This window comes from Macaca nemestrina, chromosome 9, assembly GCF_043159975.1.
Source record: "Macaca nemestrina isolate mMacNem1 chromosome 9, mMacNem.hap1, whole genome shotgun sequence".
NCBI lineage: Eukaryota > Metazoa > Chordata > Mammalia > Primates > Cercopithecidae > Macaca > Macaca nemestrina.
Window position 1 is genome coordinate 4,899,519 of NC_092133.1, and position 72,089 is coordinate 4,971,607.

General features: G+C 43.1%; 2 long non-coding RNA genes across 2 annotated transcripts; one reads left to right on the top strand and one right to left on the bottom strand.

Annotated features, from left to right (window-relative positions):
- Nucleotides 1-10,508: 10,508 nt before the first annotated feature.
- LOC105470615 (uncharacterized) lies at nucleotides 10,509-12,286 on the bottom strand. Its single transcript, XR_980631.2, has 4 exons — nucleotides 12,197-12,286; nucleotides 11,484-11,560; nucleotides 11,046-11,153; nucleotides 10,509-10,618 (listed from the first exon to the last, which is right to left on the bottom strand). It is a non-coding gene; the product is annotated as an uncharacterized lncRNA (long non-coding RNA).
- Nucleotides 12,287-13,123: 837 nt separating this feature from the next.
- LOC105470611 (uncharacterized) lies at nucleotides 13,124-26,075 on the top strand. Its single transcript, XR_011607406.1, has 3 exons — nucleotides 13,124-13,247; nucleotides 19,042-19,108; nucleotides 25,932-26,075. It is a non-coding gene; the product is annotated as an uncharacterized lncRNA (long non-coding RNA).
- Nucleotides 26,076-72,089: the final 46,014 nt, after the last annotated feature.

The window sequence follows — 72,089 nt, forward strand, 5'->3', positions numbered from 1 at the left end:
AGAAGTTGTTAATTTTGATGCTGTCCAATTGATAAATTATTATTGTTTTTTTAAAAGCTTAGTGCTTTTTGCATTCTCTCTAGTAAATCTTCCTAACTCAAGTTTGCAAAAACATCCTTTTACATTTTCTTCCAAAAGTTGTCTAGTTTTAGCTTTTATGTTTAGGGGTATGATAAATTTCAAGTTATTATTATTATTATTTGGTATGTGAAGCAGAGATTAAGTGCATTTTCTTCTATTATGCTTATCCAGTTGTTCCAACACTATTAGATGAAAAGATAATACTTCCCTGTTGGATTCCATTTGGCCTTGATCAAAAATCATTTGACCATATAGGTGGATCTATCTTTGAATTGCTTAATCTGCTCCATTGATCTATTTGTAATACCATATGCTAAAATCACATAGCCTTAGTAACTATAGCATATAGTGAGTCTTAATATCAGGTAGTAAAAATTCTCTAACTTTGTCTTTAAGATTGTTTTGGCTATCCTAGATTTTTTTTTAACTACCGTATGTTTTAGAATCCACTTTTTTTTTTTCATAAATGTTTGCTAAGATTTTGGTTGGCATTATGTTGAATCTATAGAAATCAATTTGGGGGAAAACTGACATAATGATAATGCTGAGTTTTCTAATGTATTAATTTTGTTTATCTCTTCATTTATTTAGTTTTTAAAAAATTTCTCTCGGAAATTGTCTTTTCAGTTTTCAGTGTAGTTGTCTACCTAATACGGCATGGCTTTTACTAAATTTCTTATTAAACAAGATCTTTTTTTTTTTTTTTTTTGATGTTACTGTAGATGGCGCCGTTTCTTAAAGTGGGCTTTCTGTAATGAGTATGTATAAGTGCAGTTGAACTTTTATATTTCTCTATGCTGTGATCATGCTCCATTCACTCACTAGTTCTAGCAGTGTTTTTGTAGATTCCTTAGATTTTCCTATAATGCAGTCATGTCATCTGCAAATAAAAGTAATTTTACTCCTTCTTTCCAACTTTATGGCAATTTTTTTTTTGCTTTATCGTTCTGCTGAATTGAAGTGATAACAATACGCCATTGTCTTATGCCATTCTTAGAAGAAAAACATTGAACATTTCACCATTAAATGTCATGTTAGATGTAGATTTTTTTTATAGATGCCCTTTATCAGAACGAGCAAGTTCCCTTATTTTGTAATTTGATGTGAGTTGCTTTTTTCTTGCCATGAGTTGGTGTTGAATTTCAACAGATGCTTTTTCTGCATCTGTTGAAATGATCACATTTCTCTTTTCTTAATTTTGGAGATTCCATGAGAATTATATTGACTAATTTTCAAATATTAAATTGATCTTGAATACTTAGGATAAAACTCACTTGCCAAGAGTGTATTAGCCCTTTTGCATATTGCCGAATTTGATTTCCTAATATTTTATTAACCATTTTAGTTGTACATTCATAAGGAATATTAGTTTCTTCTTTACTTTTTTTGTAATATGTTATTTGGTATCAGAGTTATACTGGCCTCAAAAACTGACTGAGAAGTGGTCTCTCCCACTTGGCTTTCTGTGAGAGTTCGTGTATGACTGGATTTGCGTTGTCCTTAAATGTTTGATACAAGGTAGCCTGCGGGTGTCTATGCATACATGTGTGCATGTGCCCAGGCTTTTCATGGTAGGTTTAATTGCTTTAACCAATATCATACTATTCAGATTTTTAAAATTTCTCATTTCAAAAGAGATTAAATTTCAAATGTTCTCACCACAAAAAAGTGACAAATGTGAGGGAATTCATATGTTAATCAGCACTATTAAGCCATTACACAGTATATAGATATTTCCAAACATCATGCTGCCTACCAGAGACACATACCATTTTCCTTTGTCAATTAGAAATATAACTTGCCACTTCCCTCTTCTGTCAGTTTTGATAAATTACGTTTCTCAGGAAATTTTTCTATTTACTCGCATTTGTAACATATATTGTCATAAAGTTGTTACCAGTATTTCCATAATATTTTTCAATGGCTGGGGCATGAAAAACAGGTGATATCCTATTCATTTGTGGTGTAGGTAAGTGTATTTTTCCTTCTCATTTTTCCCTGATTAGTCATGCGCAGGGTTAATAAAATGTGATTTTGTTTGTATTTTCAAAGAACTAAATTTTTCTTTGTTAATTTTTTTGTTTGTTTTTTATTTCATTGATTTATGTGAACTTTGTTTTGTTTTGTTTTGTTTTTTTGTTTTGTTTTTGTTTTTGTTTTTTTACTTCCTTAATTGGTTAATGTGTTTTATTCGCTATGCATGTTCTATTTTCTTGGAAGAAATCTACTACCAGTGACTTTATACCTTTTTCTGGAAATATATGCATTTAAAGCTACAAATTTTTCTCATCTACTGCTTTTGTTGATTGCCACAAGTTTTAGTAGTTTCAGTGCATGTAAAATAAGGGATTGGCAGTTTTTATTTTTTATCACTTTAAATATGTTATTCCTTCATCTTTGGCCTTGATAGGTTGATTGCTGAGAAGCCAGTTGTCATTGGTTTATCTGTGTATTTAATGTGTTATTTGTCTATGGCTCTTTTCGATGTGTTCTTTATCATTGATTTTCAACCGGTTTCCCATGTGGTGTGAACAGGCGTGGTGCTCTTTCCATTTTCCCAGTTCAGGATTGTTGTGCTTCTTCAGTCTGTAGATGGACGCTTTTCCTGAAACTTGAAAATAGTTCAGCATGATTTCTTTGTTATATGTAACTATATGTTGTTCTGACCTATTCTGTCCTTTCTCTCCTTCTGGGAATCCTGTCGCAAATTTACTCCATTGCTTATTTTTCTCCTCCAGGTTATTGAGGCTCTGTTCATTAAAAAAAAAAAAAAAAAAAAACACAACAACAAAAAAACAAACACACACAAAAAACTTTCCTCTCTATGTTTTTCTTTTTCTGTGTTGTAGAGTTTCTACTGGCCAGCTTTTAGTTATGGGCCCTTTCTTTGCTCTCTAACGTGCTGAGTACCTCTTCTGGATGAATATTTTACTTCAGATATTTTGCTCTTCTGGAATAGAATTTACCTGTGGGCTCTTCCTTTCCTGCTAAGATTCCTGCTCCCTTCACATTTTATATACAGCTTTGCCTTTAAATTCTCCAACATACGTATATTTCCATAGAATGCTTCTCCTTATGATTATGAGTAACATTTTCTTGTTTTGTGTAATAATTTTGGATTGTATGCTGAACATTTATAACGTGTTGTAGGGTGTGTTGTTATGTTGCCTTTAATGGATGTTAAGCTCTGTTCTGGTAGGTAATTAAGCTATTGGCAGATCTCCTGATCCTGTCAGCTTTGTCTTTAGCTTTTGTTAGAGTGGATCTATTTCAGTTTTGGTCTTAGTCCTAGAATATGAATCCTAATCTAGGGAGATACATATATACACATATGTGTGTGAGTGTGTGTGTGTGCGTGCGTGCGCATGTTTGCATTTTTTTCCTAGTAGGAAAAAGTTCTCACTTACAATTTCAACAATGATAAAAATAATTAGGAATAAACCAAGCCAACAATGTAAAACATCCATATGAAAAAAAAAAATTAAAATCCTACTAAAAGACTTACAAGGAAAAAACACCCTGTTCTTAGAATGAATAAATATTTTGGCAATGTAAACTAAATGTAATCCCAATAGACATCTCAACAGAATTTCTTTTATATTATTGAATTCTAAATTTCATAAGCATATTATTCTTGCATAAATAGAAAGAAAAAATCTGAAGATGAAAAATAAATGAGGTGAAAAAATCCAGATACTACACGCGTTATGAAACTAGAGTAAATTAAACAATTGGGGGTTGATGGAGTAGTAGACAAGAGCAAGGTAAAAAAATAGAGACAAAGATAAACTCTAACACATATATACATTTAGAATACAATAACTATAGCATTTAAGATCAGTGGAAAACTCATGGATTATATCAGAAACATTAACTAGCCATTTGACAAACAAATCCAATCTATACCCCCAGCTAATTCCTTAGATACCAGTGGAAATGCCAGACGTATCAAAAACTTAATGGTGCCAAATTCAAGTTAAAAATACCAGAAAAGAAAATGGGATAATTTTACTTATATAAGTTCAGGCTGGGAAAAAAACTTAATAGGAAAAGTATCCACATGCCACAATTTTAAAATATTATACAAACTTACCATTTGTCAAGGAAAATTGCTCTAAGTAAAAAGACAAATCGGAGAAACAAGTCAAGAGTTTGGCCACCTACATGATAAATAGAGATCTTCATTTCTTGATATGTAAAGAGCTCTTGCAGGTCAATTAGAAAAAGTCATGATGCAATAGAAAATTCTAAGAAAGATGAGTGAAATTTCATGCACAAAGAAACATAAATGACTTTTGAATTTAGGGTAAAAAGCTCAACTTTACTCTTCACTAAAGAAGTTAATTAAATAAATTTAAATGAGATGCTATGATCCATGAGATTGATAAGAAACCTAAACAATCTTAATATACTGTATTCATCATGTTGAGTGAAAAGAGGCATTTTGTACACACTTAATGTAGGTGTAAATTTTGCATCTCTTTGGAAGCAATTTGATAATTATCTACATACCATTTTAACCATGATTTCTACTTAGGCACCCATTAAAAAAAAAGATATACAGCATGTTTATTTTAATGGTGACAAAAAAACTTAAAAATGTTGTTCAATGATAGGTAACTCATTGAATAATTTCAGTTATATCCATAAAATATAATACAAAACAAACATTAAAAATGTGAGTTATGTACCGATATGGAAAAAATCTCCAAGTTATATATTTTAATTTTAAAAAATTAAGATGGCCGGGCGCGGTGGCTCAAGCCTGTAATCCCAGCACTTTGGGAGGCCGAGACAGGCGGATCACGAGGTCAGGAGATCGAGACCATCCTGGCGAACACGGTGAAACCCCGTCTCTACTAAAAAATACAAAAAACTAGCCGGGTGAGGTGGCGGGTGCCTGTAGTCCCAGCTACTCGGGAGGCTGAGGCAGGAGGATGGCGTGAACCCGGGAGGCGGAGCTTGCAGTGAGCTGAGCTGAGATCCGGCCACTGCACTCCAGCCTGGGCGACAGAGCGAGACTCTGTCTCAAAAAAAAAAAAAAAAAAAAGAAAAGAAAATTAAGATGTATTACAATATGCATAACACACACCACTTATATGCATAAAGATCTACACACGCACACGCACACACACACATTTGTATATGCACGATGATACAAGCAACTAGTTGTGATGGCTACATCCGACAGGGAAGTTTGATGGCTGGGGTGGAGAGAGGCTTTCTTTCCTTCTGTACCCCATGGATCCTATTCTCCAGTTTAATTTTTGGAAATGGGCATGGGTTACTTTTCTAAGAACATTAAAATTATTTTTTAAATACTTACTGAATAGTTAAATAAAATACTTAAAATTATTTTATTAAATAGAGGAGGAGTATTTAAGTATTTATTATTTAAATATTAAGTATTTTACTTAAATATTTTAAAAATTATTTTTTAAAATTAAAAATTATTAAATATAAGAGAATTATTTATGGACCTCTTTCGTAGTTTGCCATTCTAAAAAGCTATGGTTATAAGATGCTGAGGAGGCAGTGAGATTGGGTTGAATGTCTATAAAAGTTTAGGTTGGTAAGTATATCGAAACCTGAAAGTTTAGATGACTTGCCTAATGTGATTTAATTTGTAAAATAAGTTACTAATCCTCACCTCACAGAATTTCTCAATGTGTTAATACATGCAGGACATCATTATAAATCATGTATTCCTATTTATGTGCTAGTTAGTCACACTGATAACATCATGACAGTGATAATACAGCAGCAGCAGGTGAGGAGGGAAGCTAAGGGGCATGTCTGCTTGTTTCTTCCCTTTGCAAATGTGACAAAGCATGTGCTGTGAGTCAGGCAATGTTGAGTGTGACCATGAGTGCTTCCACATGAAGGTTGGGACCACAGAGCCCTGGCCTGTATCTGACAGGGCCGGAGGGGACAAGAGGTCACAGCCAGCTCACACTGCGCGGCGTTGCCCTCCCAGTCCAGGAGGCAGAGCTGAGATCCAAGATGGAACTTGCCTCAAGTTCCCCTTCTCTGTTTTTGTTTTCCTCTCTTGTTGTTGCCCCTGAGTGGAGCTGGGACTTTGCGAGTCTCTGTCCCTCTTCGTTTAGTAGTTCTTTCAGGTCATTTGGAATTCATTCCTGGTACTTGCTCCCAGTAGATTCCCATATTGCAGAGTGCTGCAGACGGAGAGAAGCTGGTGGAAAGCTCTCTGCCTTTTCTGTTTAAACAATTCACTGCAAACTTTATGTTCCCTAAGTTTGCCAAGCCCCAGAGCTTCATCCATGTCTGATTTGAAGTGTGGTGAGTTTTACAGAGAAGGGAACGCAGAACAAAAGCAAACACGTTGCTTTTGTCTTCAGCTGGAGACTTGCTCTCAGCTCTCTTGGAATATGGCACCTTGAGGGTAATCTGTTTGCAAATGGCCCTGAAGCAGCCTGGCCTCACCATGATGTTACCAGCCCACAGATGCATGAGGGAACACTTGCCAGGCACTTGGGCCCTGGTGGTAGAGGTGGCACTGGCTCCCACCAGGCTGCCCTGCAGAGCGATGGCAAACTGATATTCTTTCACTCCTCCCACTACTGGCCAGGTGTTAAGTGCTCATTCCGGCTTTGTTTGTCCCAAGATGGCTTCATCTTGGATGCTTCCAAGTAAGCTTGGCTATGCTGCCTTGGCTGTACTGATGTGGGCCTATCATCAACGTCACCAGCACCATCCGGGGATACTTCCTGTGTGCCTGTTGCCAACTGTTGCCCATTCCACAAATGGTCCTTTACTGTCTGCCGTGTGCCAGGCCCTGTGCTAAATACTGGGCGGATGGCCACGCACAGCCTCCTGGCTCAAAGAGCATGTGCTGCAAGGGAGCAGAGAAGCACAGTGTTTCAAAATAAGATAAACTGAGCTACGCTGGGGGGAGGGACTAGATGTTATGAGGCCAGGAAGGGGTGCACAGAGGTCCAGCCTGGCAGAGGCATCCAGGAAGACTTCTCAAAGCAAAAGTGTTCTAAAGGGAGGAGTCAAGATGAACCAGGTGGGAGGAGGCAGTGAGTTCAGGGAATTCTTTAAATGTGGGTCCAAGGTTAAGGTCAGATGTTAGGAAGGAATCCTTCTCTATCCTTCCCTGACTGGGACCCAGCTGAGGCTTTGGATTCCCTCCTGCGGAACCAGTGGAGAGTGGGACAGGTAACATTCTCCTTGCGACGATCCTCCGTAGGTTCACCTCACTAGCCCTTCAAAGGGCATCCTGCTTGCCCTGCATTCCACCCTGTGCTGCCAGGAGCCCCTAGAAGCAAGGCCCAGGAAACCAGCCTGGTTCAATCTGGGGCACTGTGGATCCAGAACAGGACCCTCCTGGATTCGGCTTGGCATCACTACACAGTTGGGGCCTTTGAATATTCTTTTATCTATTTATTCATTTATCTAACATTTACTGAATACTGATTAATGATGATGATGATGCAATAGACAGGTAGATGGATAGGTAGATTGATAGAGAGATGAATGGATAGATAGATGAATGGATAGATAGATAAACATTAATTGAGTCCTTATATGTAAATGTATTAGTCCAAAGCCAGACACATGGTATTTATCTCTTTTAATCCTTACAACCATTTTATGAAGTCAGTATTAAGCTAATTATGCAGAAGGGAAAACTGAGGCTTAAAGAGGTTGAAGTGACTTCCCTACACAGCCAATCAATGGGAAACTTGGATTCTATCCCAGGCAGCTTTAACTCTAGAGAGATGGAGAGGGGAGTGCCTTCTTGGTGGAATAAACCTGCAAAGGTTCAGAAACAGAAATTGAATTTAGAAGAATGGCAAGTGGCCCAGCGTGGCTGATCACAGGCACAGTAAAGAACTAAAGCAAAGAAGTCTAGAAAGGTGGTTTGGGGGAGATCAGGGAGGGCCCACAATGCTACACTAAATAGTTCTGGTTTTCCTCAGTAGGCAATGGAGAGCCACTGATACTTCTGAACATAGAACAAAGTTATCCTCTAGGAAGGTTAATGCTGGGATATAAGAATGTGTGTAATTTTGTTTCAAACGCTTTCATACAAAGATTAAATGCAAAACTAAGTAAGATGCTTCATCTCACACTGAATATGCTAATAAGAAATGCAGGGTTCCGGGAGGTCAGCTCTGTTCTCCTGGGGAAACCCACACTCCAGAGCCAGCTCCCACTGGCATTTCTATTATCTTGATCTTGATCAATAACCAATGATCTAACAGCTAACACAATCTGTCCGTCAAGCTAGGCTCAGCAGCCCCAAGATCTTTGTCATGTACTGTTACAAAACTCATTTTTCACCTGTGTGAAGCCTGCTGTCCGACAGCAGCTTCCTTTGTCCTGCCATTCTGATGTGGGGTTTGCGTGGCTCAGACCCTTAGTTCCCGCCAGACAGCCAGGCACGCCTTTGTATTTCCAAGCTGCCGTGGACTTCTTTAATCATAGGGAAAGATGGAAGGAGTAGCACAGTGATCATACATGCACTTGTCTCATGCATCTGATCGTTGTTAAGATTTTCCACACTTGCTTATCTCAAGCTATTGCTCCAGCTGAATCTTTTAAAAGTGAGTGCAGGCATCATGCCACACTTCCCTAAACACATCAGCATGCAACTTCCAAACGTAAGGACTTTCTCTTACGTAAAACACCATTATCATGGGTAGGAATGGTAATAATAATTCCCTAAATTCGTCTATTTAGCCCATACTCAAATTTCTCCAGTTTTCCTCAAAATGTCTTTGATGGTTTTCTCTTTCAGACAGAATCCAGCGAAGGACCATGAACAGCTTCTGGCTGTTGTCACTTGTGAGTGTCTTTGGTCTAGAGCACGTCTCTCCAATTTTTTGTATGATGTTGTTTTGAAAAGACCAGGTGCCTTGTGTCTTATGCAAAGTTGCACTGCAGGGTTTGTCTGATGGTTTCCATGTGGTGGGGTTTAACATTTCCTTCTATCCCCTGCGTCTCCTGTAAACAGAGGTTAGGTAGAAAGGCTTGACCCAAGGTAAATATGTTTGGCAAAAATAGTTGGACTTCGTGTGGTTGAACTTCAAGGGCACAGGACAGGCTCCCCATCACTACTGAGGCTGCTTAAGATAAGACCTGCTATATCTTTTCATGATAAATGTGCATTGTTCCATTAGCAATACATGAGTGTGCTTTTGTCTGATGGTTTTAGTCTCTATTGATAGTCCTTGCCTGCGTCAATCATATTTTGGGTGAATGTAAAATCATGACTTTTTCAAAAAAGGAATGAGTTCATATTACAAACTCATTTTGCGATTATAAAAGCCTACACTGTCATTTTACTTACGTTCTTGTATTTTGTTTTTTATTTTGATGTTTTACAGGAAAGTTTCAAATATTTTGTTCTCACAAACCCCCGTCCCATGGACATGTTTGTGCACGCAGGTCAGTATCCTTTAAGAAACAATTCCTAGAAATAGAGATCAAATTACACATGTGGCAAATTTTGATACAAATTGCCAAACTTCTCATCAGAAGCAGCATGGCATGGCTGTGTTGTACCCTCCTCCAGGCCCACTTGCTGCAAGAGAGTAACCCTTCCTTGGGGAGGGGGGTTCACAGCAGAATTCAGAGACCTTGATAGGTAGATTAGGAATGTTAGGGGAATCAAGAAAAGAAACAAAAAGAAAACGCTAAGGGGTCCTGATAATTCCCAGGATGGTGATCTTTAAAATTCTATGTTTCCTAACTGACATTGTTCTAAGAGAGTTTTCTCACATTACTGGATTAGTTCTAGTTCCTTCCCAAGAAACTGCAGTTCTTTCTAAAGAGGTAGTAAGGTGCCTTGTAAAGTTACCAGTTTTCCTCTCTCTCTCTCTCATGCACACACACACATACATGAACCCCTCCTGGATTTACAAATTATGATTTATTCATTTTGGTAATAAATTACCCTTATCATCATCTGTTTTGATGTTCAGACAATTGTTCCAAATGTGGGTGGTAGAAACTCTTCTGGGCTGGCTCTTGTGTGCTGTGACGCATCACCATTTGTCTCTGATGCGTTCTTGCTCTCTGGAAGGACAACATATCCCAGCATTTCTCCTTTATTTTCCTTATCCCAGAACTGGAACCAGCCATTGACTCCTAGTTTCTGTAAGTGCAGGGTGGGGCTTAGAAGCCACAGTACAGATTCCAGGTGTGCTCACCCCCTCTGGATTGTCCCTGCCTTCAGGCCCTATTGGTGGATAAACTATGACTCACATTGATATTTCCGTTTGAGTTCTACATTACAGGGTGTTCTTAACGTCTGTGATTTTATAATTATGTGTATTTTATCTTACACAGAAAATTTTTGCTCCTATTTTTAAGCTTTATCTTACAATATTATAGTATTTCAAAATGTTATTGTGAACATCACTACTGACAATAACACAACTTCAGGAAGCTTATTTTTTCTTTAACTTTTTTATTTTTTATGTGCATCTCTCTGAAAGCATGCACACACAATGTTGTTTTCAAAAGTCTTCTGGAATCTTTACTCTGCGTGTTTCATAATTAGGTCCTGGGGAGGAACAGGGCAGAAAAGGACAAAGGGGAAAGTAGCTAATCCTTACCTGCTCTTAACTTCTTCCGCTGCTGCCGTTATTTACCAAAATGAACTATGGACTTGTACCTGGCTCCACTGCATAGGCCAGTTTGGGACCAGCAGCTGCCAGGGAGAGGGACTGGAGGAGGAGCAGCTACAGGTGGGAGACCTGCACGTTGGGGCCACTGCTGAGGGCTGAGGCAGCAAGAAGGGGAGCAGTGGCTATGGGGCTAAAAGGAAGGATGGATTCCAGAGGAACTGCAGAGAAAGAACCAGACAGGATTGCAGCAGGGACTAGAGAAACTCTAAGGCCCTCCAAATCTGGGCACTCAGATGTCACTATAAACCACAACATGAATGTCAGGAGAAGGAACTAGCTTTGGGGGTAAAATCCATGGAGTACCTGGGTGGCTGAGGTAAGCATCATTGTCCTGGATCCTTGTGGGTGGCCGGGCTGTCCCCCTCATTGGCATGGCAATGGCAAGGGTAGCCATGGATATGATGAGCTCATCTGGGGAGAGGTAGAAGAGGGGACAGAGGGCAAAGGAGGATGGCAATGACTGTGTATGTTTATATTTCCTTCACTCTCTCCATGATCCGATCCACAGTTATGAAGGGGCATTGTGTGTCAGAGGGGGTGTGGATGCTGGCATGCAGGAGGGCACCAAACCGACGAGCTCCTGGTCCTCATGCGACAGTGAGAAATATAGAATAAAAGGGAAATGAGTAACACCCACAGGATATTGGGTAGATCATGGCAAGTAGTGAGAAGTATCAGGCAAGGAAGAAGAAACAAAATGTTGGGTGAGTAGAAAATAGCACTGCTCAGGGATGGACTCACCCATGAAAATGTTTTTGAAGAAAGACCTGAAGAAGTGAGGGAGGCTTCACATGGAGGCCATAGGAAGTGTGAAGACCCTGTGGTGGGAGCCTTTAGTTCAGCAGGGAAGCCAGTGTGGCTAGAGTGGAAAGGATGGCAGAGGCCAGGAGGCTGGTGTGGCTGTGGTGGAGAGGATGGCAGAGGATGGGAGGCCAGTGTGGCTGGAGCTGGGAGGATGGTGAAGGACAGAAGGCCATTGTGGTTGGACTGGAGAAGATGGCAGAGGACGGGGGGCCAGTGTAGCTGGAGTGGAGAGGATGGCAGAGGCTGGGAGGCCAGTGTGGTTGGAGTGGAGAAGACGGTGGAGACCCAGAGGCTGGTGTGGCTGGTGTGGCTCTGGTGGAGAGAATGGTGGAGGACAGGAGGCTGGTGTGGCTGTGATGGAGAGAATGGTGGAGGACAGGAGGCTGGTGTGGCTGTGGTGGAGAGAATGGTGGAGGACAGGAGGCTGGTGTGGCTGTGGTGGAGAGAATGGTGGAGGACAGGAGGCTGGTGTGGCTGGAGTGGAGAAGATGTCAGAGGCCCAGAGGCCTGTGTGGCTGTGGTGGAGAGGATGACGGAGACCAGGAGGGCATTGTGGCTATGGTGGAAAGGATGGTGGAGGCAGGGAGGCTGGTGTGGCTGTGGCGGAAAGAATGGCAGAGGAGGGGAGGCAATGGGGGAGGGTGTCAGACCATGAGAGGAACTTTGGCTCTGGCTGCGAATGATGTGGGAAGCCCCTGTGGAGATTGGAGCAGAGGAGTGACTTTCCTGAAAGAAAGTTCTGCAAGCTCACTCTTGTTGCCGTGTTGAGAATGGATTCCAAAGACAACAAAGGGTTGAGGGAAGGCGACAACTTAGAAGGCTGCTGGAACTGTCCAGCTGTGAGGTTTTGGGGACAAGGGTGTGGCACTCTCAGCATTCGGTACCGACCGATAGACTTTTGAACTGGTTTAAAGTCATCCGGGGCAGAATTTGCCAAAGGACTGAGTGTGCATAGGAGATAACAGCCTTTCACTTGGGTGGTTGGAGGTGTGGCGAGGTGCTGGGTGGGCAGCAGGGGGAGTCAAGGAGGAGGCCAGGAGCCCCGATGTGGACTCACGGAGCTGCCAACCCTTATCAGACCTCAGTGAAGGATGGGAGGAGCAGGGGGCTAAACAGGGCCTGGCCACCCAGGCCTTGAGTCACTGAGCTGGTAGATGCAGTGGAAGGAGCAGGACTGGGAGTCAGAAGCATGGGGCTGACCTCTGCAGCCCCCTTTCAGTTCAAATGCTTGTGTCACCCTCTACGAGCTCTGTAACCCTGGCTACACCATTCCATCCCCATGGGCCTCAGTTGCTCCATTTGTAAAGTAGAGACAATTTCTTCTACCCCCTGGTGGCAAGAGTGGTTTAAATGAGGTACCAGGCTGAGGACGTGGCACAGAGCCCCTGCTGTGAGTCCTGGGGAGACGATTCCTTCTACTCCCTAGTGGCAGGAGTGATTTAAATGAGGTAACGGGCTGGGGACCTGGCACAGAGCCCCTGCCTTGAGTCCTGGGTTATGAGGGCCCCATCCCAGTGCCTTCCTGTTCCTCTGCACCTTTCTTTTCCTTCCCTCCTCATCTACCTATTGTTGCCAACAGCTCCTTAGAAAGGCATCTCAAAGGGGAATTCCACAAGATACCCAAGAGGATGCAGGGCCAAGGCATGCTGTAGTCCAAGGTGCAGGGTTCGAGGGAAGAGGAGGCATGAGCTGTGAGCTCAGGTGAGTCAGCACCTCGGTGGAGTGTGGTCCACGTGCAAGCCCATCTTCCTACACGCTGCACTGCATGGGATGTCTTCAAGGGTGCAGGCAAGGAGCGATCTGGTTCGTGTCCCAGTTCTAGCCATGTGGCATAAACGCCTCCTCCTCCTGTTCTGTGAGATGTATCCAGTTGTGTCCCTATGGACTTCAGGAGTGACTTAGGCTATATAACAAAAAATCTTTCTGAGTTAATCATGGATATTTTCTTGTCCCTGAATTGTTGGTTAATTGTTTTGCAAGTGGCTTCAGTTCCTTTGATCCGAAGTGTGGGGCAGAAAGCAAAACAAGTTTCAGAAAAACTGCTTGCCAGTCTTTAGTGCACCAGCAGCTGGCTTGCCTGTGAGCAGCAGGAGATGCTGGGCAGATGGAAGCATCTCCACGACTGGAGGAACTGGAACTCTGCAGTTCTTCTCAATTCATGGGGCTCCACACTCGCTTGGCTCCTGCCCTGACCCTGGGAGACAGCAAGACCTTGCTGGAGGACAGCAGGTGGGGCTACTAGGGAGGCTGGACTCTTGGCATCAGCCACAGCTCCTGGAGTGGGGGGTGATTCCCGTGCCCAAGCTCTTTGGAAGCAGCAGAGCCACTTACCTCTGGGGCCTTTCAGCTGGGCCTTTCTCTGACTTCCGGCATCACCAAGCTCACAGGATTCTGGTGCTGCCTCAAGAATGAAGGAAGAGCTCTGCGATGGCCGAGACTGAGCGCCCTGCAGTGGGCAAAGGTGGAGCTTGGAGTGGGTCCTGTGATGAAAAGCATGCAAAATAATGTGCTGCTGATTTCATATCTCCCTCTAAAGAATCATATTCACACACACCTTGAATGGAACTTGAGGAATGAACTACCCCAAGCCCCAGTCCTGCTGCACTGTTGAGTGACATGTCAGGTTGGTTGACCTGCCCTGGTGCTGCCCTGGGTTGAAGGGGCATGGCCCCCACTTGTCATTATCGGGTGCCAAAAGTTGGCGTATCCAAGCTGTAAGGCATGAGAGAGACGATGCATGCCACCCCTCCTCTTCCAGGTGGTAAAATGGAGGCTACAGAGATGATGCAACTTGGCTAGGAGAACTCAGCGAGCTCTCGAGAGGATTGGCACAGACCTGGCATCTCGCTTCTAAGCCCAGAGCTCTTTAGCTCTGGAGCAGTCTGCCCAAAGATGGGGAAGAAGAGCAAGAGACCACCCATCTCCCTGATGAACATCAGGGTCCCCGAAGCCTTGGGTTCATCAGGGACTATAGGAAGAGCAGACTGATTTGTTTGGAGATGCGCCTCCAAGCTCTTAAGTTACAGAGTTCTAAATTCCAGTCACTACCACTAAACAATTGTTATCGAGGTTTAACCATGTAGCCCTCTAATCAGGGTATTTCTGCTTTTATGTAATGGAAATAATTTCCTGTGGCCCTGAGGGAGCAGGTTTTCATGTGCCCTGTCTGGGTGGGTGTGCTGGTGCCATCCACCACTCAGAGGCTCAACAGTCCAATATTTTTTTTACCCAGCTGTGCCATAGTAAGTACAATAGATTTAAGGAGGGTGAGAAACCTACTTCATTCGTAATAAAATGCCTGGGAGGTAGACCCAGAGCACCCTGGGGGCCACCCTCATGGAATAATGTTTGGACCAGCCTGGAAGAACTTGGGAATACATCAACAGCTCTTGTCCTTCCCTCTCCCCCTGCCACCTCCTCTTCTTGTTCGAGAATTCTTTTGACACTGATCTGTAGTCAGGACTCAAAATTAAATTCTTCTGCATTATTAAATTGAGTATTTGGCTTAATATTTAAAAATCTGAGACCAGTTGAGATCCAAAAGCACTCCATCAGTGCCTCATGTTTCTGTTGAAATTAAAAGCTTGCTGAAAAAAAAAAAAAAAAATGCAGCTGAAGGCTGACTGCCCCAAGTTCCCTGGTGGCCACAGTCTGTTTCTGGGTCTCTGAGCATTTCTTTCCAAGCTCATGTTCTAAGCTCCCTCAAGCCTCCTGAGTGTATTCACCAAAATGGAACTGCAAAGTGCCAAAACCGGAATCCATTCTTTTCTTTCTTTTCCTCTCGGTTCCCCTAACGTTGTCTGACTCTTTCGATTGTATCCTGCGCTTTGCTGGACTCCCTGGAAAATCTGTATGCAATCAAACTGCAGTGAACACATTCTGAACCCTTACTATGTATTTCAGCAGCTCATTTGGCTCTCAAATATGAAAAAGTGCAAATTTCCTGTTGGCTTGGCTTTGGTTTAAATTTTTTTTCCCCTTCACTCCCAGACAAATCATAGGAGAACTTTCAGGATATCCTAGACATTGAAGCTGGAATTCATAGATCAAAACGCCTCATTTGCCTTTCCTAGCGATGTTTTTGCTCTATGTAAAATTATAGCAGAACTTGGCAACCCAGCCCATGTATAGAGTTCCTGGGAAATATGTCAATTTTATGTCTAATTTTTATTACTAGGATCTAGGTGCTCCGTAGACCCCAGTGCAGCATGCAATCACAGTAGCTCTATTTGTCTACTTGCTTGGTGTGTTTACTTCTGTCTTTTTCCACAGGGTTTCTTGATTTTTCATTTCTGTTCTAACAGTCTGTGTTTAGGTTTCTAAATAAAACTGACAATGCTTGGTAATACTCATTGTGAATAAGAAAAAAGTGCTTTCTTCTCAAGTTGGGTGATAAAGGATCTGATACCTTCAGCACTGTCTATCCAGCCTTTCAAAGACACTTCTTAATAAGCAGATGCAGAAGCATCACCACCCTCCTGGCAAGACATGGCAGCATGTAGGGGACGCAGCTGTGACTGCAAACATCTTGCACCCATATTTGCTCCCAGCTCCGTGGACCCTTTGGTACACTGTAAAGTGGTAAACCCTGAGTGGAGCTTGAGTTGGAAAGACAGCAAACTTACAAAGCCAATTTGTCATCTGAATGGGGTTTCTCACGGTGTGGTTAATAGATCACTGACCATCCAGGGTGGGCTAACTGGTGGTCCCCAGGCAGTTTATCACTTTAGGAGGAAAAACTAATGAATTTATACATCTTATTTTGAAATTGCAAATGCATCTGAACTAAATGAATATTCAAATTAATTGCTATAGTTTAAAGGCTGTTCACCATGTATAAGGTTCGAGAGATGATGCGAGTTGCCCAGATTCACAGAAAGGAGTGTCACAGGATTGGAACCTGGGTTGCCATTACTAAAGCTCACTTACTTGTTTTGAACTATGGTCCATGCACAGTTGTTGGGGCTGCTTACTGTAGTGCTCTGATACAGTAATAGCTGGTGTAATTAATCATGTTTATTTGTCTAAAGCATGTAACATTTAGATTTCTGGCAAAGGCAGTAATCCATGTTACTTGTTCAAAACTGGGAAAGCTCAAGAGAGAATGAAGAAAAACAAAGACATACCTGGAAGTGCTTTCTTTCTTTCTTTTTCTTTTTCTTTTTTGGGAGACAGAGTCTCACTCTGTTCCCCCGAGGCTGGAATTCAGTGGTGTTGTCTCAGCTCACTGCAACCTCCGCCTCTCGGGTTCGAGCGATCCTCCTGCCTCCGCCTCCCAAGTAGCTGGGACTACAGGTGCCCGCCATCACGCTCAGATGATTTTTGTATTTTTAGTAGAGACGAGGTTTCACCATGTTGACCAGGCTGGTCTTGAACTCCTAACCTCAGGTGACCCGCCCACCTCGGTCTCCCAAAGTGCTGGGATTACAGGCGTGAGCCACCGCGCCTGGCTGGGAATTGCTTTCTTTTGCATGTACAGAATTCCTCCCCCTTCTATGCAGTTTCACTTCATTTGGTTTTAGTTGCCCAAGATCAACTGTGGTTGGAAAATACTAAGATATTTTGATAGAGAGAGAAAAGAGACTACATTCACATAACTCTGATTACAGTGTATTGTTAGAAGTATTCAATTTTATTATGAGTTATTGTTGTTAATTTCTTACTGTGTCTAATTTATAAATTAAACTTTATCATAGGTGTGCGTTACAGTCAGCTGTCCATATCCACGTGTTCCACATCTGTGGATTCAATCAACCATGAGTTGAAAATATTCTGAAAAGGAAAAACAATAAAAATAACAAGATAACAATAAAAAATAACAAAGGCTTAAAAATGCAGTATAACAACCATGTATATAGCAGTTACATTGTATTAGGTATTACAAGTAATCTAGAGATGAATTAAAGCAAGTTTGTCCAACCCGCTCACGGCTACATGTGGCCCAGGATAGCTTTGAATTCAGCCCAACACAAATTCATAAACTTTTTAAAAACATTATGAGATTTTTTGCAATTTTTTAAGCTCATCAACTATCATTAGTGTTAATGTATTTTATGGGTGGCCCAAGGCAATCCTTCTTCTTCCAGTGTGGTCTAGGAAAGCCAAAATATTGAACACCCCTGATTTAAAGTATAAGGGAGGTTATATGCAAATACTACACCCTGTTATGTGAGACTTGAGCATCCACAAATTTTGATATGTGCAGGGGGTCCTGGAACTAATCCCCTGTGAATATCAAGGCATGACTGTACAGGAAAAAAAAAAAAAAAAAGCACAGTGCATCCAGGGTTAAGTACTCTCTGGTATTTCAAACATCCACTGGAGGCCTTAGAACATATTCTCTGAGGATAAGGGGGACTACAATATTGATCAAATTGGGCATAAGTTTTTGTAGACCTCTTCTTTTTTTTTTGTTTTTGTTTTTGTTTTTTGAGACAGAGTCTTGCTCTGTAGCCCAGGCTGGAGTGCAGTGGCACGATCTCGGCTTGCTGCAACCTCTGCTGCCCAGGTTCAAGTGATTCTCCTGCCTCAGCCTCCCGAGTCGCTGGGATTACAGGCACTTACCACAATACCCGGCTACTTTTTTTTGTATTTTTAGTAGAGATGGGATTTCAGCATCTTGGCCAGACTGGTTTTGAACTCCTGACTTCATGATCCACCTGTTTCAGCCTTCAAAAGTGCTGGGATTATAGGCGTGAGCCACCTCACCCGACCTGTATACCTCTTCTAATAGGCTTATTTACTTATTCACTACAGATGATCTGGGAAGATAATTTTCAGCTAAATAGCATTCTACCCTTTGAATGTACCATTACCAACTTAACCAGCTCACTCGTATGGGTCATTCAGGCTGTTTCTCATTTATGACTGGTATAGATAAAACTTCGTTGAATATCTTACATGTTAAGTCGTGAGCACAATATTAACTGAAAGCCTAACAGTAGTTACTTTATTAGATGGTGTGTACATTTCTTTTACATATTATTATCAAATTGCCCTCAAAATTATTATATCAACAAGACTTTGGCAAAAGTCTGCAAGGAAGTCTCTTTTCACAGAATCTTCAAAGAAACTAAGTATGTTCATTAAAAGTTTTCAAATGTAGTAACTACTGTTTAAGCAAAACATGATAGATCTCATTTTAGTCTCCATTTTCTTCACTAATAGTGAAACTGAACATTTGTCATGTTTTATTAAATACCTGGGCTTCGTGTCTTGTGAATTGTTTCTTTTTCCATTGGGTTATTTATCTTTTTCTTACAGTTTGCAAGGCATATTTATACCATAAATAGATTAACTCTTTGAAATGTGATCCAAATAACTTTCTCAGAATATCGTGGGCTTTTTGAGTTTGTTTATGATGTTTCCTTTTAATGCTTCATTAATGTAGTTAGATCATTAGATCAGTCTCTTCTTTTATAGTGTCTTTGTGTTGTGCTGAGAAAGGCTTCCCTCTTCTAAGATCAGATACATATTAATCCATGTTGTCTTCCAGGTCTTTCATGATTTATGATTCATATTTCATCTTTTCATCTAGCCGCTATTATGGTGTATGTCAAGAGGTAAGACACTGCTTTTTTTTTTTCTCCTTTAATAATTAAGAAATTGTACAAAATGTTTAAAAATTATCAGTCTTTCGGTTCTGATTTTAAAATGCCACCTTCATCTCATCTTATGTTCATGCAGGCACAGACCACACACGTCACACACACACATTTATGAACTTTATTCTGTGATCTCCTCTGAAAAGAGTTTATTATTATTTGCTGTTAGTACAGATACTACAGCAGACATAATGGGCTTTTCCTTTTTTATTATATTTTCAATTGTATAAAGATGTATACATCTATTTAGTTACCGATTACTTTGTAGAACTCTTATGCATTTTGATGTGTTCTTATCACGGAATTTTCCAGGTGGGCCCTTTTATCAGCTGCACCTAATAACATTGATTTCACATTTTCTAACATACCGTTTTGACATGATTTGTGGCTGTTTGTCACAATACATTTTCTTATTTCTTCCATATTATAATTTAGTTATTTCAGGAGGGGACTTCAAAAAGTTTGTGGAAAAATAGAATTAAAAGATAAAGATAAAAATTTACACTTTATTTCTCAACATAAACTCCATCAAGTTCAAGACAGTTTTGTAAAGATGATACCAGCCATTTAGTTCACCCCTAGCAAATTGAGGATCCTGGGAATTTAGCCATGTGAATGGAATTGTTTTTACATTATTAACTGAAGAAAAATGGGTGCTCCAAAGATTAGGAAACTAAAGGAAGTCAGAAGGAGCCAAATCAGGACTGTTAGGTGAATGCCTAATGATTTCCCATTAAAACTCTGAAAAAATCGCCCCTGTTTGATGAGCGGAATAAGCAGGAGCATTGTCGTGGTGGAGAAGGACTCCCTGGTGAAGCTTTCCTGGACATTTTTCTGCTAATGTTTTGGCCAGCTTTCCCAAAATACTCTCATAGTAAACAGTTGTTACCATTCTTTGGCCCTTTAGAAAGTCAGCAAGCAAAAATGCCTTGAGTATCCCCCAAACCTGTTGCCATGACCTTTACTCTTGACTGGTCCACTGTTGCTTTGGCCAGACCTCTTCCATCTCTTGGTAGCCATTGTTCTGACTGTGCTTTGTCTTCAGGGTGGTTCTGGTAAAGCCATGTTTTATCTCCTGATACAATTCTTCCAAGAAATGCTTCAGGATCTTCATCCCATTTGTTTTTAATTCACATTGAAAGCTCTGCTCTCATTTGCAGCTGATCTGGGTGCAAAGGTTTTGGTACCCATTAGGTAAAAAGTTTGCTTAACTTTAATTTTTCAGACACAGTTGTGTTAGTTGAACCAACTGAGATATCTGTGGTGTTGGCTATTGTTTCTGCTGTTAATCTTCGGTCCTTTTCAACTAGGGGTATAACAAGATTATTTTTTTCTTTGAAAATTGATGTCTGTGGTCTGCCTCTGCGGGCTTCACCTTCGACATGGTCTTGTCCCTTCTTAGAGAGAGTTATCCGTTTGTAAACTGCTGATTTCCTTGAAGAATTGTCTCCATACAGTTTTCGTACAGCATCAATGATTTCACCATTCTTCCTCCCAAGTTTCAGCATAAATTTCACGTTTTTTCCTGCTTCAATTTTAGCAGAATTCATGTTGCTGTAACAGGGAAAACTAATTTCTTATCTTTCTTAGTGCCTCAAACTAGATCCTGGTCAGATATGTTATATAACAAGTTAATGCAAGCTTATTTTGGTACAAAAATGTGAAATTCATGCATAGTTGTTTATAATATTGATTTTATATGATTTTTTGAAGACTTCTCATAGTTTCTTGCTTTTCTCTTAGATTTTCTGTTTTATTCCTGGTTTACATTTTCTGTAATAAACATTTTTCGAAAGTATTTTTCTCTCCAGCATCTTGAGTACAATATTATCTTACTTTCATTCTGAGGGAACTTTGCATTAGACATACAGTTTTTACTCCTCTCCAGGCAAGAAGAAACCTCTGTTGGCCTCACATTTCCACAAACCAGGAATCATAGAGTCCCCTAACTCTCTCCCTCATCCTTCTTGGAATACTTTTAGATCGTGTTCTAGGATCTCAGCTCCAGGATTGGTTGATAACATTCATCCTACAGATTAAGGGGCACAGAGGACTGGAAGTCAGGAGGGACCTGGAATGATGCATGACTCCGGGAGGAGAGCATCTTCCCTCACTGTGTCTTTGTGTCTGGGGAAGTGGCTTGGGAGATCTGGGTTTGTATGTGATCAAGCTTCCAGATTAGCCATCAGTGAGAGCAAGGACTTTGCCCAGCTTCTTCCTTTACTGCTGTCTGCCAGTCAGAGATAAGCCCACCTACCAAACTGGATTTTGCTATGGGTAACCCCCATGTAATCTCAAGGACCACTAATTCCAGCTGTGACTTGCTGATACCTTGCATATTAGGCACTTCTAATGGAGCCTGCAATGATTTCCCTCCTGCAATGATCTCCCTCCTGCAATGATCTCCCTCCTGCAATGACCTCCCTCCTGAATTGTAAAGGAAGGCTTTTGGGTCTACCATCCTAAAAAGCAGCTGTATTAACACAGCCTTTTACCACTGGCAGTGCATTTCGCAGACATTCTCCACATCAGGGTGTGAGAATAGGCACTCCTGATTCCAGTCTTGTTGTAGATTTATGCATATTATATGTACACTGAATTTATATGTTTTTATGTATACACTACAAATATATTAATATATAACATTCATTGTGCATTGCAGATGTTGTGCATTGCAGCTGGGATTTTGGAAGGGCAGAATTAGATGTCAGTCTCCTGTGGACAATAATAGGCTAATCACGTTTACTTTAATTTAGAAATGGGGCATATTATTCTTCACAAGTAGTTTGCAGAGAAGCCATAGTAAACCAACATCGTTAGGCTGTTAATCTCTGGACTAGTAAGAAACTGTATTGCTTTTGGAGAAGCACTCTCTAAAGACCTAATGACACTGTGTCCTGTAAAGGACATACGTCTACCTACTCCTTTCTGTGGTTATTTGTGAGCATGGACTGCACATTTTGAGATGGAGGAAGGGTGATATCACCACCTGAGTAGGGCCATAATAAGTATAGGTGAAGTGAATGTCTACTTACTTGAAGAAAACTTGCTCCCTGATAAAGTTGGACTTTTGTTAACCACTGAGCAGGTAAATAAACTTATCTAGGTCCTCTTGTACTTTCTCAAAAGACAGATATTAGCTGCAGCTTCCCTCCTCAATCAACTAGGAACAGTGAAACACCCATTCACTAATATATTTTAAATCAATTTAAATAAATTCACTCTGTTGATCATCAAAGACCTTCTGGCTTTGATTCACTATTAAAAATACTGTGACAAGACATGGTGAACATTTTATTGACACAAATATATTTCCCATGGAAGTTGAGGACCGAACATTTAAACTGTTCAAAGTGCTCTCATTTGCTCTTCTTCTCCAAGCTCCTTCAAGGCGTCCATGAATCTGATGCCTTGTTGCTGTTATTAGAATCATGAGATCCTTAGTTCTAGGGAACTGCCTTCAACTATAAGGATGTGTCCCCAAGTAGATTCAAATTTATCAAAATAATTTATCAAGGCATGTTATCTGCGGATTTATTTATAGTTTTAGCTTATGTCGTTTCTTCCCCACTTAAGGTAAGCTGCAGGCAAAACACACACAGGTATGCGTGCAGGTTGGGCACACACATTTGTTTCTGTATTTTATCCATCTATTTCTGAGCTTCGAGGGTGACTGTTGGTCCCAATCCTCAGACTCGGATTTCTTTGTCTTTCACCCGGGTACTTTGTGATTTCACAGTCGTGCTGGGCTCCAGCCTGGCTGGCTTTGCCCTGCACGCTGGAGCCCCAAGCTACGAAGCCTCCCAGTTGCAGCTCTTCAGGCTCCTTGATCATTTTGCTGTCCTTCTTGAAGGTTTGGTTCAATAGTAGAATGCTGTTCTTTGTTTTGTTTCCTGCACCGTTTCCTCCAGGCAAAACTTGGCATTCAGCAAATCTGTTTTGGCCTCCATCCAGGTAATTTAGTAGCACAAGTTTCTCATTATAAAATGGGTTCACCTGTAGGATGGTCCCATGGTCTGGACACCGAGCTGGCATTATTATTATTAAGACGCTGCTTCTGTACAACATATGTTTTCAGCATAGATTGTTAATTTTCCCCTATCCATGCCTAGAGAGGTTCCTTTAGGGTTGGCACTTCTTTGTTCTTGTTGGGAATTGAGAGAACAGCTAGCTAAATTTCCAGCTGTCCTCTTCACATTACTATTTAAAATTAGAGATGACAAAGACCGCAATTATAAAAACAAATTGCCAGCATGTCTGTTCCTATGCTCGAGGAAGGGTTTTCCGATTGCTCTGAACACTGGAGCCAGCATTTTAATTTTGGGTCACTATGAAACCACGATTATGGTACATTTAACTGTCCTTTTGTTTAAAAGAAGGTACGGGTTACCTCAGCCCATTTGTATCTTACTACTCTAAGGCTGATCTTTTCTCGGGTTAAAAGAGAAAGATTACACACTGGGGTCACTCTACAAATGTTTTGCATTAGTGGAGAAATTGCCTTCATGTACTAAGATGTTTAAGCACCTACAAAGTTGTCGCCAGCCATCTGGGCTGCTGGGAACACTAAATCAATCTGTTGTATGCACAAAGCCAAGTAATTTATCTGTCAGGTAGTATTTCATTTAAAACATATTTCTGTGCAAAATGAAATACGTAAAACCGTCCATTTCTATACCTGAGTCTGGCTGTTCCCATTATTTCACAAATAAATTTGTCTTTTTAATGGAGCAAGAAGATCCTTGGGCAGGCACGTTGGCCTTTCATTTTAGGAAAGGGCTTCTATTTACATTATGCAAATATCCAAGAACTGTTGGGAAAATCGTCAGGATCTTGTTGGATTATTGTGTTTCTCTGAACCTAGCTTTGAAATTACTCAGATGAGTACTGGAAACAGAAGGCCAGTTGAGATTTTCCATCATGACTTCATGACATAGTATCCGTCCATTATCTGATCTGATGCAGTTGGAAGCTGGAGCTCTATTTCATCTCCTTATACTGGGGGCTGAGCAAGCTTTATGAAGCTTGAGTTTAATCTCCCTCTCAGATTTATGCTCCTCAACTCTCCAAATGTAGACGTGCCTGCTGGCATTCCTTCCTTTCTCCACTGTCAGACACCAATTTGCATTATGGGAAGTGTGCATACACTGTACCTAGTGTATGTACCTGTTCTGTTAAATTATTCCATTTTTCAATCGTAAAAACCAAAGAGGAGTTGGATGAAAAATAACTGGCTCTCTTCCACCATTTTTGTATTTTTCCTTTCCTATAAGTAAATGAATCATTTCTAAGTTGATGCATTTAGTATGGGGATCCCAGTCTGGCATCATTTCTCCAGCCCTGCGAACTGATTAATGAGACACCATCTCGGCTGAATTTATGCTCCTGTTCACCTGGCAAAATGCAGTTTGTTCTTCCTTCACAAACAGAAAGGAAAAGTGCAGGAATCAGATTTCTCATATCTGTGTGCCAGAGGCCAACAGAGAAAGGCTGCAGAATACGTTTCAGAAAAGCTGCTTGGGAAGAGAAAGGTGCTTTTGTAGATTTCAAAATATTATTTAGTCCAAGAGTCTGTATCCTACTGGGTTAGTTTTCACAGGAGCTGTTAACACATTAGAAATATATCTGTTTCTACTCAAAGAAGCTCCAGGTGCTAAGATGTTCTAGCACCTCCCTAGGAAGGTGCTTGGACGTCTCTTCTCCCCATCTTATGTCCTCCCCGACCCCTGTGAGGGCCAGTGAAGGCCACTGGAGCCTCCTTGTTGAGAATCTGCAGGTGATCACAGATTTTACTACCTGACTATAGAATTAAAGGAGGGTTCCACACAGTCTGACACTAGATTTCCATTTCTTGAGTCTTTCTAAATGTCAAAAAGAGATAATGTAAGAATTTGGGTGTCTTATCCAAACATGTAAGGTTGGCTAACTCAGGGGTGAGATTTTAGGACCACAGAATAGAGCCTTGCTAAAAATGATGTGATCTTTCCTGTTCCCCATTGGATGAATTTCATGACAGGATGTTCAAAACCTGCTCACAGTCATAAGAGCCTTGGGAGGGCCCAGTAGCCCAGCCCAGAACAGCGATGGATCCAAGCGCACAGCCAGGTCCCTGGCTCTTCCCCACACCCTGCTGCTGTTGCTGGGAGGATGGAAAAGGGACTTTTTGTTTCCTTCTCTCAGCTTTTCCTGCCAGATTTTCTGCAAATCTTTGTTCCAAGGTTTTCTCATCGATTATTTTCTCCACAGCAGCCAGAGTCGCCATCCCCCTCACGCAGCGACTGTAGCTCACACTCCCTGATGACAAGACTTTCGTGGCTTTCCTGCTGTTTGTCCTCAACCCCTTCCCGCCAGACCCTGGCCTTCCGCCTTTTCCTACCATGGATACTTCCAGTGCCGCCTCTTCTGCAGAAATGGTTCCTCTCAGATCTTTGGATGCTCCGCACTGGAAACACCTCCCGTGTTGGCACATTCGCAGAGCACTTGCCTCTGTGGGGAACATTCCTGTCCATCTCCAAGCCTGACACACTTTTACACACCCGCCGATCTCAGCTCACCATTTCCCAGACCTCAGACCTCCTGCAGCAGCCGGGGGCTCAGTGGTCCAAGAGTCCGACTTCTTGTGACCCACAGCATCCACCAGGGCAGACACCCCAATAGCTGGCCCGTACCGACTCCCTGGGGGCACATGCTCCATTTTCACACATATGCGTCCGTGCTTCTGTCCCATTTCTTTTAGTCCTGGGAGACAACCTGGCAGGCTCTTGTTCATTTATTTTTTCAGCAAACATGTGCCGAGTGGCGGGATATGGCGTGAGCAGACAGAGAAACTCCAGGCTCTACTGTTGGGGGCTGTGGTCTCTGACACTCCAGCTGCTGTTTTGAGAAGAGCACCCAAGGCCACACTTGCTTTTGCTTCACCTCCTGAAGCCAGGTCCCAGCCTGTCTTCTTGAACCTAAATCCCAGTGGTGAGGTGGATTTGTAGAGTCTTGGTTAGTTGTGTGGTTAGCTGTGTGCAAGCCTGTCCTTGTGCTGCCAGGGTCTAGGAATGGGGATGGGTGGTCTGGGGGCAGTAATCAGGGTACGGAGTGGAGCATGCTGTGGGGTTGAAACACAGGCTTTCCCTGCGCAAAACTTTGGCATGAGTTTTAGAGCCATCTCCAGGGCTTGGCCAGAGATTGGTTTTTACAGCTTCTGTGAGTCTGGTTTGACTATTCACCAGGTAACTGCCACCTGCCTCTCTGGGTCCTGAGTGGAAGTGTGTAAGTGGCCTGAGGCCTGATGAGATCCTGGGCCATGCAGCTGATCAACATACACACTTCTGAGAGTAGAGGAACCCTGGTGGATTAATAAAAGCCACCTGTGGCCGCTCTCTGTGAGAGGACGTGGGAATTGTCCTCATTCCCTTTTATTAGAGTGACATTTCCCCAGCGGATGCCAGGGATTGTGATTTCTCAAAGGACCTCGGGATCTCATTACCTGCCTCCTTCTGGTGTGGAACAATATGGCAAGAAGACTAAGTTGGGGGAACTGTGCTCTTCCACAGCGTTAGAAGAGCTCAGGCCAGGAAGCTGACTTGAAGGTCAGCAAGGGCTAAGAGGGTTTATAATATTAAATAGCGTGCTTTTCCTATTTTCCAAATGATCTCTTTTTATAGGAGGAGCAACGCTTCAGTGCAAACATGAAATACATCCATGTGGACTGGACCACGTTGCGTCCACGTTTAGTCAAATTATCCAGACAGTTAAGAAAAGTCAAAACTGTATTGATATAATCTGTAGAACCTGATCAAGTCAGTAATCATTGTGCCTTTCAAATTTTCAGACGGTATTCAGTGGATTAAGAGCGTGTTGGCCGGGCACATTGGCTCATGCCTGTAATCCCAGAATTTTGGGAGGCTGAGGTGGGTGGATCACCTGAGGTCAGGAGTTCGAGACCAGCTGACCAACATGAAGAAACCCAGTCTCTACTAAAAATACAAAAAAAAAAAAAAATTAGCTGGGTGTTGTGGTGGGTGCCTGTAAATCTCAGCTACTTGGGAGGGTGAGGCAGGGAGAATTGCTTGAACCCAGGAGGTGGAGGTTGCAGGGAGCCGAGGTTGCATCATTGCACTCCAGCCTGGGCAAAAGAGCAAGATTTTATCTCAAAAATACATAAATAAATAAAAACAGTATGTCTGCCACAGGTGCCACCAGGTGCCATGCCATGTTGGCGTGTCCTTGTGGCTCCTCCTCCATCATTCTTCAGCAGATGGCACCCGGTTTTCTGCAGTTCAAGGAGGACATACTGTGAGTGGCTGCAGGGGGCGTTTCCTGGAGGACTTCTTCGTTTCTGTTTTCCCCCGTGAATCCTCTACATTGTGCATATGTTGCTTTAAGCCAAAGTGTAGAGCTGAGACTCAGGCAGAGAGAGAAAGCAGAATGACGTGGCCTCAGAAATGTGGCATGTTCCTGCTCCACGGGTCGGAGATGGGAAACTCTTTTCCTCTCCAGCAAACACAAAACACAGCTCTGCACCACCTGCCTGTCAGGTGCCCCATCAACCAGACGATCCCCCAAGGCCCGTTGAGTGGGAAACAGCAGGATCAGGCAGGCTCTGCCCACCCCAGGAACACAGGCTGGGAGGTTCACTCTCCTTGGCTTGTACTCCCAGGTAATGTCCTCTAAACAGTGGCAAGTCCAGTCATTGGAACTGACACTCTGTGATGGGCTGAGAAAAACACAGGGGCCTGGCTGGCCTCCTGCGGCCCTGGGATGGGGTGACCCAACGTGGTTATCCTTTGACTGAAACGATCAACTCATTTCCCGTAGGTCACAGGATGTCAGCGGGCTCCAAATCGGAAAAGACTTGGCCTCATTGCCTGATTACCGGCGGCCTCCCCAGCTGAATTCAAGAATGTGCATCTGAAAGTGCTGTTTCCTACTGGCTGTGGCTGGAGCACAGAAGTCGAGGTGATGCCTCCAGGAAGTTCCTTCTCTTGTGTCTGCACACTGTAGAACTAGTAGTTGATGACACTCCCCAGAAGGCCACAATCCCTGCACAGGTGTGGTGGGGGCAGAACACAGGACCTCCTGGCCCATGGCCCTGCCTTCTGCAGAGCCGGGAGGGCTCGGTGTGCAGATGGTGTTGCGTGTACACGCGATATCAAGGAAGAGGAAGTGTGCTCGTGTCCTAGGACTAGTGTAGCAAAGCATGACGTGCTACGGGGCATAACCAATAGAAATTTAATGCCCCACAGTTTTGGAGGCCAAAAGTCCCAAATCAAGATGTCAGCGGGGCCTCACTCCCTCCAAAAGCCCCAGGGAGGTATCTCTCTCCTGCCTCCATCCCAGCTCTGGTGGCGTCAGGCCTCCCTCGGGGTGGATGCATCCCTCCAACCCTCCTCCTTTACGCGAGTTTTGACTGTGTCTCCACATCATCTTTATTTTCTGTGTGTCTGTCTCTGCATCTAACTATCCCCCTTTTATAAGGATACTGATCACACTGGATTAAGGTCCTGGTGTAGTTAGGCTTTGTGTCTCAACGTTTTTCTGTTTTTGAGACGGAGTCTCACTCTGTCTCCCAGGCTGGAGACAGAGTGGGGCCTCTGAGTCAGGGATGTATGCAGCTCTGACAAGGTGTAGATTGCCACACCTGGCCCATTGGATTGCATTGGATAGCACCCTGGATACTTCATCTTTATCCTGGCTCACTATAACTTCTGCCTCCTGGGCTCAAGTGATTCTCCTGCCTCAGCCTCCTGAGCAGCTGGGATTACAGGCACATGCCATCATGCCTGGCTAATTTTTGTATTTTTAATAGAGACGGGATTTCATCATGTTGACCAGGCTGGTCTCAAACTCCTGACCTCAAGTGATCCTCCTGTGTCAGCTTTCCAAAGTGCTGGGATTACAGGTACCAAACCTCATCTTGAGTTGTAATCCCCATAATCTCCACGTGTCGAGGAAGGAACCCGGTGGGAGGTGATTGGATCATGGGGGTGGTTTTCCCCATGTTGTTCTTGTGAGAGTCAGTGAGTGCTCATGAGGTCTGATTGTTTTATAAGGGGCTCTTGTCCCTTCCCCCTTTGCTCTTGCTTCTCCCTCCTGCCACCATGTGAGAGGGTCCAAACTTGCTTCCTCTTCTCCTTCCACCATGATTGTAAGTTTCCTGAGGCCTCTCTAGCCATGCGGAACTGTGAGTCAATTAAACCTCTTTCCTTTATACATCACTCAGTCTAGGTAGTATATCTTTACAGCAGTATGAGAACAGATTAATACAGGTCCACACTAGTGACCTCATTTTAACTCGATGATTTCTGTAAAGACCCTACTTCCAAATAAAGTCACATTTCATGGTACTGGGGGTTGGGTTTTCACATATATTTGTCAGGGAACAAAACTCAAAATGTAAGAGAAACTATGGTGACTCCATGTTGTTTCTGGAAGGCTCATCTCTTGGGACAGAAACCGTAGTCCCATGGTACTTGGGCTGTCCCGTTCAAACCTGCTATACCTCTGCTTGGTGTTTCCCCAGAGGCTGGAGATGAGAACAATTTTCCTAATGTCTAGACCTGTCATGGCCTCAAGTGGGAATTCATTCTACATGCAACAAACTGTCCTTAGAACTTTCCGATTGATGCTGGCACCAAGAAGGAGAAGCTGCCTTAGCATCTTTTTCATGCACTGTTGTTCTAGGTATTGGCTTCTTAGAGACCTCTTCAGTGGCCGTGAGAAGTGGCCCTGACCTTGGGGAATGTGGCAGACATGACCTAGGATATATTTGAAGGAGAAAGGAAGCAGTACCCAGAGTGAAATCTGCAAAGCCAGGATCTCTCTGGAGCAGCCCTGATGAAGTCTCCAGGGTGCTCTCCAATGCCATCCAATGTGCCAGGTGTGACAATCTATAACTTGTCATAGCTGCATACATCCCTGACTCAGAGGCTCCACCTGACTCCCACCTCCTGCTTTAGCAGGACCAGGAACAACCCCAGACTGCTGCTCAAAAACTTTGCCAGCAGCGTGTCAGAAGTTTCTAGTGAGAGACAAAAGCTGGCCCATCACGAGGCCTGGAGAAGATGGTGAGAGAGTGGACTCTCGACAGTGGTGAACAGGGAGCCGTGCAGCTCACAACTTGCACCTTTCATCTTGCACCACCTCTGTGTTCTGTGAAGCATTACTTAGAAACGACCTGACCCTCCTTCATCCTCTCCTTTCTCCCCTTATTTTCCTTCATGCCCATTGCCAGAGGATCAAGAATCCACTGAGTCTACTGGATCAACATTGCGAGGCTGCTGTCCCCCTAGATGGAAGGGCCAGGTAGGGACTCCTCGGCAAGGCAGCAAGCAAAGCCAGTTCTAAGTATTTAAAAAAAAAAAAAAAACCTCAGCTTTTTGACCTACCAAGTCTTCCCAGCATGTAAATACTTTAAATGATGGCAGAAATCTGAATGAAAGTAGTCACAATTATAACCAAAAGGATTTGCATCCAAGGGCAGTACCATTGCTGCTTAAACAAGATTCACACATGGGTTTCAGAGAGGAACACATTAATGTGCAGATCACTAAGTGGAGGGAAGGAGGTGCAAGCAAAAGGCATTGGGCAATTTGTCCTTTTCTGATGAGTTTCAGGTTCAGTTTTGGCTTCAGGCATAGATACAGGTCAGCATATTAAGTGCACAGCTATGCTCTGCCATGAAATAACGAAAGTGTCACCTACCAGGGCCACTCAGCCTTCCCAGGCAGGACCTCGAAAGCATCAGCCTCCTTGGGTCTTAGGACTATGGGATTGTCTCAGAGAGGTGCCTCCTGGAAGTGCCTGGCTCTGGTGAAGGTCAACATTTTGGGTTGCTTGTCTAGATTCCAGAGATTTGGAGAAGAGATGGACTCAAACTGTTGCCAAGAAGATTTTGTCACAAGGTTTGAAATATCCTCAGTGCTGGTGAGGTTCTGGAACAAACCTCATTAATGCACAAAGCAGACCCGAGGCCCTGGTTCCCAGGCCAACAGGCCGGGGGAATGAGGAGTGGAGCCTGAGCGGGCCAGCTTGTGAGGGTGAAGTGCCCTAGACAGCCATGGGCGGGGCACAGGGGAGGCAGAGAAGATCATGGACAGATTTTAGCTGAGCCCTCCTGAACCAACACCAGGAGGTGGGGAAGTCACCTGTGAAAGTGGTGTTTCCTGGGAGCTGTGCCCTCCTCACAGTGCCATGCCGAGGGGCTCCCTCCAGCCTTTGACTCCATGCTTTCTGCTCCCCTCCAAGGCCACTGTCCTCTGCAGTCTCCAGATGGTGGTCATTTTAAGTGGCTTCTTTTAGTAGAAGTTGTTATATCTAATAACTAACTATATATCTAATATATCAATATTATGCATATTATCTATGTCTATATGTCTTGATGTCTATCTATATCCAGATTCTATCCATATATATCCATATATATATCTAATTTTATCTGTATCTGTATTCATCTATTTCTATCTGCATATATACATCCATCTATATCTACATTATGTCTACGCCTATATTTATATTGATATTATGTGTGTGCATCTCTCTATATATGCCTTTATCTCTATTCAGGACCCTATCCATCTGTATCTATATATGTATCTGTTTTTATCAGTATCTGTATATGTCTATATTAATCTGTCTATATATATATGTTTTTCAAAGCCTCACTATATAACTCATAACATAGACATCCCTGGAGCATGTGACTCAGGGCTGGAAGTCATGGCCACATTTAGTTTCCCTGTGAAGCAGAAACCTGGGTCCCCTTACTGCTTATCTTGTTCCCGCACCTCTGATGTCTCGTTCTTCCTGTTGCAGGATGATGTGATTCTACTACTCACAACTGTGGGAAATTTGCAGAGCAGGTCTTGTTCTTTGCCTCTAAGACTACTTTGTGTTCTGCAAACAAGGTACAGCACTGGTTTCCTAATGTGCAGACTTAAAGGTGGCTTTTGTGTTTTGTTGGCAGAGTCCCTGTGCCTTTCATTATCTGAATTTTATTTTAGAACATTTCTCCAGTTTAAAAACTTACCAGAACATAAAAATAGTTCTGGAAATCTGGAATTTTTCATAACACAACTACGCAATGTAGCATAAAGTTTCAAATTCCCTTTGTAAAATGAGAGGCCCAAGCATGGCACCCCCACCGCCGACCCACCCAGCTGTAACTGAGTGAAATTAGAGGCTGTGCATTGCATCATTCAGAGGCTGCCTGACCACTTGGACTCACAGTGCAGCCTAGGACTTCACTGACTGTTATAAACTGACAGCATCCCCCCTCTAAAGAAGACCTTCCTAGTCGTGTAAGCACTGATCCTAAGCTTCTTTTTCAATGCGACTTTGCCATTGGGTGAAGCAAAATGTCAGAAGAGTTTACTGGCAAATGTGGCTCTGAGCACAGCCCACTTCTGCATCCCCAAGACAGCATCCTTTGTGCTCTGCTGATGGTGGAGGTGAGTGAGTGGGTCCCAGGGTAGGGGCAGAGCCTGGAGGAATCGTTGCAGATACTGTAGTCAATTCCTCCCATAAGTGTGTCAGCTCTGTTCTGTACAGTGGAGAGGGTGGGTCCTGGTCGGCTGGAGAAAATAGGAGTGGAGGGGCAGGCAGGGGGCTGAGGAGAAGGGGCTCATGAATGAGACAAAAAGGACTTTCTCTTGGGAAGAAAAAGTGACATTTTAAGATGTGATTTCTTTGTAAAATAACCAGAAGCCTTGTGAAGTTTGACCAGAGCCTCTCAGCAGCAGCACCTTGGAGATTTGCCTCGGCAGGAGGACTCCTTACCATGGCTACCACGAGGACAGCCCTGTCCTGGAGAGAAGGCAATGCCAGTCACCTGCACCTGGCTCCGTGAAAGTGTGCCCCTCTGTAAGCACAGACACTGCACGAGCTTCATGTCCCCCTCTCTGTCCAGGAGCCACCCGTTGTTCCTCAGCTTCAGGTCCCTGGACCTAATATTGATCCACTAAGAAGATTCATAAAGTGAAGAGCAAGGTTGCATGCCACCAAAAAGCTGCGCGGCATCCGGAAGGTGTGTCGCCACCATTGTGTGGCATGGTGCCCGACTGGGGCTTGCTGCAAGAGTGAGTCCTGAGTACTCAGTGCATCATGAGAAACCTGGAAGCCTTATTTGTTCACAGCGTGACTTTGATGGACAGCACCCCTGCTTCCTGAGCATCTTAACTTCCAATAAAATGGTCTTGAAAGGGATCCTGGGAGCTGGATCATCAGGAAATTGAAAGAGCTTGGAAAGAAGATTTCTTTTCCATAAAGCAATCACTTTCTCACACTAACTGTGTCCCAAGGTTCAATCACTTATGACTATTTATGTGGGTATTAAAAATCCTGATGAAGTAGCCTTTTTAATCTGTCATGAATCATTTGACAAAGACTTCCTATTCAACTTGCATTGTCTGGACCACACAATGTTGTTGCTGAAATGAGCAGGTGCTATTGCTGCTACAAACAACAATGACAAACTGTGGACTTGGGGCCAACACCAGACTGTGTGAGAGGTGGTGACCTTTGTACGGTTTTTTTATTTGCAGAAAATCAGCAACCCTCCTTTCCTGAGTACCTGGCAGTCATCAAGATCCTCAGAAAAGGAGAATAAAATGGAGAAACTTAGGAGAAGAAAGTAAAAGGTGACAGACAAGGAAAATCGAGGTGTGAAACACCATACCCATTCTGTCCTGGGTCAGGTCCTTGGTCCATCTTTCTCCTCCCCGCTTCCTTCCACCCTTCCTCCCTCTCTCTCTCCCTTTCTCCCTTCAGGCCACAGTCATGCCATGATCATAGCACTGTGATGGTGCCAGGCAGACAGAGACTAAAGACCAGTTTTCTCACTGATAGCAATCTCCAAATTTTGGGGACATGCCCCAAATGTCTCCATCTTTCATTTAGCAGTGAGGACTTTCACATAAATGCTAACACATAAATTAGCTCAGCTTTTCACAAACGTTTTCATAATGAGCAAAGCATCAAAGTCAAGCTTCTGTCAGAATCAGAGAGAGAGAGAGAGCGAGCAAATGAGCTTAACCCCTTATTCCACAGCTTACTAGCTATGTGCCCTTGAGCAAATTCCTTTGTCTCTCTCAGTTTGCCTCATCTGCAAATGGGGATCTTAACACTCTATTACTTCTCTTCCAAAATGACTTAGATCAATGGCAGGTTTTTAAATTGATGTGCACATTGCATGTGTGGTATTTGTTTTTGGCAGACGATGTTATCAATTATAAGACAGATCCCAATTTCAGAAATATTAAAATGTAACAAAACGTCTAAAAAATAGAGGAACTACGTAGCATCTTCCTGGACTTAAATGAGCCAAGGGCTGTAAAATGATTTGCGCTGAGCTTGGCATGTAGCAAGGGCTCCGTGAGTGAGGGTCGGTCTTACTGTTATTCTCAGGATAATTAGGAAGGATGTAATTATGACATTACAATCAGTTGGGCCATATCTCAGTTAGGAATTTACACAGTGAGCTTTGAAGCCATGGAAACACCTAAATGAAACTTCTTGTGTTGCCCATTTCTGAAGACACTGCAAAATGTCACCAAAGCCAGAACTAAGCTTTCGAAGGAAATTGTTGAATTTCAAATTTTTTTCTATTCATCGATTAATGCTCCACAGGCTGGGCTGCTGTAGTGGCACATCAGTGATAACAACTGTGAAAATATATTTGCTTCCATTTAATTAAAGTCAGCCGTGAGGAATGTATTCGCAAGTGCTGGCCAAGTGTGTGATTTTTCTGGGGAGTCCTTCAGTCATTGGCTCAAGTAAGAAGGGGTCTGTGCCACAGAATGTTCTAGGGCCAGACCATCACTGAAAACACGTTTTCCACGACCCAGCCTCTGCGTTCTCTGCTGGCAAGCCCACAGACGCGGAAGACAGGGCTCAGAAACACAACGCAGCTGCCAAATGGCTTCCCTTCCTCGCTGCTTTATGTTCCTGGGGCCAAATGGGCCTCAGAACAGACCTGAAAATCTGTGAGATGGAGACGGGGAGCTGAGCAGTCCTGTGCAGAAAAGGGGCTCCAAGTGTTTACACAACATCCCCAGAACGTACCGCACTTTCCAGGGCGAGTGTCTTTCCAAAACGCCTACAGACCCAGCCTGCGTCAGGCGCAACTCCAACCTTTCTGCAAAAATCATCTTGCAAGGCCCTTCAGCCTTCTCTCAGTTCAGAAACCGGGCTGGAGAGTTTCCCACAGACAGCCCAGATAGGCACACATGTGGGATCTTGCTGTGCTGCAGTCCCATGGGGGTAAAACAGCTATTAAAATTGGGTAGTCATGGCCTTTGGATTCTTAGAAAATACGCAATTCTAATCACAATGGGTATGAGGAGGAGGATGATGATGATGATTCTGTGAGTATCAGGCTCCATTTCCCTTACGGTTCAGACCGAAAACCATCTTTCTTTCCAGATACTGCAGTGGAACCCTAGGAAATCATGGTATTTTGTGAAAAGCTCCTCAGTCTGTGGGATGAACCTGGAGCACCGACAAAGATAGCTCCAGGCTTCTTTTCAGATCCTCTGGAGACAGAATGTGTGCGAGAGGAAGTCGGGCGCAGAGAGAGAAAGATGTAAGTCATCGTCACTTCATAAAACGGAGTTTTCTTGTAATATGCTTTGGTAATGTTGAGCCGAAAATAGATTGACAATCAAAATGGGCTTAATCTGATATTAAAGAATTCTCTTAAAATCCCCCAAACAATTGAGATTTTTTTCCCCTTTGGTTTGTTTTGCGTTAGCTCCTCCAAGAGGCTGTGGATGTAAAGAAATATATTGACATTAATTAAAGTGAGTTTTATGTTGCTTAGTGGGGGCAGTTTTGGCTCTGGATTATCAATTGCAAATAACCCTGCCTGGTTCACATAGATGGAGCCTCACTCCCCAAGCGACGAGCCACCCCCAGCAGGACAAGGTGCAGCGTGAGACGGGGGCTTTTCGACCACACCACATGGAGGGTAGATGGTCCCAAACCTAATCATATTTCTGGGTCAGACCCAGTGGATTCAAAAGGATTGAAAATCGGCCAGGCACGGTGGCTCACACCTGTAATCCCAGCACTTTGGGAGGCCGAGGCGGGCAGGTCACCTGAGGTCAGAAATTCCAGACCAGCCTGGCCAACATGGTGAAATCGGTCTCTATTAAAAATACAAAAATTAGCCAGGCATGGTGGCAGGTGCCTGTAGTCCCAGCTACTCAGGAGGCTGAGACAGGAGAACTGTTTGAACCCAGGAGGCAGAGCTTGCAGTGAGCCGAGATCATGCCACCACACTCCAGACCGGGTGATAGAACGAGACTCCATCTCAAAAATAAAAATAAAAATAGACAAAAGAATTGAAAATCTACATCATCCCTGCTTACATGGTGCCCAGAGAGATCCTAGAGTTCCAGCCTAATCCTTCAATTTCTCTGGTCAGAAATTGGGAAAGTGGCAAATTTTAGGGAAATGCTCCATGTGGACTAGCAGCCTTTCCGGCCCTTCAGGAAGGTGGCTGTGGTGTCTTTAAAGTAGGAAAAATGCGTAATTTTTCCTTGGCTTTTTGTCATAATGCAGACCCTTTCATCTGGGGGAAGCAAATCTATTTCATAGCACATCCATTACTTCAGTTGATGAGGTCTAATAAAAATTCTTAATTAAAAATAATTGTATTAATGATAATATCATAATCAGAGCCATAATTCCTATTTTCACACATAAAATCCTTTGATTTTGAAACAAATCACCACACAGCTCTCACTTGGTTTCTTACTGATCAAATTAATCAAATGGGACATAATATTTTAAAGGAAAACCACTATGTTTTAGACTCCTTCATGACTAACAGCACGTTAGCAGCTCCTAATTTTGATGGAAGTGTGATGGATCTTGTCTCTGTAACTGTACACAGGCATTGCAGAACCCACTCTTGGCACCCACACCCATTTCCTGCTAAGCTGCACACTGACTCACAAGGGCTGTGATATATTTTCCAATGCCCACTCTGTGTTTTCACAATAAGGCTATGCCATTGGACATGACAACAAACTACTGTAATTGTTCTAATATGGTCATGGTCATGTGGCTGGAAATCCTTGCCTTTTCCAAGGTGCTTTAGGCCCCCTTTGGCCTAGTTCATGCCTTTCCTCAGGGAGTGGAGGGGGGACTTTGCAGGAACAAATGTAAGAATAACTCCGTATTCACCTGCTTTCTGTTGCTTTTAACAGAATACCTGAAATTGGGCAACTTACACAGAAAATAAATGCATTTATTGACTTTCTAGAGGCTGAGAAGTCCAAGGTCAACAGGCCCAATCTGATGAGGGCCTTCTTGCTGGTGGGGGCTCTCTGCAGACTCCAGTGGCAGCACAAATCATGACACAGCGAGGGTCTAAGCATGCAAAGGTGGTCAGTCACTCACATCTCCCTTCCCCTTCTTATAAAACTACCAGGTCCCCTCCCATGATAACCCATTAATCCATTAACCCATGAATGGACTAGCCCATTCATGAGCATTCTGCCCTCCTGATCCAATCACCTCTTATAGGATCCCCTTCTCAATACTGTCGCATTGGGGATTAAGTTTCAACATGAGTTTTGGAGGGGACATTCAAACCATAGAAAGACCCAACCAGAACTGTTGGTGGCCGAGATGGCCCCACCCTGGGTCCATAGGGATGGCTTGGCAATGAGACGTCTGCTGCACATTCAAGCTGAGCTCTCAAGGATGCTCTCAGCCCTGTGGTCCTGCAGTCACATGAGTGGTGCCTGCTCCAGTGGCTTTCAAGGTAAATTATGACTTCAGAGGCGAAACACACACAATTGATGAAACGGAAGAGTTAAATGAATGAGAAGCTGAATATGTTTGGCATAGTGTGGGATTTTTTAACTCTGATGATTTCATGTAAATCTTTCTTGGCTATTGAAGTTTATGAATAAACCCAGGGCCAAATTCTTAGTCATTCAAAAACTCTCAGTTTTCAAACTGTATATCTCCGGCTGTTGTGGAAGGGTTCCGAGAGTCATCTCATTTTGAGGATGGCTGTTTTATGGTTGCTGGACTCTTAGTACCTGGGCAGCCCTTTATTACACTTGGCAGGCAACGGTGGAGAGCAGTTTGCTGTGAGTGGTTTTGGACGCAGCCTTTGGTCCCAGAGCACCAGTGGGTAGAGCAGGGGGAAGGAAACTTACTTGTCCAGAACACGTTGACTCTACTCTTTTGGATCTTGGCAAAGGACCTTAGATGACAAATGCATTGTCATGTCTCTCTCTCCCATCCCCCAAAGACTTGTCCACTCAGTGGATACCCCTGTGGATGTGACCTTATTTGGAGAGAACACCTCAGAAGACTTAGTTAAGTTAGAGATCTTGAAATGAGCTTGACCGAATTTAGGGTAAGCCCTAAACTCATTGACAGGAGTCCTCATAAGAATGGGGGAGACAAAGGCACAGGCAGAGAGGAAGGGTTTTGAAGATGGAGGTGGCACAGCAGCAGCAATGCATCTGAAATCAAGGTGCACTGAGGACTGTGGAAGCCCTAGAAGAGAGGAGAGAAGCAGGGAACAGTTTCGCCCACAGAGTCTCCAGAAGGAATTCACCTGCTGGCACCTTGATTTTGTGCTTCTGGCCTCCAGAACAATGAGCCAATAAACGTCTTTTGCTTTATGCAACCAAGTTTGTGGTAATTGGTTACAACAGCCCTAGGAAACTGATCCGAAGTCTTTAATTAACACAGTATCTATAACTGGTGTTCTGGCTATCTCTACCTTTATGGACATTTTAAGTGAATGTAATATTTCCTTCCTCATATTTTGCTATTTGTTCACATATCTGAAGCATGGGTGTATTTTCAGTGGGTAGATTTTTGTTGGCCAAAGGGTGTCTCTGTTCTCTGTAGTCTGTTTGCGACGCCCTAAACCACAAGGGCTTCCTCACAGGGCTTCTGCTTCAGGTCAGGCTCCCGGAGGCAGAACCTGAGGCAGGGATTTGGGCAAATGTGGCTGAGACTGAGGGAATGCACTTTGGGAGCACAGCAACAGGGCTGAGGCCAGGAAGACGGGGAAGGGGAAGCACTGGGCAAGGACATGGCCTCAGGTGGAGCCTGGGGGCAGAGGGGACTTGCAGGGCATAACACGGTGGAGCCTGGGGGCAGAGGAGACCACCTGTAGGGCATAAACTCTAATGCCTTGTGATGAGACAACTAGTCTTTGCACCCCCATTTCTGTCAGCCATTGGTTGCAGCTGAGGAGAGCATGGGATGATGTAGCCCTACTGGTTGCTGGACACTGGGGCTCGGGAACAGGAATGTGGGTGGGCACCAACAGCACCTGCTCTAGGGGTACCCACAGCTGAGGGGTTCCACAGCAGACACCCCACGACCTCCTTGTTACTGGCCTATTTCAGGGTGGCCACCCTATTCATATTTTGAACCAATTAGGACCTAGCTGTCCGTTGGCCATTGGGTTTTGCAGTGTCCCAAGACATACACCAAATTTCTCCTTCATTTTCCTAAGCACGGGTGTTTGAAGTTCCTGTGTTGGAGTAGCTACAGGTGTCCTCAAGTTGGCATTCTTGTTATTTCTCAACATTTCAAAATGAAACATCCAGCAAATCCCTTAACTGTTCACTCCATCCTCCCACCCCAGCTGAATATCAAGGTTGGCCTCAGTAATTGAGGTTGCAACAGCAAACCACACACACTTGCTCTTTTAAAGAGCTCAGAGCCTGGGCTGGAGACAGGCAATGAGCAGATGATAAGGACCTAGGCAGACGGCTGTTGCCGCCACAGATAGATGAATCGATGGCTATGTGGGTGCTTCAGGAGCCCCTGACTCTGGCGGATCATAGGAGCAAGCCGAGAAAGATTCACAGTAAGGTAGGTATGGACCAGGTAGAATGAGAACAGAATGGCAAAGCCTCAGAGATGCTAGAAAGCACTGACTTCCCCACACTCAACAAGGAGTTTGGTGGGGCTAAGGGATTTTGTGCTTGGGAGAGCAGTGCAAGACTGTGTCAGAGGAGATCATGAAGATGTTGAGGCTGACAGGTTTGACATTGCGGTTGAAATTTGGGAATTATGGCAAAAAAATAAAAGAACTGTCACATTTCTCTGAGGTTTGAGGCAGTATAGTCCAAGTTTAGCACCCAGACACTGGAGATGATGATCTGTCCAACCCAGGCCACTTCTAGTTGAGTGACCTTAGACAAGGAACTTGAAGCGGCTCTACCTCAGTTTTGTCACTTGTCACATGGGAGGTTGAAAAAGGCCTCTAACTCCTAATCTTGTGAAGATTAAGTGAATATCACATAATGCTCAAGACAGTGGCTGGGGACAGAGTGTGTGCTTGATGCATTTTAGCTATGAGGCCTAAAACAGTACCCGGTCTGTTGCAAGAACCTGGTTAATATTTGCTGAATGAAAATCTTGCACTTTGTTGTGAAATATCATGCACACTTTAAATCTGATTGACATAATGTCTTCGTTTCAATATAAGATGATTTTTTCTCCAATGGTTTAGTCAACATAGCTGCTCCAGCAGGGTGCCCCTTCCTTTTGTTGGGATTCTGCAGCCTCCTGGGGGGTTGGTCTAGAAAGATGTGTGAGCCCCAACTCAGAAGTGGAGGCAGGGGCTGAGGACAGCCACTGGGGAAGTATGGGCTGAACCAGTTGTGTGCCCATCACTACAAGCTGTCTACTTAATCCCAGGAATAAGTGGTCAGATGGGCTGTCGCAGGTCACTGTGGGTCTGAGAAATGACATGGTCTGCATCAATGTGCCCCAACACATCCAGCCAAGAAGACCAATCATGGGAAGAGCCACATGCAAGTAGAGGTTGAGACTCAGCAGATGGGACTAGGTCTGCAAGGAAGCATTTTGTACAAGTTAAATGATCTTTGTAGATAGGACCCTATTTAGGTCAGCAACTGAGGCAGGCCAGGCCAGGACCTCAGATTTATAGGCTACTGCCCACAGCCTGGTCTACCAATATAGAGGAAACGTCCTTGGGTGAAGGCATGAAAAGCCCAAAGTCCCAGGTTGGATATCTCTTTGCTCCTCGCGGCAGAACCTCTGAGGCTCAGCTTGTCTGGGTCGGATGAGGTGCCCGTACATTTTTCTCTCTCTCTCCATGCAGTTAGTCATTTCTCTAAAATATTAACCAAGATGTGCTTCTTGTTATCTAGTATTATGGAATCAGACAATAAAAGGGTTGTCATCGTACGTTTGTGTACTGAAACAAAGAAGGTTGCCGTGGGAACTTTGTCTCTTAACTTCCAGAAGTTTCTGAGCTTGATTCATAAATTTAATGCTTCAGGGACCTAGCTGTTACCAAACACAGAAAGAATACCATTTTATTTATTGAATCACTTATTTATTTATTTATTTATTTTTAGATGGAGTCTATGGCCAGGAGGATCATTTGAGCCCAGAAATTTGAGAGCAGCCTGGGCTCAAATGATCCTCCCTGGGTTATGTTGCCCAATCTGGTCTCAAATTCCTGGGCTCAAATGATGTTGAGCCTCCCATATTGTTCTCTCAATGTGCTGGGATTACAAGTGTGTGCCACTGTGCCTCACCAAGAACACTATTTTAGATAGCTCTTTCATCAAGAAAAAAACAGATCCCCCAAATACTTTTAAAAACATTCTAAGACACTCTTATGGAGTACATTATTATAGCATGCATTTGATGCATGAATAAGGAAAACTAGGAAATTCAACTTTCCATTGATGATATTGCAACTTCCTACAGCACACAGGGGCAAACTGTTGGGCTTTTAGCAAAGTTTGAGTTCTTCTCAAACTTTTCTCAGAAGAGTGAGCAGCACTGTGTGCATCTCTCTGCAGATCTGAAAGAATCTGCTGTTAAATGTTTTCTTATAATGCTGCTTCTACTATCACGGTAGAAGCAAGTCTGTCAATAAGAGGGTCTCGATGCAAACGCAGCAGGTTTTCATGATGTGCTTTAGGAAGAAAAGAGAGCAGATTAGAAAGAGAATGAGCAAGGAAAGGTGGAAGGGAGTGGAGTGATCACTTTATGCCCAAGTGACTTCCACATGGCCTTGGAGAGTGAAGATGAGCTCTCATCCCCGGGAGCAGGCCATGCCTCTCCTCTCTTTCTCCTTCCTTTTGGCTTTCCAAATGGACAACCTTTCAGAAGCTGGTCCAAGTATCCTAAGGGTCAAGTGTGAAGGTTTCAGAGTGGCTATGGTTGTTCCAGCAATTTCCACATGGTGATTTCCCAAGCTGCTCTGGGGCCACAGTCCAGATATCACTGAGGCTGGGCAGTGATCCAGGCAACGGGCCGACTTGCAGACCCACAGTCTCATGACTCTCTTCGGTGATAATCTTGCTTCTTCTTAGAAGCTAGCTGCAGCTTGGTTGGAAGCCACACATAAACTGTTCCTGGATATCAACGATATCAGTATCCCCTGCTCAGAAGTCCATAATTAATCTGCCTCAGGGATTCCTGCTCCAGAATCCATGCCAAGCCTGGCTGCTAGGTAATCCACAGCATCCAGAAAAGGATTCCAGAAGAATCAGGAGCCAGGGGCAAACATTTCACAAGATGCACAGACAGTTGACTTGCTAGGGAACCACCCTTTGGGCACATTTGCTGGGTGCACAGCCAAGCACCTTGCTGTGATGTAGTCAAGTGTGCTGAGACCTCATGCCTGGGCAGTAGCTGAGGGGTAACAGGAAAGGTGATGCATTAGAACACAACTGATGGGCACTCTGGTGCCAGGTGGGTGCAAGTCAGGCAGGAGATGGGCATGTATTGGCCAGGCTCAGGACTGGAGAGTAAGGTTTTGGAAACAGGCTTCCTGGATCCCAGGCAGCCAGGATTCCTGCAGGCAAGCAGTGAAGACACAGCCACACTCACACCTGAATTGTATTGAATTGGAGGAGCTGAGAGCTCTTGTCTTGCTTGTGCTCAATTAGTGTTTGTTGAATGCCTGAATAAACAAATAAGAGCTACCATTAAAGCCTAAGAAATGTAAAAATTAAAAAGGTAAACATGAGCACCAGGTCTCACGTTAGCAAGCTCAAACATGCCTGACACGCTCTGGCAATATAGCTCAAAGGAACAAAGATACATTGATTTCCCCCTACAGGCCAGGCTGTAAGCTAACCACTGGGGCTGCCTGCAAATCGCATCCTCCGCCGCCTGGAAACCCGTGATGGAAGGGGGTCTTGGTCAAGTGGACGTTTCACAGGCCCATTTTCCTCCTGACTTGGTGATTAAGGATGCCCAAGTGTGAAAAGCCCCAAAGTGTGGAATGACAGACTGTGACCCAGCACAGCTCCCCAAACGCTCAGCGTAGGGCAGAAGTTCTCACTCTTCACTACCGCCAGAATGGCAGAGTGGGGACGGGGGGCTTCCAAACATAGAGGTATCCTGAGGCAGAGCCCAGGTTTCCTGAATCTGCATGACAAAGAACAGTGGGGAGCAAAAGGAAGAAAATAACGAAGTGACTGCATCCTAAAACCTTAAGGGATTGCTTTTCCTAACATCTAGATTAAGCATCTAACAGAACATCCTTGTTGGCACAAAGAACCATTGGCACTAAGTGGCTTGAAAACCACTTACACAGTCAATGCTAAGCCCAGACTGGAGCCTTTCTCCCCAGCCAGACTCCTGACTCACAGTTGTTGATTCTTCTTACTGCTCCTGAATGTGGGGGAAGAAATTATGAAATATAACTTGAAGTAGGTCTGTATTCTTATTCAGATGGTTAGTATTGCTTAGAAAAAGCAAAATTATCTGGTCTGGGTCATGCTCTCTGGGTCTTCGTCTCCAGGGGTGAAGGGAGGATGCATGTTAGGATCATCACAGCAGTGTCCAGGTGTGAGTAGATCCAGTCATGGACATCTCACCAGAGCGAAAAGAAACACAAGATGTGTCCCTTGGTTCTAGTTCAGGCGAGGACCAGAGAGTTCCTCTGTCTTCTTGGAAGGCTGATGTGAGCAGAGGAGTCCCTCTGCATATTTTCATACATTCCATTTGAATAAATACCTTTTTTTCCATAAAGTTGCCTTGGAGATGACTTCTCCACTGCTGGACCAGGGAATTGTCTGGTCCTGCGGCTGCTCCACTTGTTAACCCAACCCTCCTGCCTTCTACATCTGCTCCACCAAGGAATCCCAATCTTGCAATGATGCATAGTCCTGGTTTCCTGAGAAGGCTGTTAGAACTTTCTTTCTGACGACCCCAAAAGCCAACTCTGTGAAATCCTCACCCACCGTCCAAACTCAGGCTTTCTTCCATGAGAAGATAGACTTTCACATTCTTGAGGGTGTCAACAGGATTCAGCCCAACTCTTTCCTTCTCCACAATAAATGTCCTGGGTTCTTTTCGCTTTGCCTCCGGGGGCTGGTCACCTACCCTCTCTCATCAAGGACACCCTCCCTCAGACACACTCCTTTCTGTCAAAGTCTTTTTAGGTGCGGAACTCAGAATTGGGTCTGGGCGTGATTGAACTCCAGATGCATGCCAAGGGTGGCCATCCTTTTTATTTTGACTCCCTTCTCTGTAAATGCAAAAACCTGAAGTGTGGGTGTGGGCCCTGCACACGTGCCAGAGTGGGAAGCCAGCCCAGCGAACACGGAAGCATGAAGCCAGGAGCCCCTGATGATTTAGAATACTTTCAGATTCCCTGTGATAAGTTAGAGAGACGGAGAAGGCTTAGCGGACTGATACAGTGGTTATTTTCTCAGGATTCCAAGACTGAATTAATTGTGTACACCTTGAGGAAAGTGTGGAGGAAACAATAGGAAAGCTTCCTTTAAAGTCATCTTATTAAGGGAAAAGCGTCCTGGCCTCTGTCTCTCCCAGGGAACCTCCATTCTGCCTTATCAAACACAAGGTGCTTGCTTGATGCAACAGGTTCCTTCCTCCAAAGCTGTGTTCTCACATTCCTCACACCCCCTGTAGGCTTTGAAATCAGTGTTCAAAGTGGACTTTCTGAATTCATGAAAACCCACAGGTCTCTAATCCATCCCTAATGGAAGTCAAACATGACACCGGCAAGATAAAACACAGTGGCCTCCCCCTCTGTTCACAGTAGGTGTCTGCGTATAATAAATATTTTATTTTACTACAAAAACAAATAACTAAACATACCCCCTGTGTTTGTTCTGAACTCGACAGTAGCTTTTGTGAGTTTACTATATTTCAAAGCCGAGCGAGGAAACCATAGCGTCACGCCGGTAACTGGGTGCACTCGTACAAAAGAAAACCAAAGCTGCTTTCATTCTCTACAAACCGCGTATTACAGGGATGCCAGCCAGTGCCCCTCTGTGGAGAAACTTGTTGGCGCTCTTCTTCTGAGCCCTGTTTGAGAGCAAAGCATGGCCACCATTAAAACAGGCAAAGAGCAAAGGTGTTTGGAATTCGTCATCTTTTGACCTAAGTGATTTGGATTCATTCTCCACAGCCAACATTCACCAAGAAACCACCAACACGCTTATTGACTTGGTGCTGCGCAGACCTCACCTTCCTGTCCTCATGATGCCCAGGCCTGGGGTCTTTGGGGTCCCCTGAGAGCAGAGAAGCAGCAGCAAAGTTCTAAGGCTACTGATCTCCAGGAGGATTCAGTCAGCCTTGATGATTTTCACCCATTTCATAGACTCCATCAGTCTGTAGAACCCTAAAAACCACAGTATTTAAAGGTTTCAGGAAAGTCCTTTTGGTATGTCACAATCTTTTACTGAAGTTGACGCTTGAATAAATTGAGAAATACGAGAAATTCATCTGCTTATGTTGCTCACCTTAATGGCTGTGGGTTAGGGTGTGAGTTGTCTGGGTTGGTGATAACAGTGACAACTCTTCTAGAATATTAGCTGACCTGCTTCTTATTGGTCATGTTGCTATGACTTAAAGATCCAGGGAGATTTTAATGGGACCAGGTCTCCACAGCATCTGTGCAAACTAGTGGCTAGAGAGAGTACTGTCCCAGTGCTGCTGAGCCAAGTGGGGCAAACTGGTGGCCAGGAGAGTGCTGCCTCAGTGTGGCGGTGACCAAAGTTAGAGATGGCTGTAAGCCATCTCCGGGAGAAAAGGGCCAGAGATAGCGTCATGCTACTTAGATTTCATGTTAGATTGCCACCCACACCATTTCTTCTTCTGACTTCCAAAGGATGTGGCTCTGTCTGAATTCTCACAGTTGTCCATAAGGGTAGCACAACAGACTGTCATCTTGGTATACACCTGAAATGTCAGCTCTACTTCTCTGATGACTAACTGTTTGTGTCAACGTTGACAGTGTTTTTGGATGAGATTAACATGTAATTTAGTGAACACTGAGTAAAGCAGATTTCCTTTTCCAGTGTGGGTGGGCTTCATCCAATCACTCACAGGCCTGGATAGAGCACAAAGACTGGCCCCCCTAAGCAAGAGGGGATTCTCTAGCAGATTGCCCTCAGACTGGAACTGCATCCCCACTGTTGGCCCTACTGGGTCTCTGGTCTGCTGGCCAACACTGCACATTTGAACCCATAATTATGTGAGCCAATTTCTTATTATAAACATCTTTTTTTTTTCTCTCTGTACATATATACATACCTATTGGTTCTGTTTCTCTGGAGAACCCTGACTAATACAACCTCCTAGCCAAAGCCAGTAGGAGCAAGATGATATCTAATAAGAAACAAAGCAGTGACATGGTTAGATAGCTTGTCCTTAGGGTAAATTCTACCCAACAATCTGGGAGCCAAAGAAAAATTTGTATATTTCACCTTTACTGAGCTGTGTTTCAGAGTCAACCCTCCAGCCAGTATGAAAGGTAAAGCACAGGCAAAAGACAGCACTGTGGATTCATTGCAACTAGTTGCTCCTGACAGCAACAACTTTTTTCTCAGTGTCTTCTTTTAAAGGCTCCTCAAGAGAAATAAGAAGGTGTCCTGACTCTTTCAAGGGGAAGGATGTATAAACCATTGTGTTGTCCTTTTTGTTTTTGTGGAGGTTTCTCCAAAGCTCAGTTTCCAATCTGATGGTAGATGACAGAATCTACATTATCTTCTTTACCAACACACGTCCTTCCTCCTGCTGGCTTTGTCATCATTATCTTTTTCTATGTTGTTTTCTGTCTTTAAGTAGCTAGACGTGATTTTGGGGAGACGGGGCAGAAATAGAGAGCATTGGTTACAGATCATGCTCAAGGTCCTCTGTTGGCCACAGAGGGTCCTCCCTTTATCCTTCTCAATCTTGTTCTCAGCTTGGAATTTTTATCCACAGGTTCAGCCCATGAGGACCTCCATAGAAGAAACAGAAAGAGGGCTCCAGGAAGGTAGAATCAAATTATTCTCCCTCTGAGGCACCTAGGGCTGGCTATATCCCCCGACAGGCCATCCGTGCTCCCCTCAAGGTGAGTCTGTCCTGCCCCGCTCCACCCCTCCCCAGTTCTGGCCACCATCCCTTCTCCTTGTCCCTTTGGGCCCAGGGTGGAAATAATTCCACTGTAGGAAGCCCTGGCAATATCCCCTACTGCCTCCGCACCCCTGTAGTTAGGTCCTTGGTAAATAAGCTATCCTTGGATTATTCTGTCAGAGAGTGCCATCTGTTTCCTGCCAGGACCCTGACTGATTCTCAGCTGGGAATTTTTTTTTAAGATCAGAAAATAAGCCAGAGTGGAGGCATTTGTAATTGAAAGTCTAAGTCCAATTCTGGGGAAGCTGACCATGGTCTATGGTGAGCTCCACTGGCAGCAGGAGAAACATGGAACAAATCCATCCACTGATTTCAATAGACCAGTATGAGTCTCATAATAGACCAGTTTGGGGTGCAAATCCTCCATGTGCGAAGAGCTTTAGGAGATCTAGAGGGGCGACGGCTTTGATCTTGACCTCCTGCGTGCAGGGACAAGCCAAGGCCCTGTTGTCACCACTTTCACCCTAACCTTGCTGAGTCCCGGGGCCAAAACAATTCAGTACATTCCAGTTCCCAAAGTGTGAAAGTGAACACAGCAGAAGAGCATTTGCTCCGGCAACTTTTGGTAGCCAAAGGAAGAAAAGGGCAGGGATATTTGAGGCAAAACCAAAGATACTCATGACCTAATCAAAGCAGCTTTTCCATTTTGGCAATAAATATCTCAGAGTCCTGTGCCAACGTCATTGCCAAGGAGAGTGAAAGCCATAGAGTCGATAGCTAGGCCCAAATGTTACCACCCCCAGGAAGTCTGCCCAGGGTGAAAGGCGCTCAGGTCCCTGAAGACAGAGGCTGGGGTAACCTTGTGGGGCCTATAGATGGGGGACCAGTGAGGTGCCTGGTCACATCATCCCTTATCTCAGGATGGACAGTGGCTATGGGCACACTATTGGAGAATGACTCCTGTCACATATCCCCAGTTCCTGCAGAGCCAAGCTAGCACCCTCCTTGGCACTTTTGCTCCTGAATTCCCTCTGCTGAGTGGAGGAGGCCCAGCTTAAATGCTCCCTTCTCCATAGAGGCTCACTGCTGAGTTCTCTTCACTCTTGGGAGGAAACCCTGAAAGAAAGTAACATAAAGAAATACTCAGACATACACACACAGATATACATGTGCATGTGCACATGTGTGTATATGGATGTCTGTGTGCATGTGTGTGCATATGTGTGTATATGTATGTCCATATGTGTGTGCATGCCTGTATGTGCACCATGTCCCACCTAAATTAGCAGATAAAATCAATCATCCTGGATTATTTAGATGGACCCTAATTCCAAGTGTGTGGATGTGCATGTGTGCACATGTGTGTATGTATGTCCGTGTGTGTGCATGGGTGTGTATGTGTGTCTATATGTGTGCATGTGTGTGTGTTCATGTGTATATGTATGCGTATGCATGTGTGTGTGTATATGTGTGTGCATATGTGTATTCATGTATGTGCATGTGTGTGTGTGCATTCATGTGGGTATATGTATCTATGTGCATGTGTATGTATATATTCATGTGCATATGTGTGTGTGTGTTTCAGTGTGTATGTGCATATATGTATGGGGGCGTGTGTGTGCGTATTCATTTCCTAGAGCTGCTGTGACAAATTACAACAAACTGGGTAATTTTAAAACACAGAAAAATATTCTGTCAAGTTCTGGAGACCAGAATTGTGACAATAGTGTCACTGGGCTGAAATCCAGATGCCAGCAGGGCCGTGCTCCCTGTGAAGGCTCTAGGGGAGGATCCTTCCTTGCCTCTCCCAGGTCCTGGTGGCTCTGGTGTTCCTCAGGTTATGGCCACATCACTCTCGTCTCTGCCTCTGTCCTCACAGGGACTCCTCCTCTCCTGTCCGTATCAGAGCTCCTGCTGCCCCCTCTTCTCCAGACCTTTGTGGTTGCATTTATGGCCCATCCAGATAATCCAGGATAATCCCCCATCTCAAGATCCTCAACTTAATTACAGCTGCTAAATCTTTGCCATGTAAAGTAACATTCCTAGGATCCAGAGATTAAGGCCTCATAGCTTTGGGAGAGTCAGCATTCTGCCGGCCACAATGCCCATGCACACTAAAATGCCATCTATAAAACTAGCACACACATGCGCACACACACACATATATATATATTTAATTTTACAAACGTATTTTTTTTTTAAATGGAGTCTCCCTCTGTCACCAGGCTGGAGTGCAGTGGTGCGATATTGCCTCACTCAATTTCCACCTCCCGGGTTCAAGCGATTCTCCTGCCTCAGCCTCCCGAGTAGCTGGGACTACAGGCGTGCGCCACCACACCCAGCTAATTTTTGTAGTTTTAGTAGAGACGGGATTTCACCATGTTGGTCAGGATGGTCTCAGTCTCTTGACCTCGTGATCTGCCAGCCTTGGCCTCCCAAAGTGATGGGATTACAGGCTTGAGCCGTCGCACCCAGCCTTTCAAATGTGTTTTACACATCCATGTATACTATGTAAGTGTTGTATGTTTCTTCACTTATGTTCTAGGCTCCTTTAGCACAATGACCCAGTCTCACTCACCTCTATGCTTTTGAGATCACGTGCGTGCTGGGAAACGTTTCAAGGTTCTGTATGGACTTGGCGATGCTCTCCACTACCCTTTTTCTTTCTGTACTTTAGAGAGTTTGCCCACTTATTCAGCAAACACCTGACCCCGTGCTTGTACTAGACCCTGCAGCAGATGCCCAGGTATTGTTTCCCCCATCCTGCTAGAAGCTCGTCATCTAGGCACCATCTACTTAGGCTCCACGTGGCTGCATCCTAGAACTGGCCTGAGGCTTAAATCCAGTCCCTGCAGGCCGGAGCACACTGCTTCCCAGAGGGGATGTGATCCCCTGCAGATCACAGGTAGCTGGATCTAAGGACTGGATCTAAGGTAGCTGTTACTACCTTACACTGAAGGAAGCAAAGACCTGTGCCTTCCAGAAGGGATGCTTGGTCACTTGCCCAGGTGGGGGCTGGCTCACTGGATCCCTTTCAGCCTTATTTTTGTAGTTTTAGTAGAGACGGGGTGCCGCTGGATCCCTTTCAGCCTTATTCCCACAGTTCTGCTAAGAATCATTGCTATACACCAGTGGTATTGAACTTCTATTCAGCTGTGACATCTTCGCGTGTCCCAAAGTCACCGGTGACATGGGTATAAAATAAGATACATAGAAACAGATCTTTCCAGGATGACTCGAGGCTTCCATGACTTGCCACAGCTTCACCCCAGCTACACATGTGCATTGCACTTTTGGTGGGTTGAATGGTAGCCTCCAAAAAAATACTTCCTTATTCAAATTCCTGGAACTGTGAATGCCATCCTCTTTGGGAAAAGGGTCTTTGCAGATGTGATTACATTAGTTAACTTGAGGCAGATTATTGTAGGCATTAGGGTTCTCCAGAGAGACAAAACAACCAGGATATAGATGGATAAAAGAGACAAGAGGAGATTTATTATAGGAGTTGGTTTAAGTGGTTATGGAGACCAAGCCTCACAATCTGCCGTCTGCAAGCTGCAAAATCAAGAAAGCTGATGTAATTTAGTCAAAGGTTTGAGAATTCAGGGGCGGGATGTTGGTGTAACTCCAAGCCTGGGTCCAAAAAGCCTAAGAACCAGGAGTGCTGATATCCAAGCACAAGAGGACATGTATGCTCAGGCCAAGCAAAGAAAGAATCTACCCTTCTGCCACCATTTTGTTTTATTTGTGCCTCAGTGGATTGGATGATTCCCTCCCCACAACACTGGGGAGGACCATCTGCTTCAGTCAATTCACCAATTTTTCTTTTTCTTTTCTTTCTTTTTTTTTTTGAAACAGAGTTTCATTCTTGTTGCCCAGGCTGGAGTGCAATGGCACTATCTCGGCTCACCACAATCTCTACCTCCTGGGTTCAAGTGATTCTCCTGCCTCAGCCTCCTGAGTAGCTGGGATTACAGGCATGTGCCCCTACGCCCGGTTAATTTTTTGTATTTTTAGTAGAGACCATGTTGGTTAGGCTGGTCTCGAAGTCCTGACCTCAGGTGATCCACCCACCTTGGCCTCCCAAAGTGCTGGGATTACAGGCTGAGCCACCACACCCAGCCAAGAAATAATCTTTTAGCAACTATCCGGGCATCTGTTAGCCCAGTTCAGTTGACACATGAAATTACCATCACAAATACCTGCACAGTGACATCTAGACTAATGTTTGACTAGAGATCTGGGTACTGCGTCCCAGCTAAATTAGCACATAAAATTAACCATATTGGATTATCTAGATGGACCCTAATTCCAATAACAAGTATTGTTATAGGAGAAAGACAAAGAGAGACCTGACACAGATAGAAGAGGAGATGGCGCTATGAAGGTGGAGGCAGAGATTGCAATGGCACAGCCACAAACAAGAAAGCCAAGGTGGAAGACACAGAGGAACAACTCATACCCTCGAGTCTTCAGAGAGAGCACGAACCTGCCAATACTTTCATTTTGAATTTCTGGCCTCCAGAACTGTTGGGGAATAAATTTCTGCTGTTTTAAGCCACTTAGCTTGTGCACTTTGCTATAGCAGACCCAGGACACTGATATACACCCTAAGGTAGAGCAGGTGATGTGGGACCAGAGGGGACCTTGGCTTTGACTTTGCAGGGGCAACAGCTGTAATGGACTTTGGGGAGCTTCTCAGGCTGTAGACCTGGGGAAATGCCTCTGTCTGTGGTTGCCCAGAGGCATGACGGCTGAGGCATCAACATAAGCATCCACTGGTCTGCTGCTCGGCAGCTGAGGACAGGCAGATGACATCTGGAGGAGAAGCTTTGCTGAGCTCCATGGTGCTTACCAAGGGCCACTCTCCACGTGGTTCAAGCAAAAAGCCCAAGCCTCAGACAGGGCTCTGACGCTGATGCTCTGATACTGATCTCTGGAAAGTTTGCATCTGGACAGTTGCAAACTTTGGGTCTGGCCCTCCCAAAAACATCTGATCACATGTACTGGGCCCGGTGTGTATCTGGTCACCCAGTCTGGATGCCGACTGTGTTTCTTCTGTGGATTTGCTTGGTTGGAAATACGCCACAGTAATTACCAGAAATCCTCTCTGCCTGCTGGCCTACCCGGCCAGTCTGTGGGCTTTGTGTGCTGAAATAAGACTCTAAATACTCTTTTAATGCAGTTTGGGGAACTTTTTTAATGTGTTCTAGTGGTTTATATCATCATTTGTACTGTACTAAAATTTACATGCCCTTTTTAAAAAAATAATATTGTCATGTAAATTTTTGTAAGCTCTAGGTTTATTTTATGACTCATAAACTTAGACAATATATTAAAATCTTGGAAGAATTTAATATCAGCAGCAGATTATCCTAAAAAAATACCCACCCCTAATCCTGGTATTCCAGGGACAGAGGCCTATCAAGTATGTTACAAGGTTTAATGGCTGTTAGTAAATTTTACTGCTGCCGTCAATAACTCTGTAATATATTGGGCCAGTTAATAGGTCAATGGAACATATTTATATCTTGCTATAAACTGTTTACCCAAGAACAAACTAATTTCTAATGATAATGAAACGCTGAGTCAATAAATATTAATTTTAGCATTTCTAATTTAAATACAATTTTTCACATCTGCCATAAAGGTTGAGCTGGCAGCATTAAAACATACATGATTGGTTTTGTGTACCAAGGGCAAATGTGTTAAAAGCTAACTGTGATATTTAGCCTATGAAGCAATGTTTGTGGATGACATAACCTTCAAGGTGTGTGATTCTTTATTTTGTTATTAAAGCCACAAAAATACTTAGGATGTCATCTGAAATATTTGTTCAATCACTGCACATTTTACTATATCTCCTACAGATAAACATATTTTAAGGGCATTTTTTAAAAATATACTTTTTAAAAGTCATGGCAAGCTTTCGTATTTAATACATTTTGAATTCAAATCCAACTTAAAAAAATCATTTTACTGTCTTTTATTGGGTTATCCAAGAGTTCAGTTAAGCTTTATAGTTCAACTGCATAAACTCAATCACATGTATCTCACTTTATGCTATGGACATGTTTCTAGTGAAGAGAACAATGTCGTAAATTGACTATGCTTCCAATAGATTTGAGAGTTAGAGAATGAATTGCCAATGGTGAGTCCTTTCGTAAAACAATAACACTTGGAAAGTACACGTTTGTAAGATTCTTCATCCTGCGGGATCTCCTAAAGAAGGATGCACTCACATATGAAAAAATATAGAGAGGCAATCTTAGCCATAGAACTTTTTTAACAACAGATAAAATGTTATGGTACATTATTCACCAGTAGACAAATATTTAAAGATCTCCTTTTGCCTGGCACTTTGCTGGGCCCAGCAGCTAGCCAGCCATCCTTTCCTCCATCCATCCATCCATCCATCCATCCACCCACCCACCCACCCATCCATCCATCCATCTGTCCATTCATCCGTCCATCTGTCCATCCATCCATCCGTCCGTCCATCCGTCCATCCCTCCATCCATCCTTTCATTCTTTCATCTATCCTTTTATTGTTTGTTTATGTCACTGATGTTGTCTGAGTTGCAGCTACTCTTAAGTTCCCTGACCTGAGTTTCAACTCATCTTATTTATTCTTCCAATGTCACTTGCTGTTATGGGCATTGCAAGATATTTAGTAGCAACCCTGGGCTACCCAGTTAGGACAATTAAATGTGTTTCCAAACATTGCCTAATTACCCCCAGGTTGGAGACGTGGAGCAAAACGGTCCCTGGTTGAGAATCACCAAAGTTGAAGACATACACACTGCATGTGTCCATGAAGCTGCATTATTGCCTGTGTACATCATGGAATGAAGAACAAACAGTAGAAGGGGCCTTAGAAGTCACCCACCTATGCCTGTATTTCTCAGACGAGGTCACACACCTAGCAGAAATGGCCTTCCCAAAGGCCACCAGACATTAGACCATCACCAGGACATGGCTTCAACCTTCTCCCTGTGCATAGCACTGAGGGCCCTTCCTCTGCTTTCTATAGGAGGGCAGGGTGGACAGAGACTGGCAAGTGGTGCAGTGGCTAAGGCAAATTTGCAGCTGACCCACACTGCACTGACCTGCACTTGAGGCTCGTCCTGTTCCAGCACTGGTGTCTCTTTCTAGAGGTTTCTCAGTGCATTGCTCTTCTTCCAGCTGCTTCTCACTCTGATGTAGGTAATCTGCATGAAACGCTGGTAAACGCAAAGATGATCTATTTGTCATCAGTAGGAAAGTGAAATGAGGCACTGTAGGGCGGGAGGGTGCCCCCCCACACCCAGCCGGTGCCTTCCCCACATCCGCCCACCCTGCTTTGTCTCTGTGGGGCTGGCATCCTGGCCTCTCTTGCCCTCTGGCTTCCAGAGGATGTGGGCCATGGGAGGAGCTGGTAGGAGCTCTAAAGAAAGAGCGAGATCAAGGTGTGAACTCTCCTGGTGCCTTTCTTGGGAGGCTGTGGACTGGGTGGGGACAGCATCCTACCATGCATTCCCTAAAGCCCTTCTCAGTGGCCAAAGCCCTCACGGGGCTGGCGCCACTGTCCATGCCTTTTCCAGGCCCAGGTTGGCAACAGCTTCCTGCTGCTACTAGTTCCTGGGACGTAACCGTTCCTTGCTCACTTCCTCACTCTGCCCCTGGCTTGGTAAGCAGTCCTTCAAGGAGACCTTCTGCCTGCATCTGCCGGAACCTGATTGCTAGAGATCCTTGTCTGCTTTCTGATGAGCCCAGCCTCCAGTTGGTGGCCGTGGCCATTGTGCTTTGTAAAGGTCACTAGAATCTTCTCTTTTCTCTTATATGCTTAAACTGATGCAATTCCCCCAATGAATGTGTTGTATTAAATATTAGGCTTCTTAATCTAGTATTTTATTAATATATTTTAATATTTAATGCTAACATTTTATGTGGAGTTCTCAGTCGTATTAATCTAGTAAATTTTGCTAATAAAATTAATTTTTTTTCTATTTTACCTTTTGAATAGTAAAGATTATGGGGGAGTAAAAATAATGAGATTTCATTGGGGTGAGTGATGGGGGAGAACAATTTATTTTCCTGAAAATGGATCCTGTTCACCCTCCTCTTATTATTACCTAAGTCTCCTGTAGGTATCTCATGTGACCAAAAATTGACCCTGAAATGAAAGTGGATGGGTACCTGTGAAAGGCTTCTTGGACAATTTTTAGGATTTTTAGGGTTGGAAAAACCTTATGGAAAATGGATGATCTTTTGGTTTCTAAATAAGAAAAGGAGGGCCTCCATGCTTTCTTAAGCAAGAGCCACCTTTGCTAAGAGGCCTCCCTTCCTCTCCACCCCTTTCCTCAATGCCCGAGTTGGCAGGCTCAGATCTTCACGTGATCTCATCTCCAGATGACTGATTCAGTCCTGCAGCCAGCTGGGATATGTGCGCTCCTTCCAGTGGACGGCTTCACCTTCTCTGCTCACTGAGTGTTTGATGAGCCTTCCTTTCTTCCTCTTCCACCTTCAAGAGCGATTCTCCATCAGGGGAGACATGGCTGGGAGCACTTGGACAGGAGGGGAAGATCTCTTGCGCCAGCCGGTGGTCCCTGGCCATGGTGGGAGGTCTGCGTGTTGCACTGAGGATCTCCCTTCCCAGAACCCGGGCCCTCCTGCTCTCCTCCTACATGGCTCAGAGCCCCTTCCCCATCCTGAATCCCACCCAGGTTAGCTTGGACAATCCTACACGAACTGGACTTTTTCCTCTCTTGCCAGCTTCAAGAGGAACACCTTCTACGGACTTGTCCAACTGAAAAATATTTCTGCGTTCAAGGAGTCCTTGGAACAGACAGTCTGACAACTAATATCTTACAAGGTATTATTGCAGGTCTAGTCCTTAGGGTGAAACACTCCACTAACTTTCTTACTTTAAAACAGCCCAAATCTCTAGTGATGGAAAGAGCACACATGGGCTGGGGGAGTAGAGTGTTTCCCTGTTTAAGGCTTTCCATGGGGGACTGGGGGGCTCCGTGGACCTGGCCCCGCCTCTCCCCAGCAGCCCTTGACTCCGCCTCTGGCTTTACCCATGTGTTAGACTCCTGCTGCTGGAACAAACCCAAGTCTCCCTGCCTTTGCTCAGTCTCTCTTTGCTGCCTAGAATTTTCTATTTCCCTCTCCCTCTCCACGTTGTTTCCTTACTTAAAATGTGTTTTTCTTTAAATTAATGAATCATATAAAGAAGAAAAGTACTGACCATTATTTCAATCAAGAAGTTCCTATGTCGTCCCTTTGTTTCAGTCCCTTTTCTATTACAGATATATTTTTGTATAATTGTAAAGCATGCTTCATAATTTAATAATATTTCTAAGAAGCACATGAAGCTTGAACTTCAGGGCCCCTACCTACGGCTCCATCCTGTACTGGGGAATTTTATTCTCTCTCTTAAAAGCCACACAAGTTGTATAGTCCTCAGGCCCCCCAAAACCTGAATTTTCCCCCCACCTTCATTTCATGCATGAGCTTCTCCACGGTGTCACAAGTTGTTTAGGAATGGGATTCTGTTGGTGCAGCATGGAGCACCGGGGAATGGGTCGGGACCTGCTCTAGTGCCAGACCTTAGGCTATAGCCAATATATGCTATTACAAATAACACAGCAAGCCATGAGTTTATGCATTAATCTTTGTCCGTATTTCTTATTATTTCCCTGGAATAGGCTTCGAGGAGGAGAAGTACTGGGTAAAAAGGAAGAAATGGATTGATGGTTCTTGATACTCATTGGCCAGTCACTTTTCCCTGATAGACAGGCCGTCAGCAGGATGAGAATTCTACCCAACTGTGTCCTTGTCGGTACTTAAAAATCCTGACAATTTGATAGGTGACAAATGGGATCATCTTGTTCTAAGTTTTAACTATTTGAGTACTTGCCAGATGGAAACTTCTTCATTACCAATATCCATTTGTATACTCTTTACTTTTTTGTAAATACTCTGGCTGTCTCCTTGAGTCTTGGCATCTTCTAAAAACTCAACACATATACATGTTTGTGTATTAAGGGTGTTAATCCTTGTGGGGCATAAAGGTTTAAAATATAATTTCCCAGTTTGATACATGCTTTTTAATTTTTACATTGGAAGTTTTAGACATCAGAAGTCTTAAAACCGTAAATGGTAATTTTGACTTATTAACGCTCTCACTAAGGTTTTGTTTTTACTTAGAATTCCCTCCTTCACCCATACACCCAAAGGTAAAATAATATTGCTGATTACTTGATTTTTATAATGAGCTTATTATTTCATCTAGTGCTTGTTTTCCTATATGATATGAGAGAAGTATTTAGGTTCAACAGTTTTTTCCTATTTAGCTAGCACTATTTATCCTGGCACCATTTATTAAATAATCAACCTATCTATTGCTCTTAGATTTAAAAAGATGCCTCTATCACATTCTAAGTGCTTTGCATGTCTTAGGCACAGCTGTAAAGTGACTCGCTCTGTGCACTGGCTCCTGGACACTGCTTCAACGATGATAGTTGGATTATGCGTGTTCATATATAGAACTTGCTTATTACGCTCATTTTGACAAATATATTCTTTTCTAAAAATTCTCATTTTCTTAGAACGTTTTATTAAGAAATATAATGCGTGTATTCAAAGCGCATAAAACATATATGCAGAACTCAACAAATTATTTAAGAATAAACACCTATATAATTACCACCCCAGTCAAGAGACGGAACACTGACGGCCCCGAGTTGCCTAGCCTGACCTCAGCCTCAACTCACTGCCTCCAGACAGGGGCTACCACACTGACTCTCAGCATAATTGCAGACAAGTACAGATGCTGACACACCGTCATGGAATTTTGTACACTTTTGCATTTAATATAAATGGACTTTATATGAAAGAACTTAACATTCTTGGTCAGGTGTGGTGGCTCACACCTCTAATCCCAGCACTTTGGGAGGCCGAGGCGGGCGGATCACGAGGTCAGCAGTTCGAGACCAGCCTGGCCAACATGGTGAAACTCCATCTCTACTAAAAATACAAAAATTAGCCAGGCATGGTGGCGGGCGCCTGTAATCCCAGCTACTCAGGAAGCTGAGGCAGGAGAATCTCTTGGACCCAGGAGGCGGAGGTTGCAGTGAGCCGAGACCGCACCATTGCTCTCCAGCCTGGGCAACAGAGCGAGACTCTGTCTCAAAAAAAAAAAAAAAAGAAAAAAAAAAAAAAAACGTTCTTTTGTATCTGGCTTCTTTCATTAAATGTTTTGTTTTGAAAACTTATTTACATTGTTATGTATAACTTAATTTCAATCATTTTCATTGCTAAATTCTCTAACATTAATATCCTACAATATATGTATCTGTTCTGCTGTTGCTGCAAACTTGGATTGCTTCCTGTTTAGGACTCTTCTGAATAATGCTGCTGTGGATTCCTGTGTATGTCTTCCAGGGCACGTGAGTCTCTATGCACCATGCTTCAGAGTGTATGGTGCCAGCTTCACCATGTATGCACATATTTCATACTGACAGTAATGCCACACGTTTACAGTATATCAGGCACATTTACACTCCCACCAGCAGGGTATAAATATTTCCATTGAACTCCATTTTCACCACTACTTGATATTCATTATCTTTTTCATTTTAGCCTTTCAAGTGAATATGACAGCATTTCTTGAGGCTTGAATTTACATTTCTCTGCTGACTCGAGCACTTTTTATAAACTTACTGGCCATTTGGATTCACATTTGTGAAGTGTTTGTTCATGTCTTTTGCCCATTTTAAACGGAGTTGTCCAACCTTTTCATGTGGTTTTCTAGAGATTTTTTTACGTATTCCGGGTTTGTGCTTTTTGTTGGCATGTGAATTGAAAACGTCTTCCTTCTTTTGTTTTGTGGCTTGTTTGTTCATGTACTTGATGGTATCTATGGATAAAAAGATGCTCTTTTTTAAGGCATTCAAATGTGCCAGCCAATTCCTTTACGGCTACTTTGTGTGTCCTTTTTAAGAAATATTTTTCTACCTTTAAATCATGAAGATGTTTGTCTACATTGTCTTCTAAACAGGGTATTCTTTTGCCTTTCACACTTCAGTCTATAATCTCTTGGACTAGAGTTTTGCATATAAAATAATCCAATATTTTTTTCCACATGGATATCTAATTTTCCCAGCATTGTTTTTGAAAGTCTATCCTTTTCCCCATTGTTTTACAATTCCACCTTTGTCCTAAGTCAATTGCCATATATGTATATGTTGGATTCACACCCTTAAATTCAGTACTGGTGGTCTCTTTGAACATCCCTTTGCTAATACACACTGTCTTAATTAATATAACCTTATAATAAGCTTTAATTTCTTACAAAGCAATTCTTCATACTTGTTCTTTTCTTTTAAGGTGACCAGAGCTGTTCTTGGCACTTTGGATTTTTATATGAACTTTTAAATCAGCTTTATAATTAGATCCTCTTTAGATCTAGTGTATTCCCATTCACAAGCCACTGATCAGCTTAGGGGAGTTAACATTTTTATGCTATTGTATCATCCAATTCACATGCATGGTTTATGTCTTCATTACTTACATCGCCTTTAACTTAATTGGTTTTATAGTTTCCTATGTAGATGTGTTACCCATAGTATGTGCAATATTTATTCCTATATATCTGATATTTTTAATAATATTGATAATAATACTTTACATTTTTCATTTTTTGTTGTAGATGACTATATGAAAGAGGACGTATGTTTATTAACTTTGTCCCTAGAGAAGTTTTAAAGTCACTTCTTAATTCATTAATTAATCTGAAAATCCATTTGGGCTATTGATATACACAATTGTTTATTTGTGATTTTATTTTATCATTTTCAAAAATGACAGTGTTATTTCTTCATTTCTAATTAATCTTTCAGCTTTTCTTTGGCTGTTCCTCCAACTGCATGGGCAAGAACCTCCAAGACAATCTTGAAATGAAATTGAAAGAGTGAGTATGCTGGCATCGTTCTGTATAATTTCATCTTCCTGATAAATTTTAGAATGATCATTTTCAAGTTTAATGAAATTCTACTGGGATTTTCATTGGGATTGAAATTTGACATCTGTATCATATTGGATCTTCAAGTCCAGAAGTAAAGGATTTGCATTTATTTTAGTGGATATTTGATGAAAGGTAAAATCTTTATTTGCTGCCTACAAATGTGTGTGTGCTGTGTATAAGCACAAACATGCTTATATGTGTTCATACCTGTACACACACATAATAGTTGTAATAGTGCACATACATGCTTATATATGCTCATACATGTACACACACATACTAGTTATAATACACTAACTCTAGCTCTATATGTGCCCATGTATTGGTGTTTGTATGTGATTGAACTTATTAATTTTGTTAATTATATCCTCTACAGGCTCACATTCGTTGTGTATTTGATTTTCCAATGCTGAAGAAAGTAAATTAAATCTTCCCTCTATGACCACGGTTTCATTAATTCATATTTTACTTATAATTATTTTTCCTTGATACAATTTGATTTACATTGCTTACTGTATATGGGACAATGACTGCTATTCCTTCTCAGGCTATTTTAATTATCATCAATATAAAATATATGCTTCTTTGTCCTGTTTAAATATTCCTGACTTGAATCCTACTTTCTCAACTTTTGATAGTGCCACATTGGCTTTCTTTTGGTTAGCATTTACTGTCTGACTCTTTAAAAATGTTTTTACGATTTGGTTTAATGTATGTGTACAAGCAAGGCCAAACTGCGTATAAGTTATGTGTACTGATATGCAAATTTTTTTATAGAAAAGTTGGAGTCAGTCACAGTTGTTATCATCACTAATATGCTTTGGCTTTATTTCTGTCCTCATTCCCCTGTTTTGTTTTCTATTTGGTAATAAAACTGAATTTTAATTCTTCTAGTTAAATCCTTTGATAAAGCATCTTCCAAGGGACCTGGGCTGGCCCCACCAAATTGCAGCCCTCCGGCCATGCTGGAGAGTGATGTCAATGCCAACAGCGTCCTGCTGTGCTGGGGAACCTGGAGTGTGAGTCTGGTGCACCCTCTTTCCAACAGTTCGATTACGGCGCCAGCACAAGACGAGATCTCTACAGAGCTTGCCACAAACACCTGCACCTACAAAATGGGCTCCTTTACTCTCCCAGGATTGCTGTTTTACCACTGGGAAATTCCAGTCCATTTTTAATGAAAGCAAGAAAACCACGTTGATAAAATAAACATTATCTGAGAACTCAACCCACTTTGCTGAAAGACATTGTCAGTAACCCAAGCTCAGCAATGGTGAAATCAGAAAGAGTAAAGGTAGAGTACAGCTTCTGTCCTGAATCCATCTGATCCTTGTGGTTAATCACACTCTGTGTGTTTTACTATTTCACTTTCCACCAACCAGCATTGGGACGTTTGGTGTAGGGCGCAGTTAGTATAATCTAACCAAGGAAAAAACAGTTCACCACATGCAATCAACTTGACTTCCTTTGGGTCCTAGAGGCAGCAGAATTGCTATAGGGAGGACAGCACCAATAATAATCATTTAAAAATCAATATGTTTGAATAAAATGTTTGTCTAAAGGTTTTATTTCCTCACTTAAATTTGTTGCATTTATTAATAACTGATAACTATAAAAGTAGAATAAGGCCGGGCACAGTGGCTCACACATGTAATGCAAGCATTTTAGGAGGCATAGGTGGGAGGATCATGAGGTCACAAGTTCGAGACCAGGCTGGCCAACATGGTGAAACCCTGCCTCTACTAAAAATACAAAATTTAGCCTGGCACGGTGGCAGATGCCTGTAATCCCAGCTACTCAGGAGGCTGAGACAGGAGAATGGCGTGAACCCAGGAGGCAGAGGTTGCAGTGAGCTGAGATCATGCCATTGAACTCCAGCCTGGGTGACAAGAGCAAGAATCAGTCTCAAAAAAAAAAAAAAAAAAAAAGAGAGAGAGAGAGAGAGAAAATAGAGTAAGTGTAATTTTGTAAGAAAAAAGGATACTTTCATTTAAACTTGGGATATAGAGAGAAAGATGACAAGTGTGCAAAATATTTGCCTTATTTTTGGGGAAAGAGTAAATTGTAGTTATAAATTTTCAGCATTTATAAAAAACATATTTAAAGGTAAGACAAGAGAAGAGAAATAGTATATATAAATTACAAAACACTAAAGCAAATAAGTAAGAAAAAAATTTAAGCCAACTAGGTAAAGTATGAAAGATAAAAAACAGTAAGAAAATCAAACACATCAATTAACCCAGTACATGTGCATGCATTTATTTTGTACATTAGAAGAGGAGATTAGATAAAAAGAAAAAATAGCGATGTGCTGTGTATAAGAAATACACACCAAGTAATTTGATACAAAAAATTCAAATATTAAAGGGCTGAAAAATAGACTGTAAAAAAATTTGGCAAGAGGTATCAAAAATAAAGGAAAAGACACGAGAAGAAAAGAAAAAAAATGAAAGGACATTAAAGCAGTAGTATTTTGAAGGAGGGTGGGGAAACACAAATACTTGTAGACACGTGAACATAGTCTCAACCCAATAGTAGGGAGTGTATTCAAGATGCAGCAATGAAGAGAGATTATATTTTGCTAGTACAGATTAATGTAATCATGAGTGACAGCAATGGCAGGGAACAGGAGGCATGTTTATTCACATTCACTGTGGTTTGCTGGATGTATTTTGCTGGAGCATTTTTGAAGAGCTTATAGCAGCAAATATCAACATTTACAGTGTGCACACATCCTTAACAGCAAATCGCTTCTAGAAACTATCCTATAGAAATATTAATACAATTACATAGAGCTGAAAGTGCTCAGTATGGCAGCATTGTTTGCAATAGCTAAAAGCTGGAACCAGCTTGAATTCTCATCAATTGTAAAGTAATTAAATATACTATGGTACACCCATCCTATAAAATACTATATGGGGTAGCAAAAATACTAATGTTAGGAACCTGAGAAAATATTTGCAAACCCATACATCTGAGAAAAATCTGATATCCAAAATTTCTAACGAACCCAAACATCTCAAAAACCAAATAATAACTCCGTTAAAAAATAGGAAAAGGGCTTGAACAGACATTTCTTAAAGAAAGACATATACATGGCAAACAGGTACCATTTATGAAAACATGCTCAACTTCATTTATCATCAGGAAAATGCAAATTAAAATCACAATGCAATATCATCTCATATCTGTTGGAATGGCCATTGTCACAAAGACAGAATATAAGCATTGGTGAAGGTATGAAGAAAAGGGAAGCCCTGAACACTGTTGGTGGAAATGTGAATTAGTACAGCCATTATGGAAAACAGTGTAGAGGTTCCACAAAACATTAAAAATAGAACTACCCTATGATCCGGAAGTCCTGCTTCTGCATATATATCCAAAAGAAATGCAAAGAGTCTTTCAAAGAGGTACCCCCACTGTCACATTATTTGCAGCATTTTTCACAATAATCAATGTGTGGAATCAACTTAGTTGTCCACTGATGGATGAATGGGTAAGTGGATACGTACGCAGTGGAATACGATACACAGTGGGATACTATACTATACCTAAGAAGGAAGTCCTGTGATTTGTGACATGGGTTAACCTGGAGTACATTATGCTAAAGGAAATAAGCCAGTCACAGAAAGACAAACACTACATACTCTTAATTGTAGGTGGAATTTAAAATTTGCAAACTCATGGAAACAGAGTAGAGTGGTGGTTGCCAAGGACTGGAGAGGTGGAGGGTGGGGAGATGTTAGTTAAAAGGTACAAAGTTTCTGTTAGAATGAAAAAATTTTGGAGATCTCTTGTACAGCATGATGATAATAGTTAATAAAAATATATTTGAGACTTGAAAATTGCTAAGAGATTAGATCTTAAATATTCTCACCATGAAAAAGAAAACAAACATGAGAGGTAATAGATGTGTGAATGAGCTCAATTTAATCATTTTACAATGTATGCATGCATCAAAACATGACATCGTATACTGTATCACGAGTTCAGTAGTTCAAGACCATCCTGACCAACATGGTGAAACCCTGACTCTACTAAAAATACAAAAATTAGCTGAGCATGGTGGCGCATGCCTGTAATCCCAGCTACTCAGGAGGCTGTGGCAGGAGAGTCGCTTGAACCCAGGAGGCAGAGGTTGTAGTGAGCCGAGATTGCGCCACTGCACTCCAGCCTGGGCACAGAGTGAGACTCCATCTCAAAAAAAAAAAAAAAGAAAAGAAAAGAAGGAAAAGCATGTGAGAAATAAGAAATAGCCTAGAGATTTTTGTTCAAGGAGTTGCAGCTAAAATCAGGGGATGTATCATTAAAGGTATAAGGCACCAGGGGTTTGTCTTCAAACTTCTTAGGTTGAGGGGTCAATGTCAAGTCAAAAGGAATACTCACAAAAATAAGGGCAACATACTGAGAACAGCTTGTATGATTTTTATGGTTATTTGAATAAAACAAAGTTCTTTATGAGACTTTAGTTTCCAAATAAAATGCAATCTGATTAGCTTGGGTGGATGCAGATATAATTTTAGCATCTAGAAGGAATGTGTTTATTGTTTCATGCCTTATTTTGTATTAGTTATCGTTATTTACTAAGGATTTACTAAGGTGATTTTTACTAAGGTGCTAGGTTTTTACCCACTTTTTAGAAACCTAATAGTCATATATTTATCAACTAATATCGTGATAGAAGCGCTACTGTGTCCATTTCACGTATACCTGAAGCCACTGGAAAAGAGTTAATTATAGATACCTCAGCCTTCTGAGTAGCTGGGACCACAGATGCATGCCATCACGCCCAGCTAATTCTTAAATTTTTTTTTGTAGAGGCTGGATGCGGTGGCTCATGCCTATAATCCCAGCACTTTGGGAGGCTGTGGTAGGCCTATCCCTTGAGCTTAGGAGTTCAAGAAGCATGACAAAACTCCATCTCTACTAAAAATGCAAAAATTACCCGGGCATGGTGGTGCGTGCCTGTAGTCCCGTTACTCGAGAGGCTCAGGTGGGAGGACTGCTTGAGTCTGGGAGGCAGAGGTTGCAGTGAGCTGAGATCATGCCACCACACTCCAGCCTGAGTGACAGAGCCAGACCCTATCTCAAAAAATATGTATATTACAGATACCAAGAATTATCCTTCGCCTTAGCAGCAAATAGGCATGAGACAAAAGCGCTGGGATAGAATAAAAATGTTAATTCCCTATGGGCTTGCCTAAAACTCCAAACAAAAAGTTTTAGCATATTCGCCCATTCAGGATAGACTAATTTACACAATCAACTAAAAATATAAAGATCTCGAACTACCAGTGGTTTACAGTAACAATAATCCTTTGTGATCATCGAGGATCTGCTGTGGCATTCTCCGGATTCTCTTTGCTACAGGCCCCCGGCTGACAGAGCAGCCCACGTCTGGGAGGCTCCGGGTCCCCTGGAAGAGGGAAAAAGGAAATCATGGCAGTCTCCTGGGTGTGATCGCTACTGCTTGGGAGTGGCCAGTGTAGCTTCTGCTCACACTCATTGGCTAAAAGAGGTCACATGACCAGGCCTGTTGTAAATGGGTGGCCATGACAAGGAAGGGCTCCTGGAAGGGCTAGCATTTGTCACACCCTGTATTCAACAGTTTTAACAATATCTAAGAGATGGGCCCTGCCATCTTGACTGTTAGAGTCACAAACACACACTCACAGATTATCAAACACAGCCATAGTCTATTGAAAAGCTGTAAGAAGAAAAGTGTGTAAGAGTCTTGTGTTGGTCAGCCCAGAATTAAATATGGATAAAAGTGGAAAAGCTGAGCAAAATGAAATACCGAGCTAGGGAGACCTTACAAGAGAGACTTAACACCTTAATAAACTCTCGCTAAGTGGGGCATGGGCCTGAGTGCAGCCCTGGGACTGTGGAGAAGACAGCGCTGAACCATGTGATTCCTCCCATCTTAAATATACACACACATGTACGTGCATATGGATATATGCCTGGAATTAACATCAGGTAGAATCTCCTTTTTACTGAGGAAATTTTCATGCAGCGTTCACAAGACACCCTGATAAACTGCACACCTTTTTCAACCTCCTCTGCCGTTTCCCCAAGGAATGCCTTCACTAATATCACATTTTATAGAGTTCCCTCAGTGTGCTTTTGTGCGTGTTACTCCTTCTTTCTAGTATATCATAAATCCTCAATAAACATTCATTTAAGAGTAATAAATGAAGAAAAACTGAGATGAGGAGATAAAGCTACATGACAATAGGAAATGTGGGGAGGGTGCACAGGCTCTAATCAGATGGGGCTGGAGATTCTGCAGGAAGCATCTGACCCGTGAAGTCACTGTCACAGGGGTAAGAAGACAGTCATCGTCTGACTTTTTATTTCTTTTTGTTGTTGTTGTTTTTGGAGTCCTACACTGTCAAGAAGGAGACGTGGAGATGTGAGTTGCCACTGACCCTGAGGAGCGAGCACTGGGAGAGAGGTGGGGGCACGAGGGTGGGTGCTGAGGTCTGCAGGGACCGTGACACATTTGCCTGAGCCTGGAGTGGATGGTATGGTACCTGTGGTGCCAAGCTTCCGAATGAGAGGATTATGTCTATTCTTCAGGTCATGTTATTATACTTCTTTTTAATATTAATCAGAGAAACTGGAAAGCTTTATTGCAGAGATGACATGTGTACCTCTTTCTCACAGACCCGCACAGGATGTGTTGGCTCCTGCTCATTGATTTGACAAGGGGACTGCAAGCTCCTCTCTACTGAGCAAAATGAAGTATCCCCATAATTGGCCATAAAAAGATGCACAGCACAGGCTCGCTGTGATTCCAGGCTGCAGGCGAGGACCCACTCTGTCACGGTGGCTTCAGTTTGTCCCTGGGCTGATTTCCACTGGCTGCAAAGTTCGTAATGTATCTAGGTTATTTCAATAGTGTCTGTGCAGCTGGACTTCAATTTTTTAAAAGCCCTTGTTTAAATCCAACTCTATTTCTACACTGGCCAAATCAAAAACATCACTCCGCCTTCCAGAACTAACCTACTTTATCATGATTTATACTTGGAAACATGAGCCTTGCCAAGAAACACACGACCTCTGCCCAATATTAATAATTGCAGTATGGAGATAAAGTCTATTACATGGGATAATTCTCTACATGGCTGAACATATTTAAAGGAAAAAGATGAGATTCCTGCTTTCCACACACAGGAGTGAATGGCTGTTCACTGGCAGCAGAGTTCATGGGGAATATGAATGAAGAAATGCATTCTGAGCACTTCCAAAAATGAACTTAATACGAGCTATTTTAGAGCTGAGAGCAGAGGGTATGGAACTGTGCTAGGAAGTGTTCAACGACCAGTTCTCCAAGGCGGAGAGTCCTGATCGATAGTGGTTGTCAGTTTCTGGGGTGCAAATATTCCTACTAGGTGGCCCTCCAATATACGGTATTTTTACCATATAGCTAACATTGACATAAGTAACCTCAAGAGGACAGTTTACTGGAAAATGTCATAAAATAATTAGAAAGTTATTTGTTTGGGGCACCTATTACATTTTATAAAATATAATTTACTTAATGTTAAATGTATATAATTTAGTATTTAACAATAGCTCTGTTTAACAAAGATTCACAAATTCCTGAAAATTTAACACCTGGCTCCCATGAGCTGGTACATGTCAGCTCCAGCACGCCACGGGGCCGTGGGCAGATGCTATCTGTGTGGGTGTGTGTTTAAGAAGAATAATCTCGCAGACAGAGGAGTGAATCTGAGTACCACGCAATACATTTCAATCTATTTTACCTTTCCTGGGGTCTGGTGGCAGTTTGGCCGGTGCTCAAATTGGCAGCCTTGTGGAGGCGCCATCCTTCTGAGCGTGAGCCGGCACATGGGGCCGTGTCCTCGGGCGGAATTCTCGGAGGCTTCCAAGTCTATTGTACACATTCCTGAAAGTAACTATTGTGCACATTTTTTTTTCTCAGTATCTAAATCCTTTAAGATGTCCTTGCTTTGGGTAAGATGAAGTGATCCAGAGTGTTATATTTCCTTGTATCATCTCTAAAACAGAAATCAGAGAAGGTAAGAGACTTGGGCACTTTTCTACAATAGTTATTAATACATAAGCCTGGCCTCATGGGGTTGGAGGAGCACCAAGAGTAACTGGAATCAGAGGCCAAGAGGCACAGCCTGTGGGGCAACGTGGAAGGGACCGGCTGTGAGGAATGTGCTAAGGGGTTTCCCATGCATGCTGGAGCCACCGGGGGCGGGTGGGAAAGGCAGTATCCTGTGGGCTTTGCATTCTGACTCTGATCTGCGTATTTCCCTGAATCTAAATAAGGTAGAGTGGTGGTTGCCAGTGCTTCGCTTGAGCAAGGGCACCAGACGTCTGCTCTGTGGTTTACACCGGGGATGGAATGGGCTCCATGATGAGCCATTTATTCATGTTGGAAGAATGGAGCAGAGGCCTGTCCAGTGATAACAGATACCGACCGACTGCAGCACAGATCCTTCTTAAAGTTAAGGTTCCCAAACCTGCTTTCAAGGTGGAAACTCAGTAAAGCAGCAAAAATCCGACAACTTGAGGGTCTTGCTACTCATGTACAGTGGGTATGAGGGTGGCTGGGACCCAGGCACCTACTGAGCTCAGCTTCAGGCCAGAGTAACAGGCCTGGGGGGGTTGAGCAAATCTAATTCCTTCCTGGCCAAACCTCTCACAGGGACATGGCTTCTGACCTGGAGCAGACCAGAAGGAGAGGAGGAGGAAAGTCTGTCTTTTTCATTTTTTATTTTTTTGAAACAGAGTTTCACTCTTGTTGCCCAGGCTGGAGTGCAGTGGCCCGATCTCAGCTCAGTGCAACCTCCCCCTCCTGGGTTCAAGTGAGTCTCCTGCCTCAGCCTCCCGAGTAGCTGGGATTACAGGCATCCGCCACCACGCCCGGCTAATTTTTGTGTTTTTAGTAGAGATGGAGTTCTACCACATTGGCCAAGCTGGTGTCGAACTCCTGACTTCAGGTGATCCGCCCACCTTGGCCTCCCAAAGTGCTGTAATTACAGGCGTGAGTCACCGCGCCCGGCTGAAAGTCTGTCTTATGGTAGGTTTTTAAGGACTTGGAGTCGAAGGCTCACTGCTGTTAGGCCAAGCCTGTTTTGAGCACTTATTTTCTGCACTGTTACATGGTGGGTTTTCCAGAAATCCAGCAGCACCTTTAAGTAGTCTTCAGCTGTCCTCAACGCCTGGACCCCCCAGTCCTTCTTATTAATATTAATAATTGTGGAACTACTCAGAGATTTGATAGGAATTGAAAGGAAGCTTTTGGTCTCTGGGTAATATGGAAATCTCCGTTAAGGTAAGAGGATGTCCTAATTTGGAGGCTCTAAAAAGGTCAAAAATTCTAAGGGTTATCTTTTTTAAAATTCACTATATTTGAGGTGTACGGTATGATGCTTTCATATACATAGACAACGTGAAGTAGTTATTGTAGTCAACCAGATTAACATATCCATCTCTTCACAGAGTTACGTGTGTGTGTGTGTGTGTGTGTGTGTGTGTGTGTGTGGTAAGAGCAGCTAAAATGTACTCTCAGCAAATGTATAGTATACAATACATATTGTTGGCTACAGTCCTCACGCACTCCATTACATCTCTAAACTTTTTTCTCAGCTGTAACTGTGAGTTTGTACGCTCTGACCTACTTCTATTTCCCTTATCTGTCTACTGCAACCACTGTTCCACTCTCTGTTTCTATGTATTTGACTATGTTTTTTTACATTCCACATATAAAGTGAGATCATGCAGTATTTATCTTCCTGTGTCTGGCTTATGTCACTTAGCATAATGTCCTCCAGGTTCATTAATATTGTCACGAATGGCAGGATCTCCTTTCACAGGTTGAATAATATTTCATTATGCGTGTGTATGTGTGTGTATATAGACATTCACATTTTCTTTATCCATTCATCTGTCAGCGGACGCTTACGTTGTTTCTACATCTTGACTATTGTGAATAATGCTGACGTGAACATGAAAACCTGAATATCTCTACAAGGAATGTGTTTTGTTTCCATTGGATTAGATACCCAAAAGAGGGATTACTGGGTCATATAGTCGTTGTGTTTTTAGTTTTTTGAGGAGTATCTCTCTTTATCTTAAGCCACGTGTTTAAGAGGCATTTTCCTGGAAGCTTTCTAGGTGGGTTAGATCACCATGTGAGGGGCTTGGCTCAGGATGACAATTTATAAGTGACTAGCTTCTGGTAGAAGCTTCTGGCAAGAGAGCAGTGTCTGGGAACAGTGTCCCAGCTCTGCTGTGTGCTGATCACACCCGACGTCGTGGTAGGGCATGAGATCAATAAAGGGAACAGCTAAAAGCGTGAGTACAATTGACCTGCTCAGTGACAAGGAAAAGTGCTCACACGGAAAAGAATGGTGAAAAGTCAATTCCATTTTTGAAAAATCTGTCAGATTAATTAAAATACAGTGTAGTACAGGAGAGCTAATTAATAGCCCCTCAGCCTCCCTCTCCTTATCTGCAGCTTTTGTTCTCTTCAGCCCCCTCCTTCACACAACGTCAGGAACTGCAGGCTCGGAAGTGCTGGCTTTGCCTGACACAAGAGTTGAGCACTGGGTCGCAGTAAGGTAAACTGACATGAACAATTAGTGTCTGTTTCTCGAACAAATAGAAACCAACTAGCTATTAATGCTGTCATTTTTAATCCTCTTAAATTATTTGATTACAATCAAAGCACAAAAACCATTAGATGAGACCACTTTTTATGGCATAATTGATTTTTAAAATTGTCCTATTTTATTTTACAGTTTGTAAAAATAAAGTGCAAGTAACTCCTGAAGCCTTGCATGAAGACATTCCTAGAAATTATTAAAGCTATGACACCAAATTACCTGAGTGATTACACCAAGATATTTGACCGGTTTGCCTGTCAACTTGTAGGCAGCCTCTACTGTGGTTGTTAACCATCCTTGATTGGTCGAGACAGCCTGCTTCCCAAGAGGAAACTTTTAGGATGAAAAAATATAATCAGAGGGGACCCTCCAGAAGACAGAAGGCAAAAGGATTCCAAAGTGGACCACTGTGGGCTCAACTGTTTGGAAAGTCTGTACAGAGCCTGTCAAATCATCTGTCGGTAGCAATTATTTTGATACATTTGCCACACAGTTGCATCTTATCACTTGCATTATTTCACGAGACATCACCGGGAAGCACAAGTCTCTATTTGGGTTCCCTCTTGATGCAAACAAGAAAAAGGAACCAGTGACTTTTCACGCATGGGGTTTACTTGAAAAATCTCTTGGAATACTTGCCAGAGTTCATCTCCTTCCACGAATCCTAGGACTTCATCCACTTGCCTAAAGGAAAGTTAATCTTCTGCTGTTGAGTATTTTCCTGGCATCGGCCTTTCTGTTCTGAGAGCACACAGAATGCCAGCCTCAGTGACCTTCACCAACATGATGCATTTCCAGCAAGCACACTGCATACTGCCTTGCCTCACACGCCTGTGTTAGCTAGCACATCAGGCACAAATTCAAGAGCCTTTGCTATTTCCGTCACTGAAGAGCATTTGCATCCCGAAAGGCCCGGTTAAGATATTAGGTGAAGAGATTA